We start from the raw sequence: 58,079 nt of genomic DNA, 5'->3' as shown, positions 1-58,079 counted from the left end.
GAAGGAAAAAGATAGGGAGAGAGAGAGAGAGAGAGAGAGAGAGAGAGAGAGAGAGAGAGAGAGTGTTGTAGGGGGAGGAAGAAAGGGCGAGAAGGGGGAGAAGAGAGAAAGAGAGCAGAGTGCAGATACTAAGTTTGGGAGAATAAAATGAGGCCCCTATTAATATCCTACTTAACCTACTTATTGTGGGACCTATGAGCTTCCCCACCCCAAGTGAGGAGAGACTCGAGGTACAGGCCATCTCCCCACACCAACACTTTCCTTAGCTGGTCTCATGCTGTGGGCGCTACTTACTATACTACAGATTAGACACTAGCTAGAGGAGCCCAGGTCTGCGCAGCAGCAGCCCTGCACACTACGCCCAAAGCCCTGTGCATCCGTGTGCACACATGGACACACAGACAGAAGCCTACAGCTCAGAAAGCCGCCTCTGCCTCCCCAAGACCCTTTAGCTAGCCCGGCTGCAAGCAGACTTTCCAAATCCAGAAAGAATATTATAGGGCTTTTTTTCCTTTTTTAATGTCTCCCCCTTATTCTCCGTCTCTCATTTCGGGCTTTATACAAGTTGTATTTCCAGCCAGCATACGACTGACGCCGTGATCCAGACAAAGAGCTTTTGCTCTTGGCACCTGTCAGGAGGGTGTCCTTGGCCAATCAGTCTGTCACCCCTCGGAGCGGTACCTCAACTCCCACGCAGCCTCCATGTCACGGGGGTGACTGGCGCATGGTTTTCCAGCTCGTGGAGACGAAGAGGTCCCTGCTCTTGGCCAGTCGCACCATGAGGCGGCCTACGTAGAAGCCACTGATCTGGCCCACGCCGTCATTTCTGCCCAAGGACAGGAGGAATGTCAACGCACCTGGGGGGGCAAACACACAAAGCAGGGTGACACCTGAGAGACGCAGCCGCGAATGAAGCTTTCAGAGTCCACGAGCAACAGGGCGTGTTTAAGAGAGCAAGTCAGATGTCTGGGTATGTGGGTACACCTGTGTGTGCGTATGTTCATGTCTTGTGTGCGTATGACTATGTGTGCATGTGTGTGGAAATATGTCGAGACCAGAGGATGACAACCCGGGCTCTCATTCCTCAGGTAACAGTCACTTGTTTTAGTTTTATTTTTTAAGACTGGATCTTTTACTGACCATGAGGCCCAGGTTTTTTAGTTTGTTTCTTTGTTTGTGTTTTGGGGGGGGGGGGTTGTTTTTAAACATGTGTTCTCGAACAGGGTGGTGGTGGCACACACCTTTGATCCCAGCACTCGGGAGGCAGAGGCAGGCAGATCTCTGTGAGTTTGAGGCCAGCCTGGTCTACAAAGCAAGTGCCAGAACAGGCTCCAAAGCTACACAGAGAAACCCTGTCTCATAAAAACCAACCAAACAAAAAGTGTGTTCTAGGCATCAAACTAGGGTCCTTGAAAGCGCATCTGAGCCATCGCTCCACCTCTGTTGTTAGCAATGCTGAAGATGAAACCCAGGGCCTCAGTTCATGCCAGGCAAGAATTCTACCACTGAGCTACAGCCCCATAGCACATTTGCTTTTAAAGAGCCTTTGTGACAGGACCTGCAGTCTAGCGGTCATTCATCTTACAGCCCCCAAAGCCTTCTGCATATCTAACCCCAAACTTAACAACTGCCAAGTACCCAAGCTTTCCGTACCTGGCTTGTAGGCTTTGAGGGGCCTCTGCTTCATGGAGTTGACGATGTTGGCCACGGCAATGTTGGCATGCAGGCCAGCGTGATAGGCCATCTTGGGCTCCTTGATGTCAGCACAGTCACCGATGGCGTAAATGTTGCTGTACCCTTCCACCTGGAGGAACTCGTTCACCTTGAGAGCACCATTGCTGGCCAGTCTACTCTCTGCTGGGCAAGATGACACCACAGCAGCCCCTGAGCAGCCATGTTAAGTCACCTCCGGAACAGTGGGATGAGTCCCGGGTGTGCTAAGTGACACGCCCACTTGCTGTCATCCTGCCTGAAGTTCCCGTCCAAGCCCCTTTCTGCCAAGACAAGCCTGAGGCAGAGCAAGAGCAAGAACGAGAACAGAGGCAGAGCACCGGAAAGACTCCTCATACAAAAGAGAGCTCTTTGCAAGTCCCCTGGCTCTCAGGTCTTTAACTGTCCTTGGAACATATGTTGAAATTTTAAAATAGATACAGCCCTTTCCAAAACAATAAGCTTCCCTTAAGGGACTTAAAACAAAGTATCTTCTAGAATACCTTGGAATACTGAGATGCTAAACTGGGTGCTCTCACCATTACTCCTGTGGACCGCCTTCCTTCTAGACTGAAAACTAACTTCCTGCTGGGTCCGGCAGAGACTGGCCAGGGAAAGGGTGCTCAGCAATGGGTGACAGGTGCCTGGGGATGCAGCACAGTCATGGGGCTTGGCCACTGAGTCTCACTCTCATAGGTAGATGCTTGAACACACATCGGTCCACCGTCTATCCCTCTGGCATCTGGATATTGAGCTTTAAGAGATGAGGCCATGTTACAGTCCCCACTCGCTGCAAACAGAGGTTTGGAACTGGAGTAACAGATGCTTAGGTCTGGGGTTGGAGAGAACAACACACCTATCTATGGAGGGGGAGAGCCTGACCTGGGACTTCCTCAGCTTCCTCATAGGAAGCATCAGGAAGGGGGGCCATTCTCCCCTCTCTGAAGCCTGCTTCCATCTCGCTCCACTAGGTGGAAGCCCTAACCTTGGAAGATTCTGGCCTCCAAGCTGAGCAGGCAAGGCCTCTCGCCTGAACTTAAAGTTCAAGATCTATGGGACAAGAGGAGACAGGGTGCTGGTTCAGGTGGTAAGGGCTGTGGTGTGTCTCCGGATGCTAGAGAGAAAGGAGGCAGCTCGGAGGCAGCTCCTCCTGGGCCACCCACTCACCAAATGCACTCTGGTAAGCAGAGCTGTTGATTTTGATCCCGTTGCACAAAATCACCAGGTTGGTGGCCACCTCCGTGCCCTTGTCTGTCTGCACCTTGATGTAGTCCCGGAACTCACTGAGAGGCAGTTCCTCCAGATTGCTCACCCGCTCGCCTGTGGAGGGTTCCATAACAGGAAGCTGGCACACACCAAGGCAGACCACGGGGAAAGTGATCACTCCCCTCGTGACTCTCCCCCTCAGTCCGTTCTCCTGCCCCACCCCCACGCAGCAGAACGTGGACAGCCATCCCCCCACGGGATCCATCCGGAGGAAAGTTCCCGGAAGCTGCTGAAGGGAAGTGAAATCAAGCTTCCCAGGTTCTAGGAAACGCTACTCAACAGAGGGCCCCTTCCTGTTCCGAATGGCAGCTTGTTTGGCCTGTCTAAGTGGAAGGCTCCTAGTACAGCACAGATCAGAAAGCAGAGGAAGCGTTCAGCTGGTAGGGTACTTGCAAAATGTGCAGGAAGTCCTGTGTTCTATACCCAGCCCCGAAAAACTATGTATAGTGTGTATGCCAGTGCTCTGGAAAAGGAAGTGGGAGGATTACAAATTCAGTCCTCCTTGGTGACACAGTTTAAGGCCAACCTGGTCTACATGAGATACCCTCTCTCAAAAGTTTAAAAAATAATGAAGGTGCTGGAGAAAGGGCTTAGTGGTTAAGAGTGCTGGCTGCTTCTCCAGGAGACCCAGATTTGATTCCTAGCATCCAAATAGCGGCTAAAAATCAACTGTAACTCCAGTTCAAGGGGATCTAATGTCCTCTTCTGGTCTCCAGAGGCACTGGGCACATACGTGGTACATAGTGATGTAGACAGGCAAAAATCTGCACACATAAAATTTTTTTAAGAGATGGGTGGATGAGTGGATGGATGGATGGATGGATGGATGGATGGATGGATGGATGGAGAGGTGGATGGATGGATGGATGGATGGATGGATGGATGGATGGATGGGTAAGTGGGTGGATGGATAGATGGATGAATGGATGGATGGGTGGATAGGTGGATGGATGGATAGATGAATAGGTGGGTTGGTGATGAATGGATGGATAGGTAGGTGGACAGATGGGTGGATGGATGGATAGACGGATGGATGGGTAGGTGGATGGATGAGTGGGTGGATGGATGAATGGAGGGATGGATGGATATATGAATAGGTGGGTTGGTGATGAATGGATGGATAGGTGGGTGGACAGATGGGTGGGTGGATGGATAGATGGATGGATGGGTAGGTGGATGGATGGATGGATGAATGGATGGATGGATGGATGGATGGACGGACAAGCAGATGGATGGATGGGTACGTGGCAAAAGGCAGAGAGAGTGAGATAATCTGTTTGAAAGGAAAGTGCTTCCAGTCCTCGGGGACCAGTCACCAAAGGAGGCTGTGACAGCTGAGTGGAGCTTCCACAGCAACTGTCTCAGACCCTTCTGCACAGAACACAGAGGGAACACCCAGGTGCCAATCCACTCCAAATACTAGAATCTTCTCTCTCTTCCTGCTCTAGACCAAAAAAAAAAAAAAAAAGCCACACTCAAAAGCAGGGAGGTGGGGATGTATGCCTTTAGTCCCTAGGCTGCAGAAGCAGGTGGAATGTTAGGAGGCAGAGGCGGAGTGAGTTCCAGGACAGCCAGGGGTATACAGAGACTGGAAAAAAAAAAGTCACACTCAATGCCTCAAATTTCATGCCTGCTCCATCTTCCACAGAGACATCAAAAATCAAAACATGGGGCAGATCCTTTAGAGGCACTTAAGTCATTCAGTAAATAGCATCCCCTATCTGTCTGCTAGCCCTGTGACTTTGACTTCCGGCTGGGTACGGCTCAGGCAGGCTCCCACGTCTGAGGCTTCCTGATGCTCTCTGGATACAATGGGAAGGAGGGGAGTCTGAGCGGATGAACCATGGCTACAGCCCCAACCGGCGGCCACGGCTGGACCACGGGCAGTGTATCAGCAGGTGGGGGCTGGACAGGAGGGGGTTGTCACACGTACTCAACAGCAGCTGCACACCCTTCCGGAGGAGGATCTCTTTTACTTCCTGCCGCACACAGGGCAGGAGCTCCTGGTCAGCCAGCTGTACTTTGGAGTGGATGAGAGTGACCTAGAACAAGAACAAACAAACAAACATAGGTGTTGAGAGGGGAGCCCTGAGTCTCCCCCTCCTACTTCCCATGTAATACTGAGGAAAGGAGCATGAGAGACAAACTCTACACAGCAGCCAGGGCTCCAGCCCACCGCTCAGTACTCCATGCCCCTGAACCAGAGGATCGCCGGGTGCTACTGCCCAAACCCACACCTCACCTAAGGCGAACGGACAATGTTTTCAGGATATGCAATCGTATAATCAGTATATAAGCTGCTGGCATCCTGGCCCGACACCGGGCTGATCACAACACTGCTCTAGTTTTAAAATGAGCCTCATTAGCACATCCGCTTGCCGTCTCAGCAAGAAGACATGCAGTCAGATTGTGACCACCGTCCAGGTCAGACTTGGAAATCAGGCTGCCTCTCCGGCCTGATGGCACAGGCCTGGAATCTCAGCCACTGTGGAGGCTGAGGTAGGAGGATCTCAGGTTCCAGGCCAGGCTGAATTCCAGACCAGCTGGCTACTGAGTCAGACCCTGCCTCCAAAAGTAAAAAAAGACCGGGCGGTGGTGGCGCACACCTTTAATCCCAGCACTCGGGAGGCAAAAGCATGCAGATCTTTGAGTTCGAGGCCAGCCTGGTCTACAGAGTAAGTTTTAGAACAGTCAGGGATACACAGACAAACCCTGTCTCCAAAATGAAATAAAATAAAAAGTAAAGAAGGCTGGAGACAAAGCGTATGGGTAGAATGTTTGCTTAGCACCTACAAATCTTATAAGGAAAAGGGAGAGGAGAAAAAGACAGAAGGAAGGGGAAAGCAGAGAAGAGGGGAAGGGGGGGGGGCTTGACTGGGTTGAAATCCCATCTCTGACACTGGGACCAGACATCTCCTGAGACTCACCAGAATTCAATTGTCCCACTCAGGAACTGTGTAATGATGGACAAGAAAAGACATTAAAGGAGGGAAGGCTGGCAAAATGGCTCACCAGGTAAGGTGATTGCCGCCAAGCCTGACAACCTGAGTGTGAACCCAGGACCCACATGGTAGAAGAAGAGAATCAGCTCCTATAATTGTTCTATGATCTACACACACACACACACACACACACACACACACACACACACACACAAACACACGCACGTAAATAAAAATTTCAAATTATATTTTTTGAGACAGGGTCTCACTACTTCAATGATTCTCAACCTGTGGTCACAACCCCTTTTGGGGGGTTAAACAAACCTTTCACAGGGGTCACCTAAGACCATCAGAAATATCAGATACTTACATTAGAGTTCAGAATAGTATCAAAATTACAGGTATGAAGCAGCAATGAAAATCATTTTATGGTTGGGGGTGATCACAACATGAGGATCTGTATTAAAGGGTCACAGAATCAGGAAGGTTGAGAACCACTGTTCTGCATGGTCCTGGCTGTCCTGGGACTCGCTATATAGACCAGGCTGGGATAGAACTCACAGAGATCCTCTTGCCTGTGCCTCCCACGTGCTGGGATTAAAGTGTGCTACTATGCTTGGCCCTAATAAAAATATGGTAAAGGAGGGAACTTAGCACACGCCAATCACACACGTGCTCCTACATGCCTACTAATACAACATAGATCCTACCCTGAGTTAGTTGAAACGTACGATTACGTCTGACCATCTTTATCCCCGTGCCATGACAAGAATTCTGGTCTGTCCCTGGTTGCTGACACAGAGCTCTGAAGGCCTTCCAGTGCCGGAAGAATCGTTTGTTCTGATATTTGGCCTAATTCCTAACCCAGAGCTTTCTGTGACCTTTGTAATTCTCTGAGTGACAAACTACTGGATGCCTTGGAATTTCTTGGGTGACAGGAGCATCATTCAATCTGATGGGACAATGCCACCAGAATCAAACCCTGATGGGAGCTTCCAGCCCTGCCCCAGTCTCCCAGGAGGCCGAGGGAGCTGGAGGTGGAGTTCCACAGTCCGTCAAGCCAATGAGGGAGCCTTCAAATCCCCCTGCAAGACTTGGAGAGCCTCCTCATGAATGAAGGTGGCCAGGTGGCATACCCCAACTCCAGGGAGAAAGAATCCCCTGTGTTCGGGATCTCTCTATCTGGCTATTTATATATGTCCTTTAAAGGCTTATTTTATTAGTTTTAGTTACATGTATATGTGTCTGTATGTGGATATGCACACATGAGTGCAGTGCCTATCGAGTCCAGGAGAGGGCACTAGATCCCCTACAGCTGGAATTACAGGTGGGGTGAGCACCACGTGTGGGTGCTGAGAACCAAACCTGGGCTCCCTGCAAGAGCAGTATGAACTCTTAACAATCAAGCCACCTCTCCAGCCCCATCTGTGTTAAAAAAAAAAAAACAACAACAAAAAAACAAACCTCTTTTGTGTTAATCTAAGCAGTGGTAAGCGAGCTGTATCTCTGGGGTCTATATGACACTCTGGCCACTATAAAACCCAATGGGAAGAACTTTCTGCTTATAGCTGGGTCAGAAGTATTATTTAACCAGGGACCTACGACTCCACTGTCATCTGAGGTTGAAGCAGCCATATGGGGCTGAGCCCTTGACCTGTGGTGTATGTGCCAATTCCAGGCAGCTCTGGAGTTGAACTATATCACGGACACCCCACTGGTGCCAGTAAGAGCAGTCGGTGTTGGAAGAGACCCACCCTGCTCATCACAGAAGCACTGAGAACAAGCGGGGGAGGGTGGGCTTTCTATGCAACACTCGTGAATCAAAATGAATACTTTAACTACACCCATCAGTCACCATAATTTCCAGCTATTTGTCAGAGAGTAAGCATATAATTAAATTATGCCAGATTGATTTTCCTTGTTGAAACCAACCATCTCTCCCCAGGGAGAAGAGTGCTGCTCACAGGCTCTTTGTGGCTGGAAGAGGCTCACTCACATGAGCTAAGGCTGACCCACATGACCACCATGTGGCTGTCCAGGGCAAGGGCTGCCAATCAAACATACCAAGAAACTTCACAGCAAAAAGAGGTTATCCAAGAACATCCAGGCCTCATCCCAAAGGCTCTCACTTGGAAGGAGAGACATGGGTGGTTGGGTTTATGATACAACTCGCTGGCCCTCCTCTCTCCACGTTCAGAGCTCCGTACAGCCAGGAGCCGAAGCATGAGGCTCTTCTCGCTATGTGGAGTGACTGTGTGTGGAATTGCTTTAGGACAAGATGGAAAACACTCTGCTTATGCATGTGGGGCTCCAGCCTCCCAGGACCTGAGCAAAGTCCTGGTGTTGCTGGAGTGGCAAGATGGGTAAAGGTAAAGGCGCTTGTCTCCAAGCATGATGGCATGGGTTCAAATCCCAGGGTAGCCTCTGACTCACACTGTGGCACTTGTGCATGTACATACACAAAGATATTATATATACATATATTATACATACATATAAATACACATTTATTTAATGTTATTATAAATTTTCAAAAAAAAAAAAAAGATAGCCAAGAAGGCCACCTCACCTCCTTCTTGGGGTATTCAGTTTTTATCTCTGCGGCCATCTCCACTCCTGCGGAGCCACCTCCCACCACCACAATGAACTCTGAGAGCTGGATCTGAAGAAGAAGAAGGGACCATGAAGCACACCCACATACCTGCACGGTGGTTCAGCCTATGGAAGAGGAGGGAGGCCCTGGCTAAAGAAGGGCAGCGCTCCATCCATATTTGGGCTCCGGATGGGTCGGCTCCTCCCTTCACAGGATCCCTGGGGAAAGTGGGAGCACGCAGTGCGCTGTACCGCATAGCAGGCGAAAGGGGCGGCGTGCATACGTAAAGAGGTGAGAAGAGGGACGAGCCAGAGACATAGCCAGCACAACACATAGAAACTCGGGTCTGTCTGAGGCCTCCTCCGAGAAAATGTCTCTCTGGCAGCTCTCCGCCGCTCGCAGGCTGTTCAGGCAGCCATGAGGTCCTCCCAGATAGTCCCCCAGCTCCAGGCCCACTGCCCACCCTGCCCCACATCCGTCAGTGTGGCGCACCTGCTTCACCATGTCCTCATAGGCCTGGATGGCTGCCTGCTGGCAGGACACCTCATTAAACTTGCCAGGGAAGGGCCCGGTGCTGCCTGTGGCCAGGATGAGATGAGAGAAGGGCAAGGCCTACAGAGGATAAGAAAAAGATGCGTGAGTTAAGTAAGTCAGGCGGGAAGGACTGGGCTTCTGCCTCCAACAGCAGGACACCAGGGACCACGGAGCGGGGCAGAAAAGAGGCTCCTTGGGTTAGGGTTAAGAGGCAACGCCCTGGTCCACCTCTCCCCACATTCAGAGAGCTCTATATAGCCAAGGGCCCAAGGAGGAGAAGGAGGAGAAAATACCACACTAATGGGAGGCCTATACGGTACCGGGAGCCAAAGATTCCCTAAGGAAGCAGGAGGGCATGGGGTGTAGAGCTCACCGACATAGGGGCCAGGAGCAGGAAACTGCCTGGGGAGGGGGAGCAGTAAGCAAGACTCATGCCTCCAGTGTGGAGTTAGTTTGGAATCTTCTGGATTTTTGTTTTTGAGATTAGGTCTCATGTAGCCCAGTTACATAACCATGGATGACCTTGAACTTCTAACCTCCTGCTTCCAGCTCCATGTAACTGGGATTGTGTGGCATGTACCACCGTGCTCTGTAGTGGGAATTCACTCAGCCTTTGGGGGTACCGGACTTAGGGGCGTGGTATTCTTGTCTGAGTACATGATCGCTTTTTTAAAAAAATATTTATTTATTTATTTATTATGTATACAATATCCTTTCTGCATGTATGCCTGAAGGCCAGAAGAGGGCACTAGACCTCACTACAGATGGTTGTGAGCCACCATGTGGTTGCTGGAAATTGAACTCAGGACCTTTGGAAGAGCAGGCAATGCTCTTAATCACTGAGCCATCTCTCCAGCCCCTACATGATCACTTTTAAGAGCTAGGAGTGGGCTCTCTCGCTCTCTTGGCTTGTGGTCAGAGTTCCGTTCGCAGCTCCTGGGTGGGGCCCACAGAGCAGAGGACAGGGGAGACTCTCTACCTTTATTGTGTGAGTGTTCCCCACATAAACATTTGCTATTCTTTTCCCCGGGCTCTCGTGGACTTCCTTGTTTATGCCTACAGCGCTCGGTGCTGAGGAGCAAACCTGGGGCTTCATGCACGCTAGGCAAGAATTCCACCAACTGAGCCACATCCCCAATTCCTCTCTTGGATATTTTGGAATCCTCCATCTATCATGCCAAAGGGGAGAGATTGACACTTATGTAAAGGCTCAGGACAGTGTCTGGAATGTAGAAAAGGCTCGGGCCACCCCAGCCACCCTCTGCTTGTGTCTGCTGTGACCGAGCCTTTGTCAGCAAGACTGTCCTGTGAAGCAGAAAGTGGGACCTGGAGCCCACAGATGGCTCCTCTTGGCCTTGAGGGGGTCTACTCCCACCTGGGCACCACCCCCCCACACACACACACACTCACCTCACCACCCTGTAGCAACACGGTATGGTTCTTCAGGTCTATGCCAATCACTTTGCCCTGTCGGAAGTTGTCCTTGAAGGTCACTGAGTAAGAAATGAATGTCTTTTTGGCAAAGCCTGGGAACGGACACAGAAGACGTCACAGGGTCAAACAGGGTCAAAACGTTCGCAAGTCACATACCCACAGGGGTGCTCTTGGCACAGCCAGGCCAGTGGGTATACCCAGGTGTCCACTCTGCCCTGAAGGTCCCGTCTGGTCCTCAGAAGACACTAAGGTCTGATAAAGAAGTTCTGTAAAGAACTGGCACTTCTTTACGGAAGATGCCTAAGACCAGTAGCCTGAGTTTAAGAATGAGTCTAATGCCTGGAGCAACTTGCCCTAAATGGAGAAAATGCCCCCAGCTTCGACATACCCCATAACAGTGACAAGACTGTGCTCGCAAAAGGGCAACTCACCGCTCTCCACAGAGGCCCGGAGCGCTGCCACATTGTGGTGGAAGGAGTCCTTCATGTCCACCAGCATGAAGGGGATGTTCAGTGCCTGCAGCTGGCTGGCGGCCGCTATCCCTCCAAAGCCCCCGCCCACGATGACCACGTGCACAGCTCCTGTATCCACTGAGACCTGGGACCCCATCTTGAACTGGGTGCTGTTGAGCTGGGAGAAGAGACTACATCAGATTCAGGGGAATGAGAGAACAGGGGTGTCCATGGCAAGAGGCGGGCTGACATCAGGAGTCTTCCTCGGTCACTCTGCTCTCCTCCTTATTCTCTGAGACAGGGTCTCGCAGTTGAACCCAGAGCTAACCCATCTGGCTAGTCTAGCAAAGACAGGATCTCCTGCTTCTCTGTCTTTCTAGAGGAGGAATTACAGGTAGGGCTGTCATGACAACTTGGCATACACACACAAACACACACACACACACAATAAGTACATAAAAATTTAAGAAGTAGAGCCCTGAGGTTTCAAGTACTTGCTCTTTCTTGCCTTCCCCATGGGAAGGTGCAGCAGGAAGACCCTTAGCAGAGGTTGACTCCTTGACTTTGAACTTTCCAGCCTCCAGAGCCATGAGCCAACAAATTTCTGCTCCTTAGAAACTCTCCAGTCTGCAACAGTCTGTAGCAACACCACGGACAGACTGAGATCACAGGGGAGGAGTCAGCCTACCATGGGATAGGTCACTCCAAAGCAGCAACCCCCCTCACCCTGGGGACATCTAGGAGGTATGACCCAAGACATAGTGGTGGTGAGGGAAGAGACCTGCTGGGAAAAATCTCCATGACTGTCTGCAGTGAGGAAGGGGTGGGGGAGGGAAAGCACTATCTATCTGGTAGACCCTGTGCTGGGAGGGGAGAGCAAGGCCCTGAGGGAGGCTGAGAGGAGAGACAAGAGATGGATCATCTGAGGAGTGTGACTACAGTGGGCATAGCCTAAGCTTGAGGGCCAGTGCTTGGACTGGGGCGGGCTACCAAGTTCCCAGCACACTGAGAGCAAACCTTAGTTGAGCCTCAGGAGCTGACATTCTACAACCTTTGGCCCAGATCTGGTTGTTGAGGTATCTAAGGCGGAAGGAGGCCATCTAGGTCACTAGACCAGAACTGCTGAGTTCAGAGACAGAAGCAGCTGGAAGGTACCAGGAGGAGGCTATCAGGGCCACTGGCAGGATCCTGAAGTCTGACCCTATGCCTCCAGCCCAAATGAACCCCAGAGACGAACACGTGATCAAGAGGCTTGCCAATGTGGAAAGAACCACCCATCCATGTGAGGGCCAAGTCTCTCCAGCCGAGATCTAGACAGCAGGAGAAGGGTTGCTGGGCGGTACTGTCTCAGACCAAAGGACATCATATGCCTTCTGCCCGAGCTAGGTCAGAAGAAGGGACATGTAGGGAGACACTAAAGACAGAAACGCTCAGAAAGCAGCCAGAGAGGCCCAGCTACTCTGTGGGCTTCAGAGAAGGGCACCAATAATGACATTTGGGGGACATAAGGAAGAAGTAAGTAAGTAAGGCACACTGTGGTACATGCTTATAACCCCTGCATTTGGGGTGGGGGAGAGGCAGGGAGACCAGAAGTTCAAGGTCATCCTCAGATATATAGCAAGTTCAAAGCCAGTCCCAGTCTAGGCTACATAGGGACTACTTTAAAAGAAAAAAAAAGTCTTGGGGGTCTGGAGAGATGGCTCAGAGGTTAAGAGCACTGGCTGCTCTTCCAGAGGTCCTGAGTTCAATTCCCAGCAACCACATGGTGGCTCACAACCATCTGTGTAAGATCTGGTGTTCTCATCTGGAGTCTTGCACACGTATGTGCACCCACATACAAACAAAAGAAAGAGACTCAGGCTGAGGTGAGCCTGGAAGTACGGGTTCAAGCAGCTGACCAGCTCCGTGAGGGAGTATGTCCCAAACCATCAGGGACTGTCTCAGGTGGTACGATGGCACTGGAGGGCCACCTATTACCTGATCCTCTGTGTGGTTAGAGAAAACCCAGCTCTTCTCTGGGCCTCGGTTTCCTCTTTCTTTCTTTCTTTAATTAATTTCTTTATCTTCCGTGTTTTGCCTGCATGTATATCTGTGCACCACATGCATGCTTGATGTCGAGAAGGACAGAGAGGGTGCTGGGAACCCTGGAACTGGAGTTGTGCATGGTTGTGAGCTGTGGGTGTTGGGAATGAAACTCAAGATCAGTCAGTGCTCTTAACCATTAAGCCATCAATCTAGCCCCCTCAGTTTACCCTTTCTAACGGGAAGCACTCTACACATAGCCTTATACACACAGGATGGATTCCAAGACATGGAAACCCCTGGGACTGTTCCCAAATCCTCCCACCCTTGCAGGATAGCTTATGATTAGAACTCCCGACACTGTTTTCATTGGTGCTGAGGGAGGGGCGGCTCTGCATCAGGGGATTGGAGGGGACTCATTGGCTAAATGACCTCTAATATACCAAGATTTCAGCATCCTACCCATCTGACAGATTAGGAAACTGAGTCCCTGACAGGACTGGGACCAGGACGAATCTCGCAGGAGGCAATGCTCTCTCTCCTCCTCTAACTCCTCAGAGGGTTGTTCCCAGCTAATTCTGAGTATTCAGCAGGCTAACTATGCCAACTGAATAGAAGATGAATATCCCAGGGAACCAAGCCCCAGGAAGACATAGGTACCCAGTTGGAGGCAGGAATGGACACCAGTGGGTTCACAGGGGCTAGAAACAGGGGAGGTCATAAGGTGGACCGCAGCGGGCTGTGTTCCACTTGCCCCCTTCTGTTGTGGGCCCAGTCCTGCCCTCGAGGCTGTCAGTCAGTGAGTAAGAGTTCAAGGCAGAAATGTGGGGAGAGCAGGTGACAGGCCAGCACAGATGTCACCAAGAGCCCATCATGCCAGATGGGCCAACAAACCTGCCCTTGCCTCTCCTGAGAATGCCAACCCCCAGAGGGGTGTGTGCCAGGGCCTTACTGAGTTGGCCGAAAGTCCCAGATGCCTCAGCTCCTTCCTGATCACCTCGCTGCTTCCGCAAAGGGCAGACTTTTGCTACGCTCAACCAAATCAGCCCCCAGTATAGCCAAATTGCTGCTCTGGCCTTGAGGATCAAGAATGGCAAGAAAAAAGAGGCGTTTCTCACTTCCTGCTGCTCTCTCTGGAATCTTCCTTCTCTCTCCTCCACTGACCTCTGCCACCCTCACTTGGGGGATTGAAGGCCAGCAACTCTCTTGAACATTCCAGCTCCTTGCCCAATACTTGAACACGCTAATTGTCCTTGGCTCTTGTCTATCCATTCTTGCCTGCCCCTCCCCGGAGCCGGTAGGGGGTGGGGGTAGGGCAAGGTTCCTCTTCACTGGGCCATAACCTACTTGGCCAGCCACCGAAAACCAAGGGCCCAGGCTGCAGTCCTCCACTTCCAGCTACAGACCCTGTGGTTGCTCCAAATACATGCCTTGAATGAATGAACATTACTTTCCTATATGAATGTGCTCAATATGGCAGCCAGACTGGGCCAATTGTAATCAATGGAAGATTCCATTGACCCACAGAAACCTCCATTGGTGGGAGACTCTAGAAGAGACTCCCACACACCCATATAGCCTATTGGTTTTTAAAGAGTGAAGCCGGGCGGTGGTGGCTCACGCCTTTAATTCAAGTACTTGGGAGGCAGAAGCAGGCAGATCTCTGTGAGTTCGAGGCCAGCCTGGTCTACAAGAGGTAGTTTCAGGATAGGCTCCAAAGCTACGGAGAAACGCTATCTTGAAAAACAAAAAACAAAAACAAATCAGCAAGAATGAATAGCATTTTTCCATGAAAGGCTTGTCCGTGGATAATCAGGCAACAGGATCACCACCTGTAGATCTTCACCCCATTTGCAAGCAATAAGACACAGCACTTTGGGGTATGCACACATACTTTTGTGATTGCTGCAAGCTTGGCGTTTCCTGTCACTTTGCATTTCATACCTGTGGGGTTTTCATCCTATTTTGGAAAAAGAATGCTTAGCCACTGGAGGATGCTCCACCTTTATCAGATCTGACCTCATTCCCTGAACCATGACATAGTTCCCTGAACGATTAATACAAAGCTAAGAAGAGGTTTCTACTTCCTTAGCTTTCTGTTGTTTGAATGGCTAAACATTCTAAACATGCTACACATTGCTAAAGCGTGTGTTGTTTTGCTTCAAAAGCGAGACAGGGCTGTGGAGATTGGAGATGTCTCAGCAAAGTGTAAAGTGTCTGCCGGGCAAGCATGGGTTCTGAGTTTGTAGGCCAAGGACTCATTCAAGAGCTGGGCACTGTGGTTCAGATCTGCAACTCCAGCACCCTATAAGCAGAAACAAACAGATCCCTGAAGGTGATTGGCCAGCAGGCCTAGGCAAATCAATGAGCTTCTGGTTTGGAGAGACCTTGTCTCAAAGAAAAAAAAAAAAAAAGAGGCACCAGAAATGGAGGCTCAGGTCTTAAATCCCAGCACTCTGGAGGCATAGGTAGAGGTAGGCAGATCTCTGTTAGTTCAAGGCCAGTCTGGTCTACATAGAGAATTCTAGGCTAGGTAGGGCTACAAAGTGAGACCCTGCCACAAAAAAATAAAATAGGTGAGTGCTTATCAAGGAAGGGTACCCAATGTCAGCTTCAGGGCTACACTCGTACACACACACGCGCACAAGCTGCACAAGGAAGCTTGCTGTGATGGTATAGCACACCTGTGATCCCAGATCAACATAAGTTCAAGGCCAGCCTTAACCCAATAGCTAATTTTAGGGCTATAGAGTAAGACTCTATCTCAAAAAGGAAGTAGTGAGATCTATCATTATATGATTTTTAATCAAATATAATTCACATATAAGAGTTACCATTAAAGTGAAAATTGGCTGGTTTTATTATACTTTCTAGATTGAACAATCACCACAACTATCAATCCAGAAAACTTTCATTAGGGTGTAATGAAATTACACCTGTAAATCTGTACTGTAAAAATTTACGTCTGTAAATCCAGCACTCATGGGGCACAGAGGCGGAAGGATAGAGTTCGAAGTCAGTCTAGAATGTGTCCGGAGACCCTGTCTTGGAGAATTCTTTGGCGGCTAACATACCCGTCTCCACGAATTGCCTACCCTAGACGTTTAGTGCAAACAGAACCATACAGCACCATAACCTCTGGTATCTGGTTCCTTTCCCTGGCGTGTATGGTGTCTGTTTCTCCTTCACAAGGCTAAATAACATTATCAGATGACTACACCACATTCTCATGGGTGATCCAACATTTCAGCCTTCACTTCCTGGCTGCTGTGAACGGCGCCACCACAGATGGACATCTGTGCACCAGGTTTTACGCGGCCATGTTTGGAAGTTTAGTCTATGGCTGTGGGAGAACTGCTGAGTCATGGGGAACTCTAGGTTTAACTTTCTCAGACACTCCCAGCAAGGAAGCACAGAGAATCTCAACTAAACCTACTGGCTTCAGAAAAACAAGCCTAAAGCAGTGGTTCTCAGCCTTCCTAATGCTGCGACCCTTTAATACAGTTCCTCACGCTGTGGTGACCCCCAACCATAACATTATTTTCGTTTTTACTTCATAGCTGTAATGTTGCTACTGTTATGAATCATAATATAAGTATCTGTGTTTTCCAATGATCTTAGGTGACCCCTGTGAAAGGGTGGTTTGAAACTCCTCCCCTCCAAAAGGGTTGCAACCCACAGGTTGAGAACCACTGGCTTAAAATAAGTCTTAAGTACTGGAGCACAGTTATTCGGTGGATCACTTGCCTAGCGTGCACAAAGTCCTGGGTTTGATTCCTAGCATCACAGAAACCAGGTGATGCTCACTTTTACAGGTGAGAAGCAGGAAGAGAAGCAGGGAGAAGCAGGAGGATCAGAGGTTCAAGGCTGGCCTTGGATACGTAGTAAGTTTGAGGCTGCCAAGAGCTACATGAGACCCTGTCCCCCTACCCAGCCCCCACCCCTTAAAAAAACAATGGTACAGCATTTCCTAAGTAATTGTACCATTGCCTCATCTCCTGAAACACACACACACACATGCACTGATGTGATTCACACTTGAACCTGCCTATCAGCCCTGTTCTCTCTGCCATGCAGCCTGATCCCAGGGTCAGAGTCCTTCAGAAATCTACTACTGGAACACATTTCTGCCATAGCTGTCGAGAGGTCAAACCTCAGACAACACAGAACAGGAGCTGTGTACACCCGACCAACGAGAGGCCTGGCCATCCCTGTCTTAAAAAAATCACAAATACACCACACAGTCATTTGAATCATCCTGGCTTATACAAGGACAATTTCAACACTGACACACAGGATAACCTTGTCTCCACAGTAGCCAAGAGAGGCAGAAGGCTGCTGAAGTGTGACTCAATGGGCTGTGATGTCCCTCTTCCACTGAGGAAGAGAGATGATGGCTTCCCTCTTTGGACACCAGGGATCAGGCTGACAGTGGGCACTCTGGGGAACGCACCCCCACATGTACTCTTGAAAAACACCCAGTGCTAAAGGACTCACTGAAAGGAGGAAGAGAGGAGGGAAGTCGCAGACACTCCTGTACTCAAACCCCGCCCACGTGACTTGTACATCCCCCCCCCCCCCCCCCCCCCCCCGTCCGCTGTGCACCTTCATCTATCACCAGGCAAGGTTCACTGACGGTACAGTACTTGATAGGCCAAGTTCTATCGCTTAAGGGCGAATGGGCCTGGAACGGCCTAACATTGACTTGGGGGTCAGTGTCCTGGTGAATAGGAGGCAACCTGGGTCGATCTTGACGTGCAGCCACCTTGGGGTACTCTTCTAGGTGTGGCTGAGCACTTGGGTGTGGGCAGCAGACACTGGCTCATGTTTGAAGCTGACGGCAGCCTTGGAGTATAGGTGCTGAGTGGGGAGACCTGGAAGGACCTTCCCAAACAGTCTGTGCCTGTTCTCCTGCAGGAGAATCCCAAGACAGCTGAGCCCTCCCGCCCCTCCGATTAAATTCTTGGGTCAAAGAGATCTAGGAGAGAGAGTGGATCCAGCCATGGCTGATCCTGTTTTGGCAGAACCACGACTTCGCGGGGGCGGGGGGAGCAGCGTGAAGCAGGGCTCCAATACACGCGAACTGATGATCACTTGGGCAACCCCATTCACTTTCCCTGAGATTCCTAAGGGTCTCCTCGCTGCGATCAGACACAGCAGTACTTCAATCTGAGACCCCTCCCGGAATCGGACAAAGCCTGCCCGCTTGCCCGCTTGCCCCGCCGCCCCTGAGCGTCCTGCTCCCAACAGGGCCCTAAGTTCCCGGAAAGACTTAGCGGGGGATTTAGGGGCGGGGAATCCGGTCCTACGGGTCGGTGTTGGGTATCCTAGGCAACGGCACCTCCCTAGTGCCGTGGTCCCTGTCGTGGTCCCTGTCGTTCCTCCACCGTTGCCCCGCCGCACCCGGGAATAAGGGTCCAGGCGACCTCACCTGCCGCTGTCCGCGTGTCTTCCGGCGCCCGCTGAGGCCCTGGCCAGGGTGTGCCCATCGCTGTCCCCGGCCTGCGGCGCCGCCCCGAGTCCCGCCCCTCCCTACTGCCCTGACACTGACCTTGACCGCCTCCAGTTTAGAGGCTTCGTTCGCTGCAGCCCGCAGCCGTCTTAGATTTTCCGCCTGCCAGCGCCCCGCGCCCCAGTTATGCCTGGGTTTCTGGGAGACACCTGTAGGTCTTATACCCTCCCCCTCCACGTGTGTGTGCTCTAGCTGTGCCTCCTTCATGCATATGCAGGGGGGCTGAGCGCCTTTTGTGTGCCCAGCCCTGGGTCCTGCACTGGGGGCTTTAGCATGGAAAGTGGAACAAGTGTAATCTTTTGGTCAGGTGACGGACTGGGGAAATACGGGACTAAGCCCAAAACTAGGGACGTCACTCAGTAGGGTAGACTGCCTATCCTGAATGCCCTAGGTTCCTTACCCAGCATTACAAAAGCAGAGCGTGGTGGTGACTGTAATCCTAGCACTTGGGTGATGGAGACAGGAGAATTAGAAATTCAGGGTCCTCCTCGGCTACTACAGCCAGTTTGAGACCGGTTTGGGCTTCCTGAGATCCTGTCTGAAAATGAAACCATTAAACCGCCGCCACCATCAAAAACATCTCCTGTCACCTATTGTGTTGAGAATAACTTTTTTTTTCTCTGTGGCTTTGGTGCCTGTCCCGGAACTAGCTCTTGTAGCCTCGAATTCACAGAGATCCACCTGCCTCTGCCTCCCAAGTGCTGGGATTAAAGGTGTGCACACCACCACCCGGCTGTGTTGAGAAAACTTGAAGGCTGAAAAAGGTGTTAGACCTCTGACCCATACTAAAGTCAGCAGTGGGAGAGGAGGGGAGCAAGCCTGCATGCAAAGTGGCAGAAGGGTGACAGAGATATGAAAGTCAGAGCGTTCTAAGCGACAGTCTCCAGGGAAAAATAAAAGATAGGCCATCTGTCTCAATGTAGATATTGTCCCCTGCCCTGGGAACAGTGGGCAACTGTCTGTGAGATCACTTACATGTCTGAGCTGGCTGGACTAGCTCATGACTGTGCCCGCAGCCCCTGAGGAGGCTGAGACAGGAGGATCACAAGTTCACCATACCCTGGGCTACAGAGTGAGACCCTGTCTTTAAACGTGTGTGTGTGCGTGTGTGTGTAGAGAGAGAGGAGATACTATTTCTTTTTTCCCTTTGAACACTTACTTTGATGAGAATTTCACACATGAGCACTGTATTTACATCATCTCCCCTCCAACTCCTCTTACGTCCCCCAAGTCCCTCTCGAATTCATGATCTCTTCTATAATTACTAGCATTGAAAGTGCAGAAGAAACTGAACATTAAATCCATTTAATGTTGTTCTTATGAACATGTAACCATCTGGGAATATATAACATTAACAGAGGGGCTTTCCCTAAAGGAGCCTGATTCGTATCCTCTCTCTCTCTCTCTCTCTCTCTCTCTCTGCAGCCATTGATCAGATCTCTCTCTACAGGCTCTAAAGTAAAAGCTGTTGGCTCCAAGGGGGTTGCGCAAAGATGGGGACAGACCACCAAAGTCTATTAAACCAGAAGCAAACTTTATTCCAGGAAAAAAAATGAAAATAAATAAATCTCCACAGGGTACAAAAAGCTTATCAGCTAGCTGAGACCACAGCCAGAGATGGATTTGTAAGGTTGTGGCAATGGGCTGTTTCCAAACTCCCCTTTTTAACCTGTTAACAGGGTTTTTCAGTTAAACTAGAGTTTGAATTTAGCCCATTGTTTCTCTCTGGCACTTGCTGATGGTGTTTACTGAAGCTCTGCCTTCCCCTGATACTACCACTTCTGCATAGCAGGAAAGCATAAAAGTTAACTCAGTTCACATGCGTTGCTGGTCAGGAGTGGCATCAGTGCGGGGGGTGGGGGTGGGGTGGGGGGTTGGGTGGGAGGTATCTAAAACCTGACCCTCAATTTGCAGAACAACCGTCAGTTTGCAGAGAGCTGCCTCAGCCTTGTAGTCAGAGCTATGGATTGTAAAACAAAATAACCCACTGTTAATAGTTAATCCTTAAGCTGCTGAGAAGGCCACTGACAACTTGCTCCTCTTAGGCTTACAACTTTGTATTTCTTTATTTCTACAATCTTATTGCTGGAATCTATATTTCTATATTCTTATTCTTGGACTCTTCAAGAGCCTGTAGCTCTTACTGTAGAGATGGGGCCTTGTGAGATTCCCCGCATCCACACTGCCATGTTGACCACTGTGGGCATTACACGGCCTTTGTTTCATGGTGGCATCGTGTCTAGAAGACACTCTCTCACAGCAAGCATCTGGGTCCTCTGGCTCTCACAATCATCCCCTTCCTTCTTCTTCATGTTCCCTGAGCCTTAGGTATGGAGGTTGTGCCGTAAATGTGTCAGCTGGTGCCAGGAACTCCATGGTTAGTTCTTCTTTGCCTTTTGACCAGCTGTGACTTCCTGTAATAGCCTAATAGCCTTCAGATTGCTGGGAGGGGAGAGGTTTCTTTGATGGGAAACTATATTTTGATGGTGAAAGCTATATTTCTCTGTGGATATAAGCATAAGTATTTAGAAGAAGACAGAGATTGTGGTGAGCCCACAAGTGTTATGCAGTCAATGTACAGCTGACCTACTAGACTCCCCACGGGAAGTGTACACGGACACTCCACCCGGAGAATCCGTTTTTGCAGAGCTACGGGCACACTTGTTCTTTGAATAAGCCACTGCCAATTCTGTAGAAATCTTGTGAAATCATGGCATTTCTCCTTCTATAGTATTCCAGCAGTGTATAAACCTGACTTTTCCTGTAGGGCAACAGGATGCTCCCCTACACCATGAAGCCATGATGTGAAAAGGATTCAGTCAAGTCCTTGTTCTCATAACTAAAATCTATATAAAAATAGTCCCTCCCTGCCCCAAGCCGGGTGGTGGTGGTGCTCGCCTTTAATCCCAGTACTCGGGAGGCAGAGACAGGCAGATCTCTGTGAGTTTGAGACCAGCCTAGTCTACAAGAGCAAGTTCCAGGACAGGCTCCAAAGCTACAAAGAAACCCTGTCTCGAAAAACCACACACACACACACACACACACACACACACACACAAAATAGTCCCCCACAAGAGGGTAGAAGGGGAGAGGAGAGGAAGAGGTGAGTGGAGAAAAATATATAGCTCTATTAAAACAATTTTTTAAAAATTGTCCCCTACACACTTTCTTTATTGACAGTACTCTCTGATAAGAAAGGAGCTTCATACAGGAGGTAATGTCTGCTCTAACAGCAGACTCAGGAAGGTGTGATCTACTGGTCTTCTGCTCTGACTTCACAGGCTACTAATTTCTATCTTTACCTTGATTTCAACTAACATAGGAACATAGCCCAGGAAATTAACTGTTTATACAGGGGAAAGGTCTGGGTCACCAAAACTAGCTTTAGAGAGAAAAATCCTCACCTGGGCACCCTGCTGGAGTCAAAAGTAAAGTCCCCTGGAAGAGATTCCTTTTAACACAGCCAGCTAGATGCTAATGCAAATCAAGCCCACAGGTTAGCATAGTTACCAACACTGTGTTCCCAGCCTCAGGGGAAGTTCACAGCCACACCCGCTCTGAGGAGTAAGGAGCCTCCTTGCGGGTTTCCCTGTGACTCTGTAAAAATGCATACTTGATACTATTGCCACCTTCTGCAGGATTGTTAACTTGTCTGCATGCCTATATAAACTGGAAAGCTTTGTGGAGATCACCCCTTTTTACCCTTATATGCCTTATGCTCTTGTGCTTCTTCTTTTTCTCCCTTCTTTAGTCTCCCCCGCAAGGAATAAACATGCAGGGAAAACTGTCTGAGTCAGTTAGTTCTATCCCTCAGATCCCATTCACAAACCAGTTTTCGCTTGTAGAAGTCTTTTTCCGGGCCCCGAGGGAGTGCTGCGGCTGGTACTCAGCAGCTCTCGATAAGAAATGATACTGGTTTAGGAAAATGGCGGTAGTGGTTTCTCCTCCAGAGTCCGTGGTTTGACTGCTGTACCAGGGGAGAGTTCCCGCCCACTGAGTAGACCTTTAGTGTAATCAGAAAGTTGGTGGTTACGGTGCAGATAACAGTGCCACTGTTACACCACTGAGGATGTCTTGTTATGCAGGAGGTTGCTGGGATCTGTAGGCTTTACCGACGGGCAGAACGATTGGTTACTTTCCTCCTCTGACATCTTGCCTGGCACCTTCCAGGACTATGAGAACTGGTCCCCAGAGAGGCTTCAAGGTCAGTTCCTGCTGATTCTTCCAAGCCCTATGCCCAAAGTGGGTAGCATCTTCAGCTACACACTTTCAAGTTCTGGAAGGCCACCAAGGACAACTTCAATAGCCCTGGGAGTCAAGAGAGATCTTTCTTGGCTTACATCTTTCATCCCAGCACTCAAGAGGCAGAGGGAGGTAGATCTCTGCCAGTTCAAGGCCAGCCTGGTCTATAGAAGTCAGTTCCAGGACAGTCAGGGCTACATAGTGAGACTCTGTATCAAGTGGGGGGGGCGGGTAACAAAAAAAATAATTCCTATGAAGCCTTTCCGACACTGTGCCTGGCACCCAGATGTTTGTGATATAACAGATTAAAGATATTTTATACTAGCTTGCCCAAGACTACCCTGTGTGTGAGTGTGTTTGTGAGTGTGTTTGTGTGTGTGTGTGTGTGTGTGTGTGTGTGTAAAAACAGGATTTCAGGAGAGAAGGTTCAGTGGTGTTGAAAACCAGCTTCAACAAAACTCTTACAATCCAGGGTAGGAGCATGAGGATTAGAATTATTAGGCAAAAGGAACAGAGATATAGGAGAAATAAGAGACAGAAATAGAACAGCATCGGGAGGAACAGTCAGTGAATACTGAATTCACCGCGTTTATTCTTCCACACACATATGTGTGTGTGTGTGTGTGTGTGTGTGTGTGTGTGTGTGTGTATTTCACTCCAAAAGGGGAGTGGGCAACAGACTTCGTTAGCATGACACAAGGAATAGACTTGAGTTCTCTGACCTTTGGTCCAGGTGGAGCAGATCTACTTCAATACTCAAAATGCTAATTAACCACACCCTAGGCCAGAATCTCGTTTATAGCCACACCTGTTGTTAACAACTTGAAGAGAGCAAAAGTAAGCTCAAACTCCCTGACTCTCAGACAGGGTGGAATAGGCTCACATTTTTGGGTCTCCATAAGTGGTTAAGAGCAATGGCTGCTGCTCTTCCTGAGAATCCAAGTTCAAATCCCAGCACCAACTTGACAGCTCGCAACGGTCTGTAATTCCAGTTTCACAGGACTCTGATGCCCTCTTCTGGGCTCTGAGAGCACTGGACACATGATGTGGTATACAGACATGCACACTGGCAAAACACACATTTACATAATTTTTAATAAAAAAAAACTTTCACGTCCAATGCTCTTGATGTGGGAACATGTGACCAATCTTATCTAGAAGACACTGGTGTGTGGAATCACCTCCAGCTGAAAGGGAACTTAGTGTCCTCCTTTAAAATGCCTTGATCTTATCTGTCCACAAGCTCAGGTTGCACCTTCCAGTTCTCTCTACATGGGGCATAGATCGTAGTCAGAGATGTAGGAGTTTATACCTTCTTTTTCAAGCCTCCAGGGCCTCCAAAAAGAAAACATTGCCTGGTATGGATGTAGACAGCCTTTGGGCCATGGCTGCCTTAACCCTACCTCACAGGGAAGTCTAGGGAAACTGCTGGGTGAATATGGGATCAGTCAGGCATAAGAGATGGTGTAGGCTTGTAAAGCCAGCACCCAGGAGGTTGGAACAGCATGATCAGAAGTGTAAGGTTATTATTGGCTACATAGTGAGTTCGAGGCCAGCCTGGCATACGTGAGACTTTTTTTTTTTTTTGAAATGGGGTCTTTCTACATAGCTCTGGCTATTCTGGAACACACTAGGTACACCAAGCTAGTCTTGAACTCATAAGATCCACCTGCCTCTGCCTTCCAAGTGCTGGGATTAAAGATATTCACCACCACATCCTACTAGAGACAATTTTTTGTTGTTGCTATAATTAAGATATGGCCGAGTGATGGTGGCCCATGACTTTAATCCCAGCACTTGAGAGGCAGAGGCAGGAGGATTTCTGAGTTTGAGACCATCTTGATCTACAGAGCAAGTTCCAGGACAGCTAGGGTTACACAGAGAAACCCTGTCTCATATATATATATATATATATATGGGCTGGAGAGTTGGCTGAGCAGTTAAAAGCACTGGCTATTCTTCCAGAGGACCTAGGTTCAATCCCCATCACCTACAAGGTGGCTCAGAATCATTTGTAACTCTAGTCCTAGGGTAGCTGGCTGCCTCTTCAGATCCCTCTTCTGGCCTCCTTGGGCACCAGGCCTACCCTTGGTGAACAAACAAGCAGGCATAATACCCACACACATAAATAAAAATAACTTCAAATGTTTTAAATTAAGATATGATCCATATGCCACGATATTGATTGTGTAAGATTTTGCAACCAGTACCTCTTCCTAATTCCAGAATATTCCCATCATCCTACAAGGAAATTCTTATTCACTGCTCTCTCTTCATACCTTCTTTTCTGGCCCTGAGTCTGGGACAACCAAGACAGTTGAAACAATCCTACCAGGAATCTTAAAACAGTATTAGCTCATGTCTTTGAAGCCAGGAGGTCTCCCAGCAGGAAGGGAACTGTCTCCAAAGAACCACTGAGCAGGCTGAGTCTCCACTGTGGTCTCCAAGAAGTATGAGAAACTTACTGGACACATACATGTAACATGGGATAGAAACAGATGGAGATACTGAGCCTGCTCAGTTGAAATTTGGTAAAGTCAAGGAAGGCTTCCTGGGGGAGCCAGGCATGAGCATAGACGGAAGAATCCAACTGTCAGGCTAAAAGAAGAGGGTGTAGTCAGACTTTCTTTGAACTGCAGCCCCCAAATAATAACGGAAGAATCCAACTGTCAGGCTAAAAGAAGAGGGTGTAGTCAGACTTTCTTTGAACTGCAGCCCCCAAATAATAACAGAGAGACTTCTTACTAATTATGAAAGCTTGGCCTTAACTTAGGCTTGTTCCCAAATAGCTCTTAAAACTTAAATTAGGGCTGGAGAGATGGCTTAGAGATTAAGAGCACTGGCTGCTCTTCCAAAGGTCCTGAGTTCAATTCCCAGCAACCATATGGTGGCTTACAGCCATCTATATGAGATCTGGTGCCCTCTTCTGGCCTGCAGGCATACATGCAGACAGAATACTGTACACATAATAAATAAATAAATAAATAAAATTTAAAAAACTTAAATTAACTCATTTATATCAATCTGCGTTCTGCCATGTGGTTTGTTATCTATCCTCCATACTGTAAGTTCAACTAGCTCCATGTCTTGTGGGCAAATCCTGCGTCTCTTCTTCCCAGAGTTCCTATCTCTTCCTGGAAGTCCTGCCTAATCTCTCCTGCCTAGCTACTGGCCATTCAGCTCTTTATTAAACCAATCAGAAGGTACCTTGTCAGAGACACATTGGCACAATATACAACAAGATTAGCCCACAATAGGAGAATTCAAAATCCTGGGAGGGAGAGCAAGTTGGAGGGAAGGCATGGCAGGTATTATGGTTTAAAGCCCTGTGTTTGGGTGTCAGGTTGACAAGGGCTGGGTTTGTGATGGTTAATGGCTAATCTTGACTGTCAACTTGATGGGATTAATAGATGTCCAGGAGATTAGCGGAGCTCTCTGGACGTGACTCTGTGGGGCAGCTCCAGCCTTCGGACACTGCAGCATTTTGTTAATATCTTAAACATGTTTGAGACCATGCAGTCATTACCAAAACAAAACAAAACAACAAAACAAAAACAAACAAAAGCCCCCAAAACCAAAACAACAACAAAAATTGGTGAGTCGGGGAGATGGCTTAGTGCTTAGAAGTCCTTGCCTCACAAACAGGACCTGAATTTGGATCCCCAGCACTCACATAAACGGCAAGTATGGTAGCAAGCCTGAAATCCAGCACTGGGGAGGCGGGGCACGACCTGGTGTCATATCCTACCCGGGCTCCTTTCTCTGCTGCCTGCAATGGCAAGGGCCGCTCTATCTCACTGTGCCCTCCACTCCATAGAGGGATACATCTAAAACTGAGCCAAAATAAACCCCTTTTCCCTTTGCTTATACTAGGCATTCTGTCATGGTGATGAGAAAATTAATACAGCATGTCAAGAGTTGGCTTGGCCCACCTCTCAGGACTGTCTCAAAATATAAAAGCCTGGTTTTTCAAAACAGGGTTTCTCTGTGTAGCTTTGGAGCCTGTCCCGGAACTCTCTCTTTAGACCAGGCTGGCCTCGAACTCAGAGATCCACCTGCTTCTGCCTTCTGAATGCTGGGATTAAAGGTGTGTGCCACCATTGCCCAGGCAAGACACTCTTTTTAAAAAACTTTTATTATTGTTGTGCATATGTGTGCATGGTACACAGGCACATGTGTGGGGGACAGAGGACAATTCTGTGGCACTGGTTTTTGCCTTCCGTCTTTGCATGGCTTCTAGGGATTGGACTCAGGTCACCAGGCTTTAGGGACAAGAGCCTGTATTGCCTGAGCCATCTTGCCAGTTCCTCAAAGATTTCCTAGAGGTAGCCCAACAGCTTGTTGTCAAGCAGAATACTTGGTCCAGGACAAGGTCTCTATAGGCCTCACGTGTCTGTCCCCAGGCTCTTCGCATCACACCTCAGTGTCCACCCAGCAGTGTCCAGAGCCTTTGCCATTGGAAGTCAGGGTCACCACTTGACAAAGGATTCTGTCTTTGAACTTCCTGAAGCAGCAGGAAGGATTGGGGATCAGAATGTGAAAAATATCCTATTTTACAGATTATTTTGTGTATGTGTGTGTGCACAGGTATACGCTTATGTCTGCTTTCAACAGAGACATGATCTAACTATGTAATCCTAACTGGTCTGGTCTGGAACTTGCTATGTAAACTAGGCTGGCCTCAAACAGAGATCTTCTGCCTCTGCCTCCCAAGTTCTGAATTTTAGGCAAGTGTTCTGCCAATTGAGCCACGTTTGTAGCCCCCAGTCACTGTTTGGTTATTTGTGTGTGTGTGTTACAGGGGATCCAAACCGGAGGTCCGACACACCAGGGAAGTGATCCACCGCCAGGCCACACTCTCAGCCCTCCCACTCCATCCACACCTAGGGCCCATTGTGAACCTCGGCACAATGAGGGCGTTCTGCACACACCTGCTGCCAGGCCAGCACAGCACTTTCCAGGAACCTTTCCACACCCGGGGTGGCATGGATGAATGCGATTTGGGGCCAGGCTGGCAGACTAAGCACAGAACAGTGGAACCCGCTGGGAAGCACAGTACAAGATGTTTCTTTGCCAGGTGCTGGCCTGTTCCCCACTATGCTTTTAAGGAAAAGCAGCCGGTATACAGAAGTAAGACCATTCAAAGTGTTTATTCCTCAGCCCCCATTACACACACCACCTGCAAGACCCCGAGTCCCAGGCTCTGGACTAGAAAATAAAGGCACTGTGTCAGAGTAAAGGCCTAGGTGGCTTATGGGGATTTGCCTACGTATTGGTGTGGCAATGGGAAGGCACTCCTGTTATTGACCACTGGGACTCTGGGCTTCTAAGCAGAGGCCTCTACCTGCTGGGTACAGAGTATCGGGTGGCCAGGGGTTGTCAGATGCCAAACAGGGGGTAGGGGGTGGAGTGGGGTCGGACTGCCCTTTCAGCAGCATCTGCCCAATGGACTACAATCCCCAGAAGGCACAATGACAATGCCGAGCCTAGCTCTGGGAAACAGATGAAGATGGGCTCAAGAAGGCACCCCCAAGTCGATCAGAAAGCCACCGAGCTGCACAGCACTTTGTTCCTGGGCAGTCAGTGGAGATGAGGGGGTGGCCTGGGGTGTGCCCTGGCAGGTGACTGAGATGTCACAGTGGCCACATCCATCCACTTCTCACAGCCATAAAGTGGTCTATCATGTCCCAGAAGAGGGACCGCCTCGCCTCAGAGCTTGCTCCGCGGGGCTTCAGGCAGGGGCCGCTGCAGCCGCCACACCACCCTGACTGGTTCAGTGGCACGGTCCAGCTCTCGGAGACCACCCAGGTCGCCGGTTTGGCTGTAATGCTTCAGGGCTGGCTGGAGCACTGTTACGGGAATGCTGAAGTTCAGGTGTGGGTAGGTGGCGCCTGTGTTGTTGTCCCGAGTGTTGCTGGCAACGATGCCTGTGGGGGCAAGAGCAGTGGGGGTATGAAGCAGCAGATGGGGTGTCCATGGCACAGGGAGGACCTTCTACCTGAGGAAACCTTGGGGGACCCTCTGGGAGTTTGGACCCCCCTCCCCCCAGTGACAGGTGCTGAGCTTCCTGCCATGGCTTCTGCTACTCATACCTCACCCACCACTAGCGCCTCTCTCTCTCTCTCTCTCTCTCTCTCTCTCTCACCATCTATATAAAACAGCCTAACTCATGTCCTTTGGTCATCTTTCTCTCCCACCCCCAAAGGGCAGGATTCAGTGTGTGTTCCCATAGCCCGTGCAGAGGCCCTGAAAACAACGACCAAATGAACCAAAGGCAACAAATGAGCCAGACTCACACTGCTCTGGCCTGCTTTGCTGGCTAGCTTTATGGCAACTTGACACAAATTAGTTATTTTGGAAAAGCGAACCTCAGTTGAGAAAATGCCCCTAACACATCGGCCTGTGGTGGCTTTTCCTGATTGATGCGGGAAGGCCAGCTCACTGTGGTTGGGGCACCCCCGGCAGCTGATACCAGGGGCTCTAAGAGAACAAGCCTGGAGAGCCATGGAGAGCAAGCCAGTTAGCAGCACTTCCCCACGGTCTCTGCATCAGCTCCTGCCTCCAGGATCCTGCCCCGTTGGAGTTCCTGTCCTGCCTGCCTTCTGTGATGGGAACGCTGATGTGTAGCAAGTGTAAGCAAGGTAAGCCCTCCCCTTCCACGTTGGTTTTTTTTTTTTTAGATTTATTTATTATGTTTACAGTATTCTGTCTGCATGTATGCCTGTAGGCCAGAGGAAGGCACCAGGTCTCATAGATGGTTGTGAGCCACCATGTGGTTGCTGGGAATTGAACTCAGGACCTCTGGAAGAACAGCCAGTGCTCTTAACCTCTGAGCCACCTCTCCAGCCCCTCCCACATTGCTTTTGATCGTGGTGTTTACCACAGCCCCAGAAACTCCGAGCAAGAAGCCTCAGGAGCTTTTTGGGTTTTTTAAAGAGCATTTTAAGGGTTAAAAAGACTGCTCAGTGGGTAAAAGCATTTGTTCCTCTTGTAGAGGACCCAGGGGTGAGGACCAGCACCCACAATGGCAGTCCACAACCACCTGGAGTTCCAGTACCAAGGGACCTGAAAGCCTCTTCCGACCTTCCTGAGCACTAGGCATGTTCATGGTACACAGATACACGTGCAGGAAAAATATTCATACACATAAAATAACAGACAAATCTAAAAAAACATTAAAAGAAATCACTTTATAATTACAGAAGGTTCAACTCAATGCTGGTGCTCCTGTGTATTAATATCTAAATACAGACGCACTGTGTACCTTCACACAGCTGCCCTCCTCTACATTAACATCGTCTGTCATCAAAAGAAAAAAGTTACAACCAAGCTGGCCTTGAACTCACTAAGGTCCTTCTACCTCTGCCTTCTGAACGCTGAGATTAAGGCTATGCACCACCATATCTAGTCTTCACTGGACACTTGTTTCTAGTCCTCATGCCTCTGGTGCTGGGAGGATACCACCATGCCCATTATCAGCCAGGCACTGTAACACAAAAATCAGGGAGCTGAGCTGGCTTAGCGTCAAGGTGCCTGCCCTACAAGCCTGATGACCTGAGTCTGACACCTGGAGCCGCTGACGGAAGGAGAAATTCTACTCCAGAGAACTACCTGGACCTCCACGCTTGTGCCACACCACACCTGCATCTGATACACACACACACACAACAGTAATAAACAACTTTAAAATCACTGTAGAAGGGCTGGAGAGATGGCTCCGCAGTTAAGAACACTTGTTCTTGCAGAGGACCTGGGTTTGATGCCCAGCACCCACATGGGGGGCACTAACTCTAGTTCAAGGGTCTTATACTCTCTTCTGACCTCCACAAGCATGCACAGAGTGCACACACATACATGTAAGTAAGGCATTCATACACATAAAATAATCCTCATTTTTTACTTTTTTTTTCTTTCCTTTCTTTTTTTTTTTTAGACAGGATTTTTCTGTGTAGCCCTGGCTGTCAACTCGCTGTGTAGACCAGGCTGGCCTCAAACTCAGAGAGCCATCTACTCTGCCTCCCAAGTGTTGAGATTAAAGGCATGTACCACCACCCAGCTTAAATTAAAAAGAAAAAATAAACTAAAAAAAACAAGGTTGGTGTGATGGCTCATGGCTACAACTCCAGCATTCAAAGGGCTAAGTCAGAAGGATGGCTCTGAGTTCAAGATCTACCTAGGCTACATAGAGAGTTAAGGCCAGCTTGAGCTAAGAATGAGACTGGTCTTGAAAAAAGAACTTGCACACAAGTGTTGAGACACCTGCTGGAGTCGTGGCTCACGAGGAGGTAGTTTTAAATTCTAATCGTGCGCTAGAATTTAAAATAAGAGCATACACACAGACTGCCTAGAGTAAGGTTCGCCACTGGAGACAGGAGCTAGGATAAGGTGAAAGCAGCAGTGACTAGCACACGCAGGCCAAACGGCGCTACACACACAACCTGGGAGGCGCCACACGGGGGCTGTTTGCCGTGCTACCAAAATAGACTCCAGTTTGGTGGGTTTGTGTTGTCCTCCTTTTAAACTGTGGCTGCCTTTTAACCCACGGCTGTCCAGCTGTGACTCCGCTACAATTGGCAGGGGTTAGACCATGAGAGCCACAGCCTATGGGAATTCTGCTTTCTCGGGCACCGACTCTTTCAAAGCTAGGAAGGGAACTTAACGAAATCTCTGTCCCTCTAAAGAACGCAGAATTCAAAGGCTGAGGTGGAATCCTGCTCTTCGGAGAAGCTGAACAGCAAGTAGCTCACCTCAGGTCCCTCCTCAAGCCCCACGCTTCTCTTTGGCCCTCCTTAAAAACCCTTTTCCACCTGGCTCCTCCCTACCACTGCCGATAAGCTAACAGCTGGCACAACCTCCCGACCACAAGTGAATCTTATCTAATCAAACACATCTTTGCATCAGGAAACAAATGTTCCAGAGCATAAACAAAGTAACACGCTTTAGAATAATAGTCTACAACAGTTTTGCCCCTTCATTGGTGTGTTTGGTGCTACACATCAAATGCTCGACCGATTCTGACTTAAAAAAAAAAAAAAATCCCGACTTCATCACCAAAGCTTAAAAACTGGTGTACACCTGTAATCCCAGTATTTAGGAGGTAAAAGCAAGAGAATTAGGGGTTCAAGGCCATCCTTGGCTATACATTACTTTCGAGGCCATCTCAGGCAACAAGAGACCCTGTCTCAAAGAGAAACAAAAGGGCTGGACAACCACACACACGGTAAAAAGGTTCCTCTCTTCTTGAGACATCCTGGGTCATCACTTGGCTTTGAAGTCTATCTGTTGGGTTAAGTAGTGTCTGTCCATTTAACCTGGCCTGGCCCTCTATCCTGTGGTCTTCATGATCTCATTCACTATTTCACAAGCCCAGCTCTGCAGACTTTTGAGTTTGTGACACCCCCCTCCCATCCCATGACTAACCCAGCTCCTAAACTTCATAGACTAAATGGAATTTAGTGACTTACCTAAGGTCACAGCAGTGGCCAGGACCAGGAGAGGGCCACAGGCCTAGCTAGCTCTGCCCCGCTCCCAGCTCAGCAGCACATTAGCTGAAAACATGGGCTAACTTAGAAACAAGGCCCACCATCATCCCAGAAGGGCCTCCCAAGATGGATGCAGGGTATCACTGGTAGGATCAAGGCTCTGACAACAAGGATATTGGGAGTGAAAGGAACTAGTTACCCAAGAGGTCCCCTGAGCGCGTGGAGAAGAGGGGTCCTCCACTGGAGCCACCATGCACGGCACACGTGGTCTGTAGCATCACTGGGGTGTCATCCACATGCACCACGGCCGACAGGATGCCCGAGGTCACCGAGGGCCCACAGGCCTGGCCAAAGACACCAAAGCCCACCACACTGACAGGCTCGCCTGCCAGAGAGGGAAGGAAAGAAGCTGGGACCTCCATTCTATGACATTCACTTCCCACCCTCTCCAAAGGTCTAGTCCTCTCCCCTTTGAGCGTCGGTTCACCCCCTCCCACACTCCCGGGCACCTTCCCCACGAACCCTGCAGGGAGATGCAGAATTCTTTGTGTTCCCAGTGGCATGTGTCCACCCACTACTCCGGAGCATCGGGCAGACCTCCAGTCCTAACTCCCTCACCAAACAGGGTAGTCACTTTTGAGGCTGTTGTCACCTAGCTCATGTGTACTTAACATTTATCTCTCTGGGACCAAATCTCTTAGTGAAGACATGGTAATGACAGCCATAACGTAACCCCATCTTCTTCCCCCACAGGCTTGTGCCTCACAGGCACGTCACACCCAGTCCTCACCACGCCAGAAGTGGCAGCCCCATTTGACTAAGGTGCAAACTGAGACAGGGTGCAGTTCGGTATCTAAGGACACCAGCGACAGAGCTTCTAGCCCAGAGGACCTACCTCTTTTGTCACCATGTGAAATGGAATAATTGGGACTGGAGATGTAACTCGGTTGGTGGAATGCTTGCCTAGCATGCACAAACCCTGGGTTGGATCCCCAGGACCCCATTATCAGGGTGTGACAGCACACACTTGTAATCATAGAACTTAGGAGGAAAAGGCAGGAGGATCAGAAGTTTATGGTTATCCTTGACCGTATGTGATGTGTACAGACAGCTGGGTTACCTAAGACCCTGTCTCAAAATATACAGAATAAAGGAAGGACGACATACATCTATACTTATGTAGTAGGGTCAGACTTTCACCCAAATCATGCCACTGGAGCTCCCAAGGCCCAGCACTCCATATCACACCCTAAGGCCCTCAATAGGGTATCCATTGAGCTCAGCACTTGGGGTGTCTTGATACATAGGAAGTCTACAGTAAGAACCCCAAAACTCCACTGAAGCTCCCAACTCCTTTGCTCAGCAGGAATGGGAAAAGGAGCTGGCTACCGGGTCTGGCATGGTTAGTGTCAACGCTGACCCCCCTGAAGTCCAGCTTGGTCCCCCAACACATTGGACTCTGTCCTTTACCTTCATGGAAGTGCTCGGTGGGGACAGGCGTGGGAACACCATTCAGGTCCTCTTCCAGGCTCACCACTGCTATGTCGTACGGAGAGGTCTCCTGAGTGGCAAACACCACTCGTCCCCAGATTGCCACATTCCTGGGGACACAGGAAACAAGTGACAAGCTAGTCTTCTGATGCCTTAGCACTGGGGAGAGAGCAATATGAGAGACAATAAAAGTCAAGGGACGGGCTAGTTTCAGAGGCGCACACCTTTAATCCTAGCACTTGGGAGGCAGAGGCAGGCAGATCTCCATTGAGTTCCATGCTAGCCAGAACTACGTAACGAAATTCTGTCTTTAAAGTTATGAATTGAAATTGGAGCATAATGAACATTGATGCCAGCCCTGAAACCTTAAGCAGATGTACTTTACAAACTGTAAGGCGCTTCTATAAGATATCTATGCCTTGCCAAAATAAGCACCGGATACCTAGGGAGTGCTGTGACCAGGCCTTGTTGACGCTTGTGGCTATTGTCTTCTTAAACCTACAAACAAGGCACTGGCATTATTCCCTTTAAATGGTACAACTGAGGCTCAGAGAGGATAAGAAACCTTCCAAAAGGTCACAGAGCAAATAAGAAGCCAGGGCAAACCTACCAGGATTCTGTACTCATTGATGGGCAGGAATGGGGGCGGAGCTGTCTTTTGTTTGTTGAGACAAGGTCTCTCTGCGTAGCCCTAGCTGTCCTGGAACTCACTGTGTAGACCAAACACCAGGGTACCTTAGCTCAACCTACCCTGCTGCTTTCAGAAAAACCTAGCAAGTTCCTTAAGATCAGCAGTCAAGGGGAGAGGAATCCGGGGACACAGGACTAGCCATCCTCATGTTTCACTATGAAATCGTGTTTGTTGCCTGAGGGGACTCTGGCTAACCACAGAAGTTCAGAAAGGCCTGCCTGGGCTGTTAGGAGAAGGCCAGGCTTAAAGCCAAGGTGCTACTCTGTCCTCAGTTCCGCACCTGGGGCTACAGAGGAACTAGAATCATAGAAAAGCATGCCAGGAGGCCAAGGCCACTGGCTCGCTGCCAGAGCGAGAAATGAGGGTAAAGGTGCCTCTCTCTACAGAGGAAGTAAGGTGACAGAAGTCGCCGCATAGCTGCGCTCTGGGGTCACTCAAACTGTTCAGAACACAGCCATCTGCACCGGCCCAGGTTAATTAGGATAACCCTCATCTTTAGGTGGCAGGGCAGCCCTGGTGACTCTAAGGGGGACCTCACTGGATATGGCCATCTCATCACCTCAGGGCCTTCATTTACCACTTACACTGTAGTCTTACGGGGTTTAAGTCCTTATGGTATGTGTTCCCTGGTCAAAGGGCTTTAATGGGGCCTGTATTGCAAAGCTAAGAGACAGAGGAGCTCCCTGTTTCAGGCTAGTTGAGGGGCTCAAAGGCACCCAGCATGTGTCTAGTAGATTGCTCAAGTTCCACGGGGGCCCACTAGGAGACCCAGATTCTGGAGATCCTCACATTGTCAAAAATGAACCGAGGCCTCTAACGGTCTCTACAAGACTAAGATTGTCCCACATGGCCTCCACACTGGTACCTGGTGAGGGGAGACAGCCCTGGGTCTTACTTGGGGATGGCCGAGCGCACCAGGACCCTGGTTGCTTCCCGGGGAGCCACGTGCCGGCAAGTCACCACCAGGCGAGGCGCCACGGCCACTCCGGAACCCCACACAGTACCACACTCCACCAGCACGGCCGCAGCTGCCCACGGGGGTCCGAAGTCTCTCAGGGGCGGGCCCCAAGGGGAGCCCACCTCGGGTGGCAGCAGCGGCGCCAGGGAGGCGGAGCCCGGATGCAGGCGAGCGAGCGCGGAGCGAGCGACCTGGAGCAGCGGGGCGGCGGCGCAAAGCAACGTGAGGCCCACCCACTCACGGGCCTTCCAGCAGAGAGGCGCGGCCACCAGCGCCACCAGCGCGCCCGCGGGCCGCGCCGCGAACACTCCGCCGCCTTCCGTGCCCGGCAGGCAGCGCGCATCGGTGAGCAGTAGCGGTCCCGCAGCGTTGCTGAGCACGCCGCGGCTCAGCGTGTTCAGAAAGATATCCGGGCAGAAGGCACCGAACGGAGAACCGCAAGCCAGCAGCGGGGCGCCCTTGGCCACGGTCCCCAGCTGCGCCACGGCCACGGCCGGCCCCCGCCTCTCCTCTGTCGCCGCACCCGATCGCACCCGCAGCAGCGCGAACCAGCCGAGAGCACGCAGCTGGTCCTCCTCCTCCTCCTCCGACACCGCATCGTCGGGCGCCGAGCTCACGAAGTGCCATTGTTCGGCCGCTTCGGCCCCAAAGAGTCGTGCGAAGTGGGAGCGGAAGGCAGGGCAGCTGATCAGCAGTAGTAGCTGCGCGGGCCGCGGGGGCTGGAGAGGCCGTGCCTGGGCCCGACCGGTGGCGCCGGGTTCGAGGCCCACGCTTGCACACTGAGGCGTACACAGCCCCGGGAGCTCCTGCTCTGCGCGACCGACGGGGCTGGCAGCCGTGGATCTCCACTGCACGTGCAGGCGCAGGTCATCGCTGCAACTGTCACCGGGTAGGAAGGTGGCACCCGTCTGGGTCAGCGCCGCGCTGCCCGTCCGCAGGAACGGGGTGAAGATGCCCCCGTGACACAGCACAAGGCCTGGGTTGCGGCTCAGGATCACCCCGCTGCAACTCCACGAACCTACGTCGGACTGCCCGGCCCGCGAGGCACTCACCACGCAGCCCGCCTGCTCCGCCACCTTCATGGAGGGTCCCCACTGCCGCCCCATGGCTTCCCCAAGACGTCGCACAACGGTTGTCACCTCAGAGCGACCGGCGCAAGCACTGACTCAGGTCTCCTCGTCGAGCCCGATTGGCTAAGCCTCAAACGACCGCCCCTATTGGCTGGGCATGACGCCGAGTACGGATTGGCTACTGATGCTTATCCTTTCCCCGCCCTCTGGTTTATCCAACCAACCTGGGGCCCTTGGGAAAGGGGTTCTTAGGCGGAACGTCCTGGGCAAAAACGTGTAGCATCACAGGGAGACCGACGAGGGCGTCACTCCCTGGTCGAATTTCGTACTTGGATGGTATATTAGTGGTCCCCAAAGCCTCTGCAAAACTGTAAGCAACCTCTGACCCTGAAGCTGGAACAATAAGGACCAAGGGAACCCGTGGTGGATTATCTACTTTGAATTTTAAAGTAACTCCTATAACAATCCACCAGGGGGCACACGACTCACAAAATTGCTCCTAGAACAGCTATCAAAATTCCCACACCACCAATCTAGCTTTGTTTTCGAGACAGGGTCCAACTATTTAGCACAAACTGACATCGAACCTTGGCGATCCTTCTGCCTCAGCCTGTTATAGTCCTGGGATTAAAGCTGTATGCTACCACAAATAGGTTAAATTATTTAACCATACATTATACTAACTAGCAAGCACATTTCACATGACGTTTCTAACCACCACTCAGGATTTACATTAGACCAGGGGGATAAATACTTTCTTTTAAAGTCCAGAATGAAAATGGTTCAGGTTTTGTGGGCTATGCAGTATTCACCTCCAAATACTCAGCACACAACCCCAACAGCCTCATAAACTATAATTTCATACATGGCATCACAAAATTGTGCTCCCCCACTATTCACAAGCGTGAAAATCAAGACTGGAGAGAGGGTTCAGCAGTTAAGAGCCATCCATTACTGTGCTTACTGCGAACCCTAGTTTGGTTCCCAGTACCCACATGGCAGCTTACAATTGTTTCTAATTATAGTTCGGGGTATCGAGTGCCCAATTCTGGTGCCTGATCTGTCTCCTGCTGCACTCATGCTGTACATAAGACTCAGGCATGCAAACACACATACATGTAAATACAATAAAAAAAAGGTCACCACTTTCCAAATCATGTCTGAGGACAGGTGAGAACAGGTATGATTGGAGAGACTTCACGAGCTCTTAGAGCAGTGCCACAGCTTGAGGGGGCTGCTTGGGTCAGTAAAGTTGTGTTCATGTCTAGTAAAACTTCTAGCATAACTGTGAGCATTAATGAAAACACAGCCGTTTGTTGTATAACTTCTCTGAATAAAGTTGACAGTGCTGTTGCTTCCCCGGTGAGCACACCTAATGCCTCCAATGCTGCTGGGGACACAACCTGATATAGGAAAACAGCTGAGTAGGGCAGAACTGGAATTAAACCACCACCCCAGGGTAAGCAGTCCTGGTTTGCTGACACATGACCACATGATCTACTTTCCCCAACTTCCTGGTAGTTAAGACTTTCTCTCTAGAACCCAACAATTTCCCATGGATGCCCCTCAAGCCTCCGACACCCTCTGTTCCTTATGAAGCTTTTCTGTTGAAGGCAGACCATAGTACAGAAACCAGTCAGCCAGCAGCCAGTGGCGGACCTCAGTACTAGACTCTGTCCCAGCAAACATACCCTTTGCACACAGAACCACAGTCTCTTTCCACTGTGATGGTGACCACAGGGCACATTAAGCATCATCCTTCCCCTGCCTTAAAGAGCCTGCTGTGGTCAGGTGGTGGTGGCACACACCTTTTAATACCAGCACTCTGGAGGCAGAGGCAGGTGGAGTCCTGAGTTTGAGGCCAGCCTGGTCTACAGAATGAGTTCTAGGACAGCCAGGACTATTGTACAGACACTCTGTCTTGAAAAACAAACAAAGCAAAACAAACAAAAAACCTGTTGTGGTCTTTATTATTTGGTATTTTGTTTTCTGTCCTATGGTGCTTTCTTTCTTTTTTTGGAGACAGGGTTTCCCTGTACCTTTGGAGCCTGTCTTGGAACTCGCTCTGTATACCAGGGCGTCTCTGCCTCCTGAGTGCTGGAATTAAAGGTGTTCGCCACCACTGCCTGGCTCCTCTGGTGCTTTCTATAAGCAACTGTAAAAGCAGAATCACAGACTTCTGTTTTGCCAAGTGTGGCTCTGTGATGATTCACTCCAGTGCTGTGGAATAAGAGCTGTTAGTATGTTCAAGCAGAGATGGCCAACCACGGATCCACAGCATATGCAAGGTACTCAAACAATACTACAGTTGCTACTATTAGTGCCCAACCTTTTTCTTTCTTCCTGTATGTAAGAAAGAACTTTTGTTTTTCCTTCCAACACAGGTAAAACTGCGTGTTCACTCTGAACAAATCAATGAAAAAAGGAGGCAAGTTCATTTTAGCTTTTTATTAAAATGCTTAGGATACAGACTGACCTTCTTTTGTAAATGACAGTTTTACTTTTGCTGAAATAGGACACATGTACACTCTGATATACAGAATGGAAGTCTCAGTTCATTGGAGGCCCTGGACAAGGCCCTGACCCTCGGGTGGAGTTGTGCTCACTGCAGCAGCTTCTTCTGGCCACCTTATTTAAGATGGTGTCTGTGGGGCAGGAAACAGATTGGTGCCACTTTTCAGTAATCTCTTTCTCCAGTGGCCAGAATAAACCACTTTCACAAAGAGCCACCCTGGGCAGAGTCCAGTCTTCTAGCTTGCTATAGGGCGATTAGGGACAAACGAGGAAGACAAGTAAGAAAACCAACACTGAGGCAATCACTGCCATGTGCCTGGACAGAGACCATATGGGCAGCCTTTAGCCAAAGGTAGTGAGTGAAAAGCACACCAGGTACCTACCCTAGTTCACTCGCCGTCAGCTAGATTCCTTCATGAAGGCTTAACAACCCTTTCCAAACTGACAGTTCCCATTCCACCTACTTGTGGGTGAACAATGCATGTACTTTAAAGACAAGATACCTCACCAAGCCTCTACACTGGGAACCTGGCAGCATAAGAGAAGACTGTCCCACAAGCTCAGTGCTCAAAACTAACACGCGAAAACTCACTCCCCAAGAGTGTGCTACCCATCTTCCCTGTCCTCTTGCGGACACAAGCCTGTCACAATGCAGCAGAATCGTAATTTTTCACCTAAGAACCTACCTCTCACCTTGCAGTAAAGGGAAGCAAGAAGCAAGACACCCTTCCTTCTGCAGACCGTATCCTCACCTTTCATCTACTACAAGGGGAGAATATAAAGTTAACATCACGAAAACCAAGACAACGAAATGCTATAAAAATCACGCTCATAATCCTCAGAGGGCTGCTGTTTTCCCACCAGTGCTCGCTGCTGTCAGCGGCTGCCCCAGAGCCAGACAGGATGGCCATTTTGTGTTTTCTCTGCTTCCTACTGGAGTGGAAAACAGGAGCCCACTGGAGTCTTTCCTAGGTTCACCTGTTGCTACCAACTGATTTTGGAGCCTTAAGCTGTTGACTGTGACCTGTGTCCCCTCCTGTTCAGAACATGCCCGTCCCCCTAGAATTACTCAAACGCTTCTGAGACACTCTTAGCATGGGTTCTACATGAGAGATGTTGTTAACGCTTCCATGAGGCAAAAGTCACTTTTTATATCTACAGTGAAAAAAGCAAGGTGCTACACAGAGATGAAATTCCACAACAGTACAAAGGCAAAGCCTGCTGGCCGCAAACTGCAAGTGAAGCTGACAATGTAACAATGACACTTTCCCACTCCACGTGAGAGACTCCCCGACCACAGTGGAGACCGCTCCCAGTAAGGCCAAGGCACCATCCTCTCTGGCACTTGTGCTCAGGTGCCACAGCGCAGCTCTGGCCTCCAGCGCGCTATCTGTTCATAATTTTATGAAGTATCTAAATTTCATTTACTAGTTAAAAAAAAAAAAGAATAGAAAATCTGGACCAAGTAAATTGTGAACTCAAAAAGTTAGAGAAGGGATACCAATTACATTAACAACACTTTCTTTAAAAAATAGAATCACTTTCTTTTGAAATCAACCAGTGGTGAGACGTGTTTTTCTTTCCAGGTGTCCCATGATGGCACCCAGCTTTCCCTGGCAAATCCTGCCAGCCCAAGTCCCTGCACACTGACCTGCATCAGCAGACAGGCAGTGTTACTTCCCACGAGTGGAGAAGAGCACATGTCACCACTGGGCGATGAGCGTAGACAGAGATGCATGGCTTCTCAACGCCAGACATGGTTGGAGAGCTTTCCTTGTTCTATTAGGAAAGTCCATGAGGAAGCTGTGAATAGGATCAGTCCAGAAGAAAAACTCTTTATTTTCACTGTCCAAACATCAGTCAATATACTGGGAGAGCCAGCGGAAGCCCTCGCCGTAGCCTTGCCTCTTGAGCACACTGCACATGAATACTTCCATGGGGCGGGCATTCAGCTCTTTCAGAGACACATTTCCCTAAGGGAGGAAAAACCCAGAGAGCCCTGTTAGGACCTCCAAATGCAAAAGCACAAATACACATAGACAGTAACTACAAAATGTATCTGGCCATACAGATTACTTCTGTGGCCTCCAGCTTCAGAATAAAAATTAAAAGCTTCTACACACTGCCTCATCCTGAAAACATGCTCTGAATGCCCAACAATCATCTGAGCAGTTATGACAAGGAACTGTAAAGAGGACTTCTGGGACCCATGGACTCAGCATGTCCTATGACGGGCAAAACAAGTTTGGACATTTTAGGAAATTCATTAACATAAGCATTCAGGAACAGACAATGGCAGGGTGCATGGGAGACACTGCTGTGTATGTAGTACTCATACAAAGAGGAGGAGGAAGCACTCACACCCACACTAATAAACACATACAATAAAGCCAGGTTTTCACAGTGTAGCCCAGGGCTACCCTCAATGTACACCACCACACCTGGCCTAGAAGCATTTCTAGAAATAAACAGATACTTAAACTATGGATATGGAGCTAAGCCAGGCTTGGTGGCACACATCTTTAATCCCAGCAATCTGGGGGCAGTGGCAGGTGGATCTCTGTGAGTCAGAATCAAGTCTACAGTGCCAGGTCATCCAAGGCTACACAGAAAGACTGTCTCAAAAAATAAATAAATGGGAATAATGTAAAAAAAAAAAGTTATCATAGACAACAATTAAATTTTAAAAGCAGAAGACAGAGGACAGGGGAAAATAGCTCAGTGGACAATGTGCCTGGTGCACAAGGATGAGATCCCCAGCACCCACATAGCTAAGCATGGTAGGACATATCTGTGACCCCCATGCTGAGAGAGTACAGAACCAAGTTGACTACTGAAGCTTGTAGGCTAGACAACCTAACCCAATAGATAAGTGTCAAATTCTTTCATTGAAAATGATAGCTGGGGTTCACAGGAAAGGGGAGAGTGGAGAAAAGGGGGAGTTGAGAAAAATTTATAGTTCATAAAAATAATAAAATGACAGTTAAAAAAAAAGGAAAAGAAAATGGCAGCCAAAGTTGACTCAGGTCTCTACATACATGAACAAGTATGTACACATACAGAAAGAACCGGGTTTATATTTCTGTATTTTCTCTCTCATCACAGTCTTTTCTAGACCAGAGCCTCTCTTTGCACTATAGGGCACACTAATGTAGGACATTCCAGTTATATTTCTGGTTTTATTATCCATTTGCAATTCGAACCTGAACAAACTACTATTTCCTCACTGGCAAAATGGGATAATAGTTTCACATCTATCAGCAAGAAGCACTGAGGATAATGAGTGTTTTGATCTTAATACTTGGAAAACATAAATAACTAATACTTTTTTGATATTTTTTTATTTTTTAATTATGCATATGTATGTGTGTCTGTGGCAACATGCAGGTGAATACAGTGCCAACGGAGGCCATTAAGTGATGTCAGATTCCCTGGAGCTAGAGTTATAAGTGGTTGTGAGTTGCCCAACATGGGTACTGAGAAATAAACTTGGGTTCTCTGTATAAGTAGGACATACTCTTAATTGCTGAGCCATCTCCTCAGCCCCGAAGAATTCTTTAAAAGACTGAAGTCAAGTGTGCTAGCACATGCCTTTATTCCCAGAATTGGGGAGGCAGAGACAGGCAGATCTCTAAAAGTTCAAACCTAGCTTGGTCTACATAGACTTTGTTTCAAATTGTCTGGAAAGATGGCTCAGAGGTTAAGAGCACTGACTGCTCTTCTAGAGGTCCTGAGTTCAATTCCCAGCAACCACATGGTGGCTCACAACCATCTGTAATGAGATCTGGTGCCCTCTTCTGGCCTGCAGGCGTACATGCCAGAACACTGTATACTTAATAAATAAATTAGGTCTTTAAAAAAAGTTTTGAAAAAAATTAATATTTTTAAACCCCAAAATAAATAAACATTAGCTGTCGGAGCCTTCTCCTCATGCCCCTATCCAGATGGTTTCGTTAGAGCAGGCTCTGATAATTAGCACCTAATAGTGGCTAACAACAATCTCTAACTCCAGTCCCAGGGTATCCAACACCTTCTTCTGACATCCGTGAGCACTGCATATTTATGGTGCACAGGCATATATGCAGGCAAAACATCCATACGCATAAAATATTAAAAGAAAACTGCCATTTCTACAATTTCTTCAATTATGAGGCACTAGAAAACAGGTAAAGGAGGTAGGAGTATGGCTCAGTGGTACAGTACTTAGCGTGTACAAGGCCCTGGGTTCAAGGCCCTTTTTCTATCAGTGGGAAGAAGAGAAGGAAAAAGGAGAGGAAAGAGGGAGGATGATGGCTAAAGGATATGCCCTGATAAAACATTCACACTGAAGAGACCCTGTCTCAAAAAACAAAAAAGAAAAAGCACCCATGTTTAAGTACCGTGGGTATTCTCTTCACACCTCCTCTAAGACTTTTTCTTACCTTTCCTGTGGTCTGTCCATAGAGCCCAAATATTTCACGGAGTTTTTCTTCACTGATAGCATCTGTCCTGTCAATTTTGTTTCCCAAGATAAGAATTGGCACATTGGATATTGTTTCATCAGTCATTAAAGCCTAAAGACAGGATTAAAAAAGCAAACAAACCCGAGTGAACAACTTAGAAAATGAAGGTTCATCACGTAATAAAAGCCAACCTCTATTGGTTTGATAAAGCAACATGGTGGTCCTCTTTGCATCTGACGAACAGCTCATGCTGGCATTAGGTGCCAAGAGGATCACAGGTGAGATGCCCTGGGTTCATGTTTGTTAACAAACCCAAGGCAAAAACAGAATGTACTGAGTGTCACAATGAACTGGGACAGAAAGTCAACACTAGCATGACAATTCATGATTGAACAAAATCTTAGCCAACATGTGGAATTGAAACCAGGCTCCACGGGAATGGCAGAACTTGGTAGGTGGAAAGAAGGAAGGGCACAAACAATAGCTCTGCAACAGTGTGAGGATTCAAGAAGCCACACTGAGCACTGCTTAACTGAATTAAGACATCTACACAGATGTGCAGCAACAGAGCAAATGTGATGGCAACTGACAACCCAGGTCAGTTCCAACCTGAATGTTAAATCGCACTAGATCCTAAAGAATGTGAACCTGAAGTCAGCAAATCCACATTTTCAGGACAGTGAACTGATAAGCACTGTCTACCTGCAGTGCTCACCTAAGAGATGGTCTGTAAGACAGCAGTAATTAATGGATTGTACAAGGATTCTGGGAAGAATTGAAGTAAGGGTCCGAAACAACATATCAGACAAAAGAGGAGACAACGCTAGCATGGATTTGCAGATGAGGCACCTGATTTCTCACTACAGGAAGGCAGAGTTGGGAGAATGTGTGTGCTTTTACTCTGAAAGTGACTGAAACCATTAAAGGAAACAAGCAGGGGGATGAGTGACAAGTTCCCTCTGGCATGCCACTGCATGCAGGGTGGTGGGAGAATCTACAATTTATAGGTTCCCAGAGCATGTCCAGGATGCTGGAGAGGAACAATCATTAGCTTCACTTTGGGAAGGGTCATCTAGTAGGCAGCACTGTGGGGCTGGAGCTCAGCAGGTGTGGATGAGGGCACACCAAGATGATGACAGAAGGAGCAGTAGAACTAGCCTATTTAGGACCAAGCAGAAAAGCAAGTGCAAGAGCTAACACTAGCTGGACATGTGGGACACTCTAACAATCCCAGCATTTGGAAGGCTGCAGAAGAGGCCAGGCTGGTCTACACAGCAAGACTATCTCCAAAAAAGACAATCAAATTAATAAAGCAAAAATTAAATCAAGAGTATAAAGTTAAAAAAAAAGAGAGAGAGTATATAAAGTCGGAACTGGAGAGATGGTTCAGTGGGTAAGAACACTCCTCTTCCAGAGGATCTAGGTTCAATTCAAATGGCAATGCACATCTGTCTGTAACTCCAGTTCCAGAGTTTCTGACACACTTACACAGACATATATGCAGGCAGAACACCAGCAAGCATGGGATTAATAAATAAATAAATAAAAGCTCAGGCAGGGGTGGTGCCTGCCTTTAATCCCAGCACTTGGGAGGCAGAGGCAGGAGGGTCTCTGTGAGTTGGAGGCTAGGTTGAGCTACAGAGTGAGTTCCAGGACAGCCTGGACTGTTACACTGAGAAACCCTGTCTCGAAAAACCAAAGAAGGAAAAAAAAAAAGGAAAGAGAGGGAGAGATGGCACTGGAGAGACGGCTAAGTGATTAAGAGCACTGCTTTTATAGGACTTGGGTTTGGTTCTCAGTACCCAGCTCACAATCTATAACTCCAGTTCTATGGGATATGACACCTTCTTCTGGCCTCCATAAGCAACAGGCATGCATGTGGTGCACATACATGCATAAAAATACACATACAAAATAATTTTAAAAATAAAAAAGACAAGATACAGGTAAAGGAATAGGCATTACAAGGAACATTACAGAAAGTCTGACAAAAGAGAAAGCCCAAAGTGAGTAAAAAAAACTTAAGAATGCTAGTGGACCACCAGAGTCCATCACATGACTCTAAAGAAGTAGATTCAAAAATGTAAAAACTCAGGGCTGGAGAGATGGCTCACTGGTTAAGAGCACTGGCGGTTCTTCCAGATCCTAAGTTCAACTCCCAGCACCCACATGGAGGCTCACAACCACCTATAACTGAAGTTCGATGAGATCTGATACCCTCTTCTGGAGCACAGATGTACAAGCAGACAAGACACACAAAGACATAATACATAAATAAATCTTTTTTTTTTAAGTATAAAAACTCTCTCAGAGTTTCACTATACCATTACTATACAAAGAGCAACCAAAACAAGGGAACACTACTAACTAGGCTGGGACAACAGGCAGAAATGAGGAGTGTTGTGAGCAGTCTGAGCCATCAGGCAGCCTTATCATACGAACTATAAAACACATTTATTCAAGTTCAAGTTGAGGTTCCTCAGTACATTGAAAAACTAAATCTCACCGGGTTAGAGAGATGGATCAGCAGTTTGTTAAGAGCAATGGCTGCTCTTCCAGAGAATCATCCCAGCACCCACATGATGGCTCATAATTGTTTATTATCGGTTAGCTCCATTTCTAGGGAATCCAGTGCCCTCCTCTGGCCTCTGCAGGCACCAGGCAAGCACATAGCACTCATACATAGATTCAGACAAACACTCACACACATAAAATATACATCTTTAAAAAGACAAACCCATGTCTCAGATTTTAAAATCCTTTCTCCTAGCACTCTGACACATTAAGTACTGGCACTACAGAATTTAGTTCTTAAAACAAAGGACAAGACAGGAAAAGATATATATAAAATATAAACCTACATTAAGCTCAATTTTGGATTCCATGAGGCGAGAATGATCCGCACAGTCCACCAGAAAAACTATCCCATTAATCGCTGGCAGATAATTTTTCCAAACCCGACGTGCTAAAAGACAAAATTTGTAGATCAACAAAACAGTTGACAAGTGAATAACCTAATGGACTATAGAATGAGATTTGCTAAGCTTACCAAGTCCTGGCCAATGGTAGTTAAAACAGAGGATACATATTGATGGCCCATGAGCAAACCCTGAGATTTCTTTCTTTTTTTCTTTTTCTTTTTTTTCCCCGAGACAGGGTTTCTCTGTAGCTTTGGGCCTGTCCTGGAACTAGCTCTTGTAGACCAGGCTGGCCTCAAACTCAGAGATCTGCCTGCCTCTGCCTCCTGAGTTCTGGGATTAAAGGCGTGCGCCACCACTGCCTGGCCAGCACATCCTGAGTTTTGAAATCTAGGAGGTTCTGCCTTCCTTGACAAAGGGTAAACCTAGCAACTCCATACCCATTTGTAACTTAATGGCTGTCCCCTTTGTTAAAGTTTGCCAAAATCTCCACCAGTCCCAATGCTGTAAATGAGGAAATAATAAACTGACCAGTTTGGGCCCTGGAGCTACCTGTTGCAACCTCCAAGTTAAAACACGATAATATGATTTAATTGTTCATATAATTTTGGTCCCATGGCAATTCCTAATAGCTAATTAGTATGTGTGCTGACAACTTGAAAGGTGGACCTTGTAGGTACTTGAAACTTTCAGGCCAGGTACTCAGTTTCCAATAATTAAGCAATGCTTTCTGTTTATCATTGTCTTGAGATATGTTCCCACAACATTGTGCAGCCTGGGCTGGCCTTGAACTCTCCATCTTTCTACCTCAGTTCCCCATTACTGAAATTACAGATCTGTGCCAACATGCCAGCAATAAATAATTTATTCATGTGATTATTTTTTGTGACAAGACATGGTGAATGTTTCAAAGTAGTGTTTTAACATACTATAATTTCAGGGCATTGGGGGTGAGGATTGGTGAGCTACATTCTCAAAACTTAAGGGATTTGCTTTTTGAGACAGGACCTTCCTACATGGTCCAGGCTGACACTCACATCCCTAGTGCTGGGGTGCTGGGATTGCAGACATGTGCCACCACACCCAGATTGTATTCTAATTTCCAGTGCTCACATGGATGACAAAGGAGGTAGATCTGCATGGTCTCCTAGCTGCCTCTAAAGTGGGGTGGGACAGAGACTGAAGCTTTCACTCTCACTTCCTTGTCACACTCACAGTTTATCACAAGCCTGTGCGGCTTTTATAAATTAAAATTTAAAAAGTCACGCAAATAAAAATTGCGTGTCATCAAGACACACAATACTGTAATAACTCCTCTCAAATGGCAGTCGTGCACACACCTGTGTGTGCTAGCAGCTGGGAGCCTGAGGTAGGAAGATCAAGAAGAGTTCAGGGCCAGAAGCTCAGCAGGGAAGAGCACTTACCACTAAGCCTGATAACCTGAGTTTAATTCTAGAGCCCACACAGTGGAAGGGAAGACTTAGTTCCCACAAGTTGCCTCTAAATGCCACAGGTGTGCCGAAGCATGCAAACATACATACACACACACACAATAAATATTTAAAAAAATGTTAAAAACAAACAAAATCAGTTCAGGGCTTGAAGACAAGGTTCGGTACTTAAAGAGCATTTGCTGTTCCTCTAGAGTACCCATATTTGGTTCCCAGCATGATTGGCAGCTCACAACTATCTGTAACTACAGCTCCAAGGGATCTGACACCCTCTCCAGTCTCTGAGGGCATCTGAACATATATGACATTCATTCACATACACTCATATAAACATAATAAAAATAAATCTTTAGCTGGGTGTAATAGTACACCCCTTTAATCCCAGCACTTGGGATACAGAGGCAATTGTATCCTTCTGAGCTCAAGGACAGTCTGTCTACATATTAAGTTCCAGATTAAAACTATATATATAATATATATAAGTATTATATATATATTATATTATCTATAAATATAATTATATATATAGAATATATATATATATGGGATATATATGGGATCCTATGGGATAGCTATGTAAAATAAGAAAAGATTGTATTAAAAAAATTACTTATCAACTCGGTAACAGATAAGTAACTCTCATAGGATCCCTCTCCCCTGTTGACACAAGGTTTCTCTGTAGCCCTGGTTGTACTGGAACTCTCACTCTGTAGACCAGGCTGGCCTCAAACACCGAGACCAGTGAGTCTCTGCCTCTCAAGTGCTCCCTCATAGGACTGCAATTAGTTTCTTCTCCCAGTCTTCTCAGAATATTCTCAAATCTTAAACAGCTTATCCCTGCTCCTAGAGTTTTGCCAAATACAAACTGAGGGTCCATCATACAAAAATACCCATTCTGTAGATCTCTAAAATACACAGCAGGGAGACTGGGAGTGTGGCTCAATGGTAAACCACTTATTTAACATGCACCAGGCACTGAGTCTGATCCCCAGCAGAGCAGAAAACAAGTCAGCAGGGGCTAGACATGACTCAGTGGTTAATAATGTGTACTGTTAGACCCAAGTTCAGTTTCCGGCACCATGGTCTGTAACTCCAGCTTCAGGATTCAATGCTTCTGGCCTCTGCCAGTACCTACACTCCTATGCACACACACCCCTACACAAAACTTTTATAAATAAAAGTAAACTTTTAAAAAAATGGACAAGGCTGGAGAAATGGTTCAGTAATTAAGAGTACTGGCTGCTCTTCCAGAGGACTTGGGTTCTATTCTCAGCACCCACCTAATAGATTACGAATGTCTCTAACTCTAGTTTTGGGGGATCCAATATATACCCTCTTCTAGGTTCTGTGGGTGCCAGGCATACATAGCACATACGGACAGCACACAGACATATGTGCAGGCAAAGCACCCAGACAAATAAAATAATTTTGAAAATTTCATAGGTGTAAATTAAAAGCAAATAAACAAATATCCATAGAACGCACTTTATGGGAATCTAAGAGACAGAGACACAGGCCGAATAAGGCAAAATGGACCTAGAGCTGAGCAAAAAGGTATTAGAAAATGTCCCAACTGTCCCAAATGAGCAGAGCACACAAAATACCAGTACAAAGAGGTCACAAATACCCAGTGTACTTTTGAGAATTTTTGAGAAATTTAAAATTACTTGTTAAGTAATAATCTCTTACATATTCACATCCTACTAAATAAAGTATACAAAACAGACTTGGTAACTAAACAGAAATATGATATTTTAAGGCCAGCCTGGTCTATGCAAAGTTCCAGACCAGCCAAAACTATGTATTGAGATCCTATCTTAAAAACAATACCACTAAATAAAAGACTACTCAACATGCCATTGAGTAGACAAAACTTTTACAAATGATTCATAAAATAAATAGCACTATGTACTAAAAGAAACTAGCAAAACTGGACAAAATCTATATACAGAATTCCCTGTATATTTACACTTTTTTTTTTAAACACAATTAAAATTAGAAAAAGTCAGGCATGGTGGTGCATGCCTGCAATCCTAGCACCTGGGAGGTGAACGAGCACGAAGGAACTAACTCATGGCTAGCCTGGGCTACGTACATGAAAGCTGTCTCTAAAAATAAAGTAGATGAAATAACTTCACTGAAGTAGTGAAACTCTAATCCTAAATACAAATAATTTACAAGGTAAAATGAGGGCTGGTGAGACAGTTGAATGGATAACAGTCCTCGCCTCACAGGGGTCGGTACCCGAGTTTGATTCCCAACAAGGTGGAAGAAAGAACCAAGTCCACAGAGTTGTTTCCAACCTCCACACCAGCACCATGGCATGCACACCCCATACACTATGCATGTGCACACACAATTTTTAATCTTAAAAAGGTTAAGTGGGACACTTCTGTGCAAACGTGTCTCACAAAATACCCTCACTCAGTCTCTTACCTTGTTCATGTCCACCAAGATCAAAAGTGGTAAAAGTCATTCCAGCAATTGTCAGCTCTTCTGAGGCTAAAAGTGCCAAAAACAAAACAAGAAGGCAAAAGAAATAAACTTCCAACCAAAAGCCCAAGTGCTAGTAATAAAAACCAATACTAATGCAAATGTAATCACATTTTCATTTTGTTAAGAAAAGGGCACAGGAATGGAAATAGTCTTAAGCTAAAAAGCTTGTTTTCCTTTTCTCCAAAAGTTTTCTGTTTAAAATCAGATATGGAAGCTGTGCCTCATTACAGAACTGGTCAGCAAAGTCAGTGTCAAGGTTCCAGAGATGCAGAGTAAGTGACCTGAGTGTATCAAGAGTAACTTCAAAAAATTCTGGTTTCAGGGGCCTCACTTCAGTTAGTAACCGAATGACATTAAATGGAGACTCAGTCTCCGCACATGACACTGACCATCAAAAGGTCACCTGGTATTTTCAAACTTACTGGGATGCAGTGTTGGTACGTGCTGGCCTAGTCTGTCATCTTTCAACATGTGAAGAAGAGTGGTTTTGCCTGCATTGTCCAAACCCAAGAATACAAGTTTTCCAGATTTCTTGTAGAGTCCTACAAGAGAAAAGAACGCCTTAATGTTCTTCCACCAAAGATCCCTTAGGTATAAATTGAGGCAATGTAGTTGCAACCTATAATTTAGTTCATGAAAATGGCTTTACCTAGGAACTGGAGCACACTGCTGAAGCCATTGTAGATCCACTCAAAGATGAAAGACATTATTGATGTTTATAACCTGTGTAAAACATAAAAATCAGTCTTGTACCAGGTAGTGGTGGAGCATGCCTTTAATCCCAGAATTTGGGAGACAGAGGCAGGCAGATTTCCGAGTCTGAGGCCAGCCTGGTCTACAAAGGGAGTTTACAAGACAGCCAGGGCTACACAGAGAAACCCTGTCTCGAAAAACAAACAAAAATTAATCAATCTTGCAAAGACCAACTAATCTCCTCCCCCCTCGAAACACAGATTTTACACTCTGAAGGAAAGCCTCTAAAATTTTCTTATCTGCAAATTCAGATACTCGGAGAACTAGGAGTCACACGCACGGCCCTCTTTTACTGTGAGATGTACTTGCTCCAGGCAGCTGTTCATTCACACCCTTAGATAACCACTGGTGCCTACTAGTTAGCAACATTCTTTGGAATTCTGTCTCTTTAATAATCAAACCAAGCTGGGCTTTAATCCCAGCACTTGGGAGACAGGGGCAGGAAAATCTTTGGCCAGCCCTGCCCACACTCATTTGTAATATAGCAACAGGCTCCAAAGCAAGTAAGTATCTTATTTGTTCTTTTGAAACAGTGTCTCAACTACATAGCACTGGAGTGCTGGCACAAATCATGTCAATTAACACAGGCACCAACACTACTTTTTTTATTTCCTATAGACTTAAAAAATATACGATTCAAGGCCACTGACAGGTATATAAATACAAACTCTAAGTGTAGTTAAGAGAAAAAGATTTAGAAATACTGAGAAATCGTAAAGATTTTCAGAGATTCATTTCCTAGTCACACTGAATGTTTACATCAGTGCCTTAGTTTAGCGGGGAAAGAAAAAAACCATACTTTTTCAGGACAAACTTCTAAATTCACGTGTACTGGTTTGCTGCCAATAGTATAGGTACTTTAAAATTTTTTTTACTACTTTTTTTTAGAAGTATTCCCAAGACGGGTATGGCAGTGTAAACTTTAGTCACAGCACTTAGGAGGCTGAGGCAGGAAAATGAGCTTGAATTTGTAGCAGCTTTGCCCATATATAGTAAGTTCCAGGCCAGCCTGGGCTACACAAACTACTTCAAAAAACAAAGAAAAGGAAAGCAAGTATTCTAGACCAGCTTAATTTTATGCATCACTTAAGGAGATTTTTTTAAAAGTGGTAACTGAATTATTTTATTTTGATTTTCTAACTTATTTTCCTTTGCAGTCCTTGTTTTAAAAGCCCTATGAATTCTTTCCACTAAAACGACATAGAAAAAGTATCAGAATGAACTGTCAGTGATGCTAAAAAGTAGTGACTCCTATCAGATCCCAGGAGTTGGGCTGCACTGCTGCCCGAAGTTGAGGAAATGGCCTTGCTGACTGCTCTGTCCTTGAGATCTCAGGATTTGAATCAATTCATGCATCAGCAACCTTAGAATTTACACAGTCCCTGAACTATCTCTCACTTCATCCTTTCCCCAACTCTCTCAAGCAGGGATCTCTGGCTTCATTTAATGAGACGAAGATGTGGACACTCTTAGGCAACCTGCCTTGTTAGAGGCTGTGTAGTTTAAAGTGTCAACCCCAAGGACTTAAAACTCTCACCTAAAACCGAAGCCTTTCCTGCTAAGGTAAAATTCCAATCACAAAACTTCCGAAAAGGAAACTTACTTCTCTAACTTACCACCTACACAGATGATGATCTTCCTAAGAACACACCTTTGAGATGGTATTTTTACTAAAGAACATTCTTTTTTTCTATTCTTCATCTACTCTATCATCAATGGAATGTTAAAAACAACATTAAAACCAACAACACTATTCCCGAACCTAAGGTAAAAGCTTGCAAATATCAAGACTGGTGGAAACAAACAAAAGTCCCCAAAAGACCACTGGCCAATAAAAACGTACTCATTACTTGTACGTATTCCCTCCAGATGAACCTGGGGTAGAAGGCAGCTGGCTATAACCTAAGGATTTCTACGTTGCGACGAGGTAAATGTCAAAGATCAGCTTTCGGCCAATTCCTCCTAAACCTCCGTCTCAACCTGAGCAGATGGTGCCAGATACTGGGAAAACACCAGAACAGGAGAATACTGAGAAAGGGTATTTGTTACCATCCCCTCCTGGGCAAAAATGATAGTATCGTTCATCACGACACACGCCCGAGAGGGAATTTTCCCATGCACTGGAAAAAAGGCGAGGGTGTTGGTGGAAAGGGCGAACACTGGATTCCAGACAGGGCGTCGGATGCCCAGAGGCTGAACGTGGGGCTCATGGCCCCCGGGTCTGCAGAACCCAAGGCTGAGCTCCCAGGGCTCCAGCTAGCCTCACCAAGAACCGAGGCTGCTCTGCCACCGAGGCCACTAAGCCGTTCCAAAAACCCGAACGCCGCCACGCCACCCCGCAGCTGCGGCCCGTCCCCGCCCAGAGCCGGCCCGCGGAACCGCCTGCGTGTCACTTCCCCCCCACCCAGCCCCTTCACCGCGGCCCCCGCCCCGCCCTTCGCTGCCGCCCGCACCAAGCCCCGGGCTCCACTGCCGCCTCTTCTGCTTGGACCCCGACTCACGGCCCGAGGGGCTCCTCACGCGGTGGCTGGCGGCGCGACCCTCCCTCAGAGCACACAAACCAGCAGTACCCGGGACCGCCAGCTACGCGCCGGATGTGCGTCACGCCCCTCCCACGGGACTTCCGTGGCACGCACGGGCCTCGCCCCCTCTTCGCGTCACGGCGTTCGGCCGGTGGGTACCGCCCTACCAGCCACTCAGGCCGCGGAGGGGCGGGCCCAAGAAGTGACGTACGCGCCGGCTGTGGCCCCGCCCTCTCCCTGTAGGCGCTCGAGTAGCACAAGACGTGGCAATGCCTGTCAGGCGGCCAGGGCTTCTGTCCCCAAGTGCAGCAGCTCCTCCAGCCCGGGGCTTCCAATCCCAGCGCGTTTCCAGACGCACCCGGACGTCAGAAGTGGTGACTGCTTTTTTATAGGTAGACTGTAGGACAGTAGAATTGACATTGGTGACCTCAGCCGAAGTGGATGCCACCAAGACGTTGTTTTAAGTTGTTTTCCCTGCCTTGGGAAAGCTTTTTAATGTAATTTTTTTTTTAACTTAAGAAAAGCAGGAAGAGTTTATTGAGCAGTTCCAGGCAGTACACTGAGTACCTGGGTTGCTTCATCTAATTTAACCCTCGTTAGTGTTCTACTGATACGTACTGATAGTCACAATGAGCAAAATATTTAAGTGGGGCCTGCAAAATGGCTCATCAGGTAAAGGTTTGCTGCCTGAATTAGCCAGGGCTCTCAAAGAAACGGAGCTGTCCGGGCATTGTGGTTATTATACACCTTTAATCCCAGCCCTTGTGAGGCTGAAACTTATAGATTTATAAGTTCCAGGCCAGCCAGAGGTACATGATGATACCTGTCTCAATAGTAATAATAAAGGAACAGAGCTGAAAGAATGAATATACATATGTAATTTTTAAAAATTGTGTATATGTATGGGGTTTGCAAAAATGTTTCACATGCATGCCTGGTGCCTGCAGAGACCAGAAGAGGATGTTAGATCCCCTGGAACAGGAGTGGCCATATGGGTGCTGGGAATTGAACCCAGGTCCTCTGGAAGGTCATCCGGTGCTCTCAGCTGCTCAGCCATCTATCTCTCCAGCCCCCAATACATAAACAATTAAAAGAGGATGGATTAGAGTAGCTTACGGACAGCGATCTGAGCAGTCCGACAATGGCTGTCTCCCAAGGGAAAGGCCAAGAATTGAGGAATTCAGTCCACCCGACTGAATGTCCCAGCAGCCCCAATCTGATGCTGGGGATCTAGGAACTGCTAGACAGCCAAAAGCCTTTTCAGTCGGAGTTGGAATCTCAGAGTTGTAGGTTCTAATATCAATGAAGGACTGACTACCTCAGCACCAACAGATGAACTTGACAGTGAGATTTGGGGTAAACAGGAAACAGCAAAAGCTTCTTTCTTCCAAGTCCTTTTATGTGGGCAGCCTCTAGAAAGTGTAGCCCAGATTTAGAGTATTTAATACTCTAAATCATGTGTTCCAATCAAGAAAAATTCCTCACAGGTATATCCAGCTGCTTGGGTCTCAGTTCATTCCAGATGTAGTCAAGTCAACAACCAAGATGAGCAATCACACTACCCAAAGCTGCAAGACTGGACAACCTGAGTTCAATCCCAGAACCCACATTATGGGGTTATGGGGGTCTCTGCAAACACCAGGACTGTCAAAGTAACCCCTGTGATGTAAGAAGAAAAAAGGCTCACCATGACTTAGGTAGCCATGTTGGTTCAAATTTCTAGAGTCTGACGCCAGGAATATTTTTAGGCATATTTAAGTACGGCACAATGTTGGGAAACTTCCCTAGTAACAATTACCTCAATCCCATATGTACAATAAAGTGTGAATTGTGACTACATCAAACCTCTTTTGCAAATTATATGTTGACTTCTTCCATAAAGATGGGTTCTATAGCTTAAGGGTCTAAAGGAGGATCTGGAGTGGTCTCAGTCATACAGACGGCATAGAGGTCACCAAGCAATAAAGTACATGTGACATCTCCCTAAGGATGGGTTCAATCCCCAACACCTACATGGCAGCTCACAACTGTAACTCCAATCCCAAGGGATTCAGCATTCTTTTCTGACCTCCAAGGTCACTTCAAACACACAATTCACATATATGTAAACAAAACACCATAGACACAAAATAATTAAAGCAAGTTTAAAAATTAAAAACAATACAACAAGGTGTAGTGGAAGGCACCTATATTCTGGCACTCAGGATGCACAGGCAAGAGAACAGCTGGAACTGAGATCAGCCTGGCTTGCCAGTGATGGTGAAGAGACACAGCCCAGTCCTGCTCCAGTAGCCTGAAGGGCTCCTTTCCCCATTCCACTCAAACAAAACAGATAATTTGTTACCGTGCAGAAAAAAATTTCAGAAGAATCAGAGCAAAGCAAAGTCAGTCAGTTAAATAAACAGACCAAAGAGAGGGTACATGCTTTAGAACAGTGATTCTCAACCTTGCTAATGCTGCAACCCTTTAATACAATTCTTCTTGTGATGACCCTAACCAGAAAATTATTTTTCTTGCAATGTCATAACTGTGATTTGCTAATGTTATGAATTGTAATGTAAATACCGGTGTTTTAGGATGGTCTTTGGTGACTTCTGTAAAAGGGTAGTTTGAACCTAAAGGGTTGCAGTCCATAGGTGAAGAACTACTTCTTTACCGAAGTTTGAGAAAACAGGTAATGGTTTAGAAAAAGAAAGCACAGAACCCAAGACATGGGCATGGGCTGCTCAAGAGGGTGGCACTCAGGTGTCTAGTGTGTTCTCCTGTAATTTTGTGGCTTGTTAAAGCTACATTGTTCAAAGTTACACTGTTTAACTCTTTATAACAAGGCTTAAAGATTAAGCAACACTGGGACTGGAGGGATGGCTAAGTGATTAAGAAGGCTTACTACTCTCACTAAGGACTGAGTTCGATTCCAAGCACCCACATCAGGTAGCCCACAATATCCTGTAACTTCCCAGTACTGCAATCATGCCACATACCTGCACACAGATACACACAAGTAAAAGTTAAAAAACAAACAAACAGTTTTGGGTTTGGAGAGACAGTTTTGTTCTTTTGGAAGACCCCAGTTTGGTTCCAGATTGAGTGGCTCACAACTGCCCCAGGGGATCTGATGCCCTCTTCTGCCCTGCATTGGCATCTGTATTCATGTGCACGCGCGCGCGCACACACACACACACACACACACACACAAATACATACACAGTTAAAAATAAATCTTTTGGGGGCTGGAGAGATGGCTCAGTGGTTAAGAGTACTGGCTGCTCTTCCAGAGGACCTAGGTTCAATTCCCAGGAAGCATATGGCAGCTCACAACTCTCAGTAATTCCAATCCCAGCGGATCTGACCTCCTCTTCTGGTCTCTAAAGACACCAGGCACACACATACACACACACACACACACACACACATATATATATATACTATGAAGCCCTGGTTAGCCTGGAACCTGATATATAGACCAGGCTGACCTTGAACTCAAATATCTATCTACCTCTGTCTCCCTGAGATTAAAGTTGTATGGCACCATGTCCATCTAGAATCTTTTCTTTTTTCTCAAGATTTACTTATTATGCATACAATGTCCCGCTGGCATATATATGCCAGAAAAGATCATTATGGATGGTTGTGAGCTACTATGTGGTTGGTGGGGAACTGAACTCAGGACCTGTGAGAGCGGCAGCTGGTGTCATCTCTCCAGCCCTAGAAGTTTTTTTTTCCCCCTAGATGTGTTTGTGCACTTGAATGCAGTCCCGACCGACCCCTGCAGGCCAGAAGAGAGTCATTAGCTCCGAGAGCTGGAGTTACAGGTGGTTGTAATCCATCTGATGTGGGTGCTGGGAACAGGACTCAGGTCCTCTGGAAGATCACCAAGCATCCATATATACTGAGCCATCACTTCAGGCCCTAGAATCATTTTTGAGATAGGGTCCCACTATTTTACGTAAGTTGTCCTTGAACTCACTCTTAATCCACGTAGGCCTTGGTCTCATAATCTCTTGAACTGCTAAAACCATATTCTCACAGAACTAAGCCTAGAGAGAGATCTTGAGGATTCTAGTTCAGTAATTCCTGGATGGATTCCCACAAAGGAGAAGTAGGAAGTGGGGATCAATCACTAGGTACGTTAACTTAGAAGATATACCTTCTACCCCGACCCTTCTTGCCTCTGCTTCCTGACGGCCACAGGGTTCCACTCAATCAGTATCAGGTCTTATCATTCCTCACCTCAGGCCCCAAGCAACAGATCCAGCCAAGCTTGGCCTGAAACCTGTGGGGCCAAAAGAAACCTTTCTTCCTTTAGATTTTCTCTCAGGTATTTGGCCACAGTAACATGCAACTGACAGAAACTTTTTATTAAAGAGGAGACACAGGTGAGAAGTAAGCACACGAGATGCTTAACATCATAAGCCATGACAAAAAGGCAAACTAAAGTAACAGGGAGACATCTTTGTGCATCATCTAATGGAGAGCGGAGCATCCCTAGGGCTTGCTGGCCAGCCAGTCTAGCCAAACCAGCAAGCTCCAGGCTCAATGAGATTGCCTCAAAAAAGAAAAAAAAAAAAAAAGTAGAATGGAAAC

General features: G+C 47.7%; 3 protein-coding genes across 10 annotated transcripts; all 3 read right to left on the bottom strand.

The window, feature by feature from the left end:
* Positions 1 to 494: 494 nt before the first annotated feature.
* Aifm2 (AIF family member 2, ferroptosis suppressor) lies at positions 495 to 18,621 on the bottom strand. Of its 5 annotated transcripts, none has more exons than XM_087898160.1 (9): positions 18,505 to 18,621; positions 10,911 to 11,109; positions 10,456 to 10,571; positions 9,004 to 9,123; positions 8,488 to 8,580; positions 4,910 to 5,018; positions 2,878 to 3,030; positions 1,654 to 1,857; positions 495 to 857 (listed from the first exon to the last, which is right to left on the bottom strand). In XM_087898160.1, the coding sequence occupies exons 2-9, from the start codon at positions 11,086 to 11,088 to the stop codon at positions 706 to 708; spliced, it is 1,125 nt and encodes a 374-aa protein (XP_087754286.1). In that variant the 5' UTR covers positions 11,089 to 11,109; positions 18,505 to 18,621; the 3' UTR covers positions 495 to 705. The 5 variants fall into 5 exon arrangements, with proteins under 5 accessions (XP_087754286.1, XP_087754287.1, XP_087754290.1 ...); XM_087898161.1 differs by having other exon boundaries at positions 1,654 to 1,854; positions 18,505 to 18,526; XM_087898164.1 differs by lacking the exon at positions 18,505 to 18,621 and adding an exon at positions 18,385 to 18,474.
* A 9,217-nt stretch (positions 18,622 to 27,838) lies between these two features.
* Tysnd1 (trypsin like peroxisomal matrix peptidase 1) lies at positions 27,839 to 36,523 on the bottom strand. 2 transcript variants are annotated; one of them, XM_085679692.2, is made up of 4 exons: positions 35,267 to 36,503; positions 33,660 to 33,790; positions 32,389 to 32,574; positions 27,839 to 28,634 (listed from the first exon to the last, which is right to left on the bottom strand). In XM_085679692.2, exons 1-4 carry the CDS (start codon positions 36,433 to 36,435, stop codon positions 28,417 to 28,419), a joined length of 1,704 nt encoding a protein of 567 aa, XP_085535818.2. In that variant the 5' UTR covers positions 36,436 to 36,503; the 3' UTR covers positions 27,839 to 28,416. The 2 variants fall into 2 exon arrangements, with proteins under 2 accessions (XP_085535818.2, XP_085535819.2); XM_085679693.2 differs by lacking the exon at positions 32,389 to 32,574 and having other exon boundaries at positions 35,267 to 36,523.
* Positions 36,524 to 38,832: 2,309 nt separating this feature from the next.
* On the bottom strand, positions 38,833 to 53,613 carry Sar1a (secretion associated Ras related GTPase 1A). 3 transcript variants are annotated; one of them, XM_048451687.3, is made up of 8 exons: positions 53,475 to 53,567; positions 52,817 to 52,974; positions 50,870 to 50,943; positions 50,643 to 50,762; positions 50,161 to 50,226; positions 46,217 to 46,320; positions 43,335 to 43,466; positions 38,833 to 40,886 (listed from the first exon to the last, which is right to left on the bottom strand). In XM_048451687.3, the coding sequence occupies exons 3-8, from the start codon at positions 50,925 to 50,927 to the stop codon at positions 40,770 to 40,772; spliced, it is 597 nt and encodes a 198-aa protein (XP_048307644.1). In that variant the 5' UTR covers positions 50,928 to 50,943; positions 52,817 to 52,974; positions 53,475 to 53,567; the 3' UTR covers positions 38,833 to 40,769. The 3 variants fall into 3 exon arrangements, with proteins under 3 accessions (XP_048307644.1, XP_048307643.1, XP_087754285.1); XM_048451686.3 differs by lacking the exon at positions 52,817 to 52,974 and having other exon boundaries at positions 53,475 to 53,613; XM_087898159.1 differs by lacking the exon at positions 52,817 to 52,974 and having other exon boundaries at positions 53,544 to 53,562.
* Positions 53,614 to 58,079: the final 4,466 nt, after the last annotated feature.

The sequence above is a fragment of the Myodes glareolus genome, chromosome 18 (genome assembly GCF_982192425.1).
Source record: "Myodes glareolus chromosome 18, mMyoGla1.1, whole genome shotgun sequence".
NCBI classification, from domain to species: domain Eukaryota; kingdom Metazoa; phylum Chordata; class Mammalia; order Rodentia; family Cricetidae; genus Myodes; species Myodes glareolus.
This window is presented reverse-complemented; position numbering and strand designations above follow the sequence as displayed.

What these genes read in the sequence shown, in the direction of transcription:
- Aifm2 (XM_087898160.1), bottom strand. Translation starts at nt 11,088, where the DNA reads ATGGGGTCCCAGGTCTCAGTGGATACAGGAGCTGTGCACGTGGTCATC. An exon ending in GGGTGTGCAGCTGCTGTTGA is followed by an intron (nt 3,031 to 4,909) that starts GTACGTGTGACA and finishes AACCCTCCACAG; the next exon opens with GCGAGCGGGTGAGCAATCTG. An exon ending in TGCTTACCAGAGTGCATTTG is followed by an intron (nt 1,858 to 2,877) that starts GTGAGTGGGTGG and finishes CATCTTGCCCAG; the next exon opens with CAGAGAGTAGACTGGCCAGC.
- Tysnd1 (XM_085679692.2), bottom strand. Translation starts at nt 36,435, where the DNA reads ATGGGGCGGCAGTGGGGACCCTCCATGAAGGTGGCGGAGCAGGCGGGC. An exon ending in GTGCGCTCGGCCATCCCCAA is followed by an intron (nt 33,791 to 35,266) that starts GTAAGACCCAGG and finishes CTGTGTCCCCAG; the next exon opens with GAATGTGGCAATCTGGGGAC. An exon ending in CACCGAGCACTTCCATGAAG is followed by an intron (nt 32,575 to 33,659) that starts GTAAAGGACAGA and finishes CCTCTCTGGCAG; the next exon opens with GCGAGCCTGTCAGTGTGGTG.
- Sar1a (XM_048451686.3), bottom strand. Translation starts at nt 50,927, where the DNA reads ATGTCTTTCATCTTTGAGTGGATCTACAATGGCTTCAGCAGTGTGCTC. An exon ending in CGTACCAACACTGCATCCCA is followed by an intron (nt 50,227 to 50,642) that starts GTAAGTTTGAAA and finishes TGGCACTTTTAG; the next exon opens with CCTCAGAAGAGCTGACAATT. An exon ending in ATGGACAGACCACAGGAAAG is followed by an intron (nt 40,887 to 43,334) that starts GTAAGAAAAAGT and finishes TTCCTCCCTTAG; the next exon opens with GGAAATGTGTCTCTGAAAGA.